The sequence below is a fragment of the Thunnus maccoyii genome, chromosome 11 (assembly GCF_910596095.1).
Source record: "Thunnus maccoyii chromosome 11, fThuMac1.1, whole genome shotgun sequence".
Classification (NCBI taxonomy): Eukaryota; Metazoa; Chordata; class Actinopteri; order Scombriformes; family Scombridae; genus Thunnus; species Thunnus maccoyii.
The window spans coordinates 29,119,728-29,191,816 of NC_056543.1; the positions used below are offsets into that span (position 1 = coordinate 29,119,728).

The window sequence follows — 72,089 nt, forward strand, 5'->3', positions numbered from 1 at the left end:
TCCCTCTTTGGCTCAAACCAAAGAAAACAATCAAGGTTACAGCTTTCAAGACAATATTTAAAAAAGCCTTGATGTGATGAAAACCCAACTGTTTGGTACTTTGAAGAGCTTTAAACAAGCCCAGAAAATCTCATAACACTTGAGCCAGGTTTGGTAGGGGCAGTGGTCAGCTAACCCACGGTTTCCACCTCCAACACAATGTTGTTTAGATGTCTTCCCTCCTTCTCCTCCACCTGAGTCACTCCCTCTCACCGCAGGCTTTGTCTCAGTCTGGTTCACCCCGGCAGCCTCCGTCTGTCTCCTCCACATGTCTCCACGGCCTGATGTGCCTCTGCCTCTCTGTGCGCCACAATGTTTAGACAAACTGAAAGAGACAGAGACACACTGACTGTGACGAAGAGTGATGCTAAAATTTCCGCCTTCTCATTCTGTATACCAAGCCCCGATGTTTGTGTCAGAGGCTTTAAAGAGTGGATCCATAAATCCCCAAGGGGGTAAACAACAGATGATGGACCCAAAATGAGAAGACAAGAATAGTGGAAATGAAAACATGTCTTCACTCTCAGATTTATTGACATGAATGCATCAGTATACTCTTAACAGTGAAATAACTTTGTGCAATGATTTTTAAACTAATAAAGGCTTCTGTGGTTTCTTAACCACACAAACGGATCATAAAAGGTCAATCAAACTAATGTTAGAATTTTAATATGGTTCTTCAGGACTGTCCCCATCACAAATATGACAACATTAATCTTTTGCTCACTTAAAACAAATGATATTTAGATATTCCTGACATGCAGCGTCTTGTGGCCGTACGAATAATAACTGTTGTCTCTGAGAGGCAGAGAGGCGTGACGTTGTTGCAGCACAGCAAAGCTCTTGGGTGTAGAAGGCATCTGTCTTTACCACAGTTTGCATCTCGAAAAGCAATGTTGGTTCCTTTTAATAATGATCAAAATTTTTCCTAACCGCTACCCAGTAGTTTTATATGCCTAAACTTAACCAATCCTTAACCACTGAGGTGGCAGAAAACAGTCATGTGGATCATTTTTGGAAATTTTCTAATGCTTTTGGAAGGCCAGCAATGTGTTGACTGTTTTCAGTAATATGTGTAAGGCTTTCCTATTTGAAATGCAGTAATTACATTACAATTACTTATCTCAGTAATGTTCTGTCTGGGAAATTTGATGGAGGCTTGATATCAGTCTGGTCTGTGTGCATACAGTGGACAGACTGCAGGGTGAACGTGCTAGCCTGGTGCAGGGGTTGCAGGTGTGGAGAGGCGTTTCCCCCCCCACACCTTTTTCCACACAAAGATAAGATCTAACAAACATCCCAGAATTAGAACACAGAAAAACATTTTATTTCCTGAATAGATGTAATTTTTTCCTGAATTTGTACATACCTCAAACATTTGTCGCCCAGAAACCTCGGGATTATGCTGTTCAGATTTATAGGAGAAAAAAAGGAAACAGTGGCTCTTTATTTTTGGCAGGCGACGTGGACGTCTGACTTCTTAAAGTAGCTGTGGCAGCGGTGATGGAGGTGGAGGCCTCCAAACTGGGTTTGGCGGATGCTGTTTTGGATCACGGCATCTCCCTCTCTGCTTGAAACATCTCATCCGTCACACATCCGTCCATCTCTCTCTCGATGCATCCATCCATCATCCAGCTATCCACTAGAACCTCTAAAACTGCTCATCACACCCTTGCGGCCTCTCCTCAACCTCCCCGTACATGAGCGTGTTTGTTTTCAAAGGAGGGAGGGCAGAGTGCTCTTTAAATAGATACTCAGCTATGTATAGGCTGTGTGTGTGTGTGTGTGCATGGAAGTGTATGTATGTGTGTGTGTTTGCAGTGCAAAGTGCAACCCTAACACCTCAACCATACACAGGCAAGAATACAGCCTTCATGTAGAATGTAGAGCTCCTGTCAGAGCTCTGGACACACTCCAGCTCATTCTGTCTCCCTGGAATTGGCTGTTTGCCGTCCAAGTTGATACTCTCCTCGGCTTCAGGTTTTCAAAAGCCAGACTCCCAGGGCATGACGGAGACATTCCCTTTCAGACACACTTAAAAGGAAATGTCAGATGATATTCACGAGGGCACATATTGATTGTCTGACTTTTATTTAAGGGTGAATCACCAGTGCAGATTAGACGTGTCATCTCTCCCTGACCTGGAGTCAGTTGCTTGGTTCAGGTTTGAGGAGAATCTGTTAGAATCTGTCAGTATTTGGCTGCAGTCAGACAGAGAGGTGTGGTTTTAACTTATCAAGGAGAGATGTGTTGTTTTGCTATGGATACTGAGAGAAAACCCATATACAGTTTTTACTGTCGCAACCCGGCGTCTTTCAGTGACAGAGTGGAACATTTAGGAGCTAGAAACCAAACAGTGCAGTGCAGTGGCAGTCATGGTCAAGCGGTGGCGTTTCCAACCACAGCTCTGACACACCCTTAATTTAGTCTCGCTTTTTGCTTTGGATCCCTCCAGATAGGCTACTCCTGACAAACAGCAGGAAAGAAAAACAGTCATTTCACCCTAAAATCCAGGGAACGTGAAGTGCAATTTCAGTTCAAGAGCAAATGTGACTTGGCCACGCTGGACCCTCGATTAAAAGGATGATTTAGTTGCAGAGTGAAGGAATGTAGTTTTCTGTGAAACAACATTTGAAGCCGTTCTGCAGACTGAAGCCCCATCAGTATTCGCTGGCTGCTGGCACATGCAGCTTGTGATATGATCAAAGGGGATGACCGAGCACTGTCAATGTTCTTATCATCATATGCATGCCACTTTTCAGGGGACTGATAAGATGGAACAATTGTTGCATACCTTTGTGTTTGTGCAGAGGAGACAATGATCTGCAATAGGCTGTGGAAAATGATCCACTTAAGTGGATACTTTTAAAAATTTGGAGCATTTTTGCAGTATTAGACAATCAGACACACAAACGCAGCCTCATCTCTCTGTCTGTTAACAAGACATCGTGAAATCTCATGAATAGATTTAAAGAACTGTTGATTTTCGTAGTTGTTCACTTCCAGGTTAACATTTAAGTCTGAATTGTGAAACCAGTGGACATAGAGATTTAATCCCAAATCCTAAAACTCAGTTCGCGGGATCAACAGATCTTTATTAGCTTCAATTTTGATGGAGTTTGCGCCCTCCGATCGCCAGACATTTGAAAGTAAACACTCCCACCCAGTTTCCCTACAGTGAGGTATACTGTAACTAAAAGGCAAATGTGTCATGCGTCATGGCTATGTACAAAAAAAATACTGTGGACATTCCTCCTCATCAGTCATGTTATTCTTGGCCCTGAATATGCATTCTTACACCTGGCCTGGACCCTCTGCAAACCGCTTTCCTCTAGTATGAGAACAGTCAGCTTCTATATGGCTCTGAGTGCCAGACAAGGAAAACATATGATGGGCCCTTCACATAAAAACACGCACAAGTAGGTAAACCGACAAGCTCAAGAGTCAAACCAAAGCATGCTTTTAGATACAGGAGGTGTGTCAAGACGTGCAGATCAAGTCAAGACCAGAAGTTGGTTCTGGCTTCAAAATAATAGGGGCAAATTTGACACTTTATACAATGGATAAAAAGACGATCATGGTGTCATGTAACAGCTTTGGTCAGGTTCACAATCAACAGTAATGGCTGTAAAGTATTATGAGGTGCAGATTATTATTCATTTCCACAGACAACAAACAGTCTGAAACTCTTCAACAGGTGGTGACTGAGCAGGATATATATAGTAGATATATAGATATATAGTATATAGTATATAGATATATAGTATAGTATATAGTATATAGTATATATAGTATAGTATATAGTATAAGTAGAATCTTACATTGCTTTTAGCTCTTGCAGTCATTTTATTATTACCGTGCAACAACTCAATCCATCAGAATTCACTCAGCACAAAGCAGCACTAACAAACATCACACCATATATAAATGTGCCAACATCTTGCAAACATTATAAAAATCACAAGCAGAAATGATAGACTTTCTTGTTGTTGCTAGTTAGTTTTTATTTTTTGCAGGTTTTTTTATTGCTATGCCTTTGGAGCACAATTATAAAGGCGCACATAATTTTGAGGCTCTATATTCCAGTCTCTGCTCGGGGATGAGTGTTTCTCTTTTTATAGTCTTACAAGTTATTACTTCTAAAAGCATAATGAAGAGATTTGATAGTAAATCTGCCATTTGTTATATCCTGCTCCTCTTTTTTTTAAATGGCATGAATACATTGTTCAGGCAAACCTCAAATTGAACTCATGTGTTCACAACATTGAGAGGTGTAATCACTTTTATATGAGTCCAAAAACACTACTAACATTGATCAATAATCTTCCCCGTTTATCTTCACTTTGTATTCTTCATGTTAACTTTGCATGACACCTACAAACGTCAATGTCCGTTTCATAAACACTAGTTTGTTTTGAAAAGTCAGAGCGGATGTTGCGTGTTTCATCACCGCTGACTTTACAACATTAGTGTGTGTAGAGGCGGACCGGAGTCGCGGCGCTCAGAACAAACAGCGCTCGGACAGAGACAGTCACAGTGAGGAGCACAGTACGCACGCTTCACCTCCTCTTCCTCTGGATCAACTCCTCTCCATCATGGACTCTCCTCGGGCTCGTGCCCTGCTCTCCGCCGGATAAACTTTGGATACTCGTATGATGGGAATATACAGTCGGTGCGCTCCGGCCCGTGGATCTATACAGCCTTGATGGAAACCATGTCACCGCAGCAGGGGACGATGGGACAGAACAGGTCCGACTCTCTGACTGGAGAGAGCAAGGCGCTTCCCGACAATAAAAAGGTACCAGTGACGTTTCTCTGTCGGACTGTTGCTGCTGCTGGAGTATTGACTCTGGACACAGTTTGCGCCCTGACGCGCGCGTTTCATCGCAGTGAGCAGCCCGGTGCGCTCATTAAGGATAAATTAGTTTATTCCAATTACACTCCCATAAGGTGTGAACCTGGTATTTTACGGTGGCAGTGTCATAGTCCAATAATTTCCTACAAGGACTTGTGGTAGTCTGGTGTTTATATTTTCAGGAGTGAAGACTGAATAGAAAAGACATTTTCCTTTATAAAATCTCCATATTATTTGCTTTAATGACATGTTTTCCTATCATTTGTTACTGTGTTAATTTGTTATTTTTTCGTCAATGTTCTTGCAGACCTGCAGTTGTTTGGCATCCAAGTCAGTGAGTTTTTTGACTGGATAATGATGAAGTTGTTGGTGAGAGCTCCAGTGTTGCTCTGACTGGGTTGTGTTTTAACGAACAGACATTTATCTGACTGAAAACTATTTTTTTAAGTAGACAGTCTGTTGCATGTTGATTAGGTTGTTAGGTTACTTTATTCTGACTTCATTAAACAGATTTTTAACTAAGAAAAAAAACCCCGTTAAAATCAGCGCATTCCAGTTTAGATCTGACTGATCTCCGGTTGGTTTGTGGGTTTTTTGAATAAAGGAGAGTTTAGCAGAGCTGAGCAGTCGAAAAGTTCACCACATAACAGAAGAGGATCATTTGCTGATAGCGATTATTTGTTAATCAGACTAACTGGAGTCACCACGCAAACACAGGAAAGATTCCTGCGCTCATTCTTCACTCGTAACACAAAACAAAGCAACAAGGATAATGATAATAATATTATTAATAATAATAAAAAAAATGGAAAAATATGTTTTTAGATAAATCTGATGAGATCCTTCACTTCCGACTTTCATGTAAATGCAGATTACAAGACTGTAATTTAATTCTTGTATTCTTTTGACTCCAGATTAGGTCATTGACACTGTTACAGTAGATAGAGGAGGTGATTCCTCAGCAGCTCATCAGAGATCTTGTAGTAAACAGCGCCCCCCTCCAGCGCTTCTTTAAAAAGGTTGGAACCGCATCTTCCAGACAGGCCAAAAATGCAACAAGGAAAAATTAACAAACAAGGTAAACCATGAAATCTGTTGGATGATCATGACTCAGACGACCGCTAACACACACAAAACCAGGGATATCCAGGGATGAGCCTTTTCTGATGATTATGCTTTTTATGCTGAATAATGCAAGAAAGAAAATGAAGTGAAAACAGTGTGAGGTTGAGCAGCTCCTTGACAAGAAGCTTGTAATGGAGTTGTAATGACTTATTCACCTAACCAACCTTGATCTATTCACTGTGTAAACTTGGCTACAGAGTAACTTTAAAATCAATGCATGATGGTTTGGAGTCATACAGCAATTCGCTATAGATAATATTCCGTGTCATGTAATTTATGTGGATACTGATATGCTGCAATCCTCCAATATTCGCAAATATTTTCAATCACAACAAATCCCAATAGAGTTGCATGTTTTTTGGAATTTATGACATGTAATATTGTATGTAATTCCTTTCTGTGATGTTAAAATGTTGTTTCACACATTTACAGATGTTGCTGCTGCGGTTGTTTTTTCTGAGCAGCTGCTGCTCTTTGGCCTGTTTTGGAAAGTTTTGCTCTCTCCTCAGCTTTGAAGAGAAGTTTTTTGAAACTGGAGCTGTGCTTTATCATCACTTACTGAGAAAGTCCGTGAATGTAGAATTTCCACATACCTCCCTTTATTCAGGAGTTTGTCTCAGGAGATTGTTTGTGTCAAAAGATTGATGGTCAATTTGAGATGCACTCAGCATGCATGGCAGATGAATGCATAACACGCATGCATGCATTCTGTACTATGCAATCTGTCTTCATACAGCACAGTAACCTAACATTGATTTTTTCTTTTTAAGTTAGTGCCAACAGCCTCGCCTTTCTTTTTGGTTTCTGCGCACAGTCAGCATAATATGAGACATAAGGGCTAGTTTTTCTTTTTCACAAGAAGCCTCATTGTTATTTCATCATGCCAAGCGGAGTGTTTTTATATCAACGCTGCATGCGTCCTGTCAATCACCTCACACCTGCAGGAAGAACAAACATGTCACTTTACGAATGTTACTGTAGCCTTTGAGCCTAATTCCTCAGAAATTTGCCAACCACTTCGTCAGCCTGAAGAGCGGTTCAGTTTAGGTCAGGTTTGTCACAGTGGCATCTAAATTTCAAATACAGCGTAAAGCATCTGGTGATTTGAACGTGAGTCAAATTCCTCTTTCGATACACAGTTTAAATTCTTGAGGTGAGGAAGGTTACCATAAGTCATCATAAAATTAATTTAGGAAGCAAAGTCTAATTTAATTTCTGTCGGTGCTATTGAATTAAAAAAAAGTTTCCCTGACTGAATGACTGTTGTGTATGTTGGGAGTGTATGTGTGTGGGGGGCGTTGGTGGGGGAGCAGATCACATGATTTTGGTATGTTTTAAATAGATTAGGGTTAAATGAAATAGCTGCAGTGGCCACAGAGATTCCTCTCATATTTTAGTGAGGGAGCTTACAGTTTATCATGTTACAGTGAGAATATATGAAGGATCATAAATATTGTGCAACAGCCAGAAAACATATTTCACTTCTTTTTCACCACTTCAGTCTCCCTCTGTTACTTATTCTACTGGCAGCGTCCATCTTTAACCATTTAGCTCACTTCCTCTTTTCCCTGTTTACTGCTGGCACTTCTCTTTTTCTTTTTATCCCCCCCTCCTCCTCCTCCCCCTTCCTGACATACAAATACAGTCACACACATTACTGGAGTTTTGTTTCTCTCTCAGCCTGTATTTCCTGTACTGACCACAGCCAACAGCCAGCCTCCATGAGTGCCGACTGTGTTATTTGCAATTTGTCTCCTTCTCCATAACAATTATGTTATTTGTCATGGAATGTCAAATGGTGCAAACCTTCAGTCAGCACTTGCGTTGACCCATCTCTTCTCTCTTTCTCTGACTGTGTAGAAGATGAAGACCTTGGCCCAGAGACGACAGTCGGCTCCCTCACTGGTCATCAGCAAAGCACTTACCAGATCGAAAAGCACATCCAGGTATGAGCAAACACACACACACACACACACACACACACACACACACACACACCCAGTCTGCTTCCAAATGAAAGTGCTGCTTTGGTACTGAAATCATTGTTGGCCTGTAGTTCCTCAATGGAGCGAAGATTTGGCTTTACAGATGTAGCTGCTGCAGAGTGCATCACTGGAAGAGAGTTTAACCTCGTTATGCAAGTTTTACTGCATGCTTTCAGGGGAATTTGTAGTTTGTTGTTTACCAGTTTCTTCCTTGTTCTGTGTTAACTTCTGTAGCCTGTCGCTAATGAGGCATACTTAATAAAGTGTTTATGTGTTTTAACTTTAGTGACTTTAGTGTGTTGCAAGGTTGTGAAATCCCTTTCGGTGGTTTATATCCTCCGCCAGCATGACACTTGTGTCTTTTCACTTAACACTTCTTCATTGCTGCAGAACATCTGGACCAATATTCATTTACCAACATTTTTTTTTTGAAGCTTGTTCAAAGACGCCCTTATTAATAACTTTCCAACATTTGTGATGATCTCAGATGACAAATGAAAAGTGAGGAACCCATTAGCGTTCTCTCAGTGATTCAGCCCAGAAACACTGACCCGGGGAATTATAGCAGTGATAGCACAGAGATTAGAGAGGAAACAGGCTGCAGGTTAAAATCACCAGACTGGCTGGAAAATCTGATGTAGAAAGAGAGCAGAAGTGGGAGGTTGTGCTTCCTCTCTATGCAGCCCCGAGGGTTACACTGTCTCTGGACAAATACAGATTACAAAATGAAAAAAAAAAATGTTTTAAACTGACTTGAGTGGATGTTTTCACAAGTCTCAGACATTTCTCCCGCATTGCTGTAAATGCTTTTCAAACATCAAAACTAAGACTCATTCATGGCTTAGAGGGGGCTTAAATGCTTACTGTACCTCTCCTAGAGCTATCAGACGTTTCATCACCCTTGTATCGTACAAATCCCTTCCTCTTCCTTTAACAGGGTCGGAAATAAGTCATTACAAACCACTTGGGGAGAGTATTTGTTTACTAGAGTCTTTACTTGCCCAGTCTTGTATACTGTGTTCAAGTTGTTGCCAGTGCTAAGTGATTGAGGGCAATGCATGAACCTTTAACACTTATTACAGAAAACCAAACTTGAAGTTGAATCAACAATGTGACACGGAAGTGTTATTAGGATTCCTTTAGGAATGCCATGGAGGTCTTTCTGGATGCAAATGCCTGGTGATGAGATTTGACGTGGCATGTTTATGATGTGTGTGCATGCTGATGGCAGTTACTGGTGTCTGTAGCTGTTTGCAGAGGGAGATCAGGCTGGGCTGCAGCACGAACTGTGAAATTGGACCATTTAGACCAGTTTGAGCAAAGCACTCAACACTGTTAAATAGGTCATTGCTCTCGGGGCAGTGTGTGTGTGTGTGTGTGTGTTTGTGTGCAAGAGAAAGTTAAAAAGACAACTCACATATTCTGTTTTCAGGCACAGACAAAGGCAGAGACAGGCAGACTATTGAGCGAAAGACAAATAGAGGCTGACTGACAGAGTCGCTTAGTCTGACCAGTGTGTGTGCGTGTCTGACAAGTCTTGTGAGCGACGGAGCCAGGGCTTGACACTCTCAGCTGTCACCCTTAACCTTTGACCTCTCATCAGGAAGTGTGGGGGCCAGTAGATGTCACCTGAGGTCATCACCTCCCATGTCAGTGAGTGTGTGAGGTGTTCATTGATGTCCGGATGTGGATATGTGTATACAGGGGGTATTACCAGGGGAGAGATGGGAAATAATAGCGGTCAGGTGGCTCAGAAATGTGAAAGGTCACAGCTGATGGTGATTGTTGTGAATTTCCTACAATGCATACTTTCATTTCTTCTCATCGTTTTTTGGAAAACGGGCAGTTACTTTTCTTTCTTGTATGCATTTATGTATGGTTAAAGCTTTTTAGACCATCTCTAAGCTTTGGTAGCTGTAGTCTAATAGGCATAACACCCAAAAGTCCCATTAATACAGTTATAATGGACACATGAGTTCCTGCCAACAATACTTGGCTGTGGCTTACTCATCATTGCAACACTCCTGTGCTCTTTATCCATGTAAATCGCACTGGCTCAGGTATTATTACAAGGGGAGGAAAGTAACTAACATACTGTGTGTACTGTTGTTACTGTAGCTGTGCAACTTTTTCCGAAGAAATATTATACTGTAAAATCACATAGTAGTCATTCCCTCAATCTGTGGGGTGACTCCTTCTTTTGCTCCCTCTGTCCTGTCTTTCCCATCAGGACACGAGGCGCTGAAAGGCTCTCTGGCCTTTATCTCAGCCACTTACATCACTTCCACACACACACATACACACTGTTATAAATCATCCAGAAGTATAACCTCATCTTTTAGCCCTCAGGCTCACAGTGCAGAGTTTCATGGGTTTAAACCATGCAATGAAATCTATACTGCAGGGAGGAAGGTGGCTGCACCATAAAGCATAAAAACATACGATTGGCTGACACTCCTGACCTCGCACTCTCACTCACTACCAGCCGCAGTGTCATCACAAAGTGACACACACACCTAATCCAAAAACAACCTGACTGTAAATACACACACCTGCATGCAGATATGTACAGTCAAGCACTCACACATACAGTATGTTAACCACCTAATGCACTTGCATACATGTACACACTTTGTCTCTTCATTCACTTTTTTTTGGCACACGTATAGTACTGTACACAAACGTTGTCACTTTGTCCATCCTTCTTCTTCTGCACACACACACAAGCTTGTATTAATATACTTGTTAAGATATGACTGTATTTACATAACTGTAAATTTAATCTCAACCTGAAGTCAGAGTCCTAATCTGCAAGATGCTATTGGAAAAAGAGAAAAAATGTCCTTATTTTGGGTAATTTTGTTAATTTTCTTCCTCTCTGTTTGAGGACATTTGGTCCATGAAATCAGACATCATGCAAAAGACATTTCCTGGTTTTGATAATGAGTTCTGCTAAGGATATCATGGCTGACAGCCTCTGGTCACTTCTCTTTTACAGACTGAAAAAAAAGGGAAGAGTTTCACTAGTCTGACCTCATCCTCTGTGTGTGTGTGTGTGTGTTACCTTTGCCTGTATAGAGAGCATTGTTTGAGTCTGCACCCAGCGATGACATTATAGTTTGCCTATGGAAATCAGGTGCAACCAGAGTCAGTTCAGGGTGAGGTGAGTCACACGGAAACAGGGAGGAGACAGAAGGAGAAAAAAAGTTGTGAGGCCATCCATTAGATTTTAAAGATCTGGTAGCCTGCTTGATGGTCTTTGCTTTAGTGTCTCAGCACATCCAGCGGTCACCTGTCAGTCAAACAGTGAGAAGAACTATGACATCATTGTTGGACCAAAGAAGTTGGAGTTTCTGTAGTGTGTGCTTTTTTTTGTCTGTTATACAATTTTTTAAAAATTGTAACAATGGATCAAATTACTTGACAGCTGCCCTCAGCTGTTAGGAACATTTTAGCCTCTTTCAGCTCATTGTTTTGGTTTTACACCCTGCAAACTCTACTCTCATTAAGCCCATTTCCAGCAGCAGCAGGCAGCTTTTCAACAAGCATGAATGAGCTGGAACGTTTGCAGGTTTGAGCTCAAGTAATTGATGTTCTGTAAACAGCACCAGATACATTTTAAACCAGCTTCAAAGAATAGAAACATCCTGGCTCATGGCAAATCATCAGATTAAAATCACTCAGTTACCCGCCTGTGAAGCGGGGAACACCATTCTTCCACAAAGACGTACATAAACACAAATATAAAAGTGTCACTAATGGTGTAGAGGATTTCCAGTAAACAGGAAAGCTGTCATGTGGTGATACAGCACTTCTAAGAGGATAAGTCAGGTAATTTGTCAGTATACTTATTTAGTAGTATATACTTCTGTATATAGAAGTCATTTTTAATTAGTTACCAATAATTGGAGTGTAATTCACAAATGTAGCCCATGTGGAATCTCTCTGTTTTTATGTATACTGCACTTTTATTGCAGCACTGAACAAAAGCTGCCAGTATGGATTCAGGAGATGGCACAGACTGGTGTGTGTTTGTACAAAATGACGTCTTCTTTAATCTGCATGTTGGCAGACACTTACTCTCTCTTTATTTTTCTGTCTGTCTCCTTCTCCCATGCGCGCGCACACACACACACACACGCACACACACACACACACACACACACACACACACATTGACTAGTCAGTTGCTGCTTGTGTGGATGGCCATTATCTAAGAGAAAGAGGTCAAGCAACTGGTGATGTCATTCTTTTTAAACAGATTACACACACACACTCCCACACAGATGCACACACCTTCACTGAACTTCAGTGAAGTCAGAGTTGAGATGTTGTGGAAGAAACACAAGAGCAAGCTGAAGGCTTTTGTTCATTCAGTTTGTCTAGACTGTTACCATAAAATCGGAAGCATGTCGGTGGCTTTTAGAGAAGTCAAATTTGTTTCTAGAGGCCAATCAGATCAGCCACAGACAAACTTGTGATACAGAAAACAGAAACGAGTCTGCTGATGGGGATCAGAAACACATATAAACACACACACACACAGTCCCTCTCAGGTTATTAATAAAGCTGAGCAGAGGGACAGAGTTACATAAGTGTGTGTCATTGCTTCCCTGAGGGAGCCAGTCTGCTCGATCAGTGTCGAACATCTGACAGCTGAGGTGATGTTACGCTGTTGTACTGCGGTCACAGGAAGGGTGTGGATGGGGGATGTAAAATAATGAGGCCATTAGTTAAGCTACTGAGTGCAATGAGGTTATTTCAAAGACTAGATGAAACTGAAACTGAAATGGAGAAAAAATAGTTGGATGAGTAATGTCAGGAGAGATACCAGAAGAACAAAGTGAAAGAATGTCAGCAAAGAAATGAAAGAAAAGATAAACAGGGAGAGGGAGAGGAGAAAGAGAAAGTTACAGCTGTTTGTCCAGCTGTTGTCCTCAGGGTGTGCACTTAAAGGTGTGTGTGTGTGTGTGTGTGTGTGTGTGTGTGTGTGTGTGTGTGTGTGTGTGCATGTCGATTATGGTTGTGTCCATGATTTAACTTATCTTTCCCGTCCCAGCCTGCATGACATAAGGACTCAGTTAATGATATGTGCGTGTATGTGTGTGTAATTGCTGCACAAACCAGAAGTAATGCAACAGGATGCGTCAGATGTGCCACATGAATGATGCAGCTCACTGCTGATGCTGCTGTGCTTTAGTTTCGCTCCATCTCTTTCTGTTACTGGAGTTTCATTTTTGGCAAGTAACAACAAGTGAACAGTGTCTCACTCAGTGATGACACTTTTCTCTGTTATCCACTTACAATTAAAGGATAATTACAGTTTATTACAACTTGTTTCTTATTTTGTAGCTTTTACCAACCTTTCTATTAGTCATGATAAAATCCCTCTACCAAAGTAATTGCTGAGATCTGTGAACTGGCTGACATTGCTATTGACGTCATTGAAGTCAGACCGTCAGACAGGTTGTAGACAAGCCAACAGTTTGACCACGTTATCTGAACTCACAATTTGGAAGTAAAATCAAAAGTGAGTGCCCCTGAAATGTTGGCAGCACCTGTCAGTATTGTCTCTGACTGTTGTTTTCACTGATTAAAATGACGTCACTGGCAGCAAATCATATCAGCTATCGCTAATTTAAGTAAATTCTGTGAGTAACTTGATGACAGGCCAAAATTTAACTTCTGTTGTCTGGTTAAGTGCACTTTGCAACCGGTGTCTGCTTTCAGCCAAAAAAAATTGTTAGAATCAACTGTAACACCAGCGTACAATTGCAAGTGTCTTTGAAGCTCCAACAATTCCATCAGAGAGGTATGTCTTCTCTCTAGCTGATCATTCACATCATATCAATAATTTAAGCACATAAATTTAATATAAGTATTAGATTGGACTTTGTATCACTAGATATCCATTAATAACGGACTTGGATTGGGATTGAGGGCCAAAAAAACTTGATTGGGAAACTAGTTGGAAAGTTCAATGCTATTATCCCGCTTTGAAAATTATGCCTTATTTCTTTTATATAATTGAGCATATTTGTCAAAAATCCTACATTTGTTAGAGTACCCTTATTATAGAAAGCTTGATAATCATTTTCTGTCATTAGTGAGGTTGACATGAATGCATACCAAGTAAATAGCATTCACATTGTAGCTGAAGAACGACTGACTACATTGTATTCCCCATTTCTGTAACAAAACCTACAGTCTGCCCTTGACAATATATAAGATCCTTGTTGTAATTCAACTTCTAATCAAGGGTGTAAAGTTAAATTGGGTTTAATGCTGCACAGATTAGAAAGCCTTCTGGGACAAATTTGAGATTTTAGCTGTACTTTGTGATTTAGGCTGATAAAATATGTTGACCTTTATATACAAATCTCACCCAGTGCTGCCTAAATATTTGTGCTGGGACATGGGACATTAGTATGCTGTGTTTTGTGGTTCATTGTACACCGGTCCCTTATTGTGTTCCCAAAAGTCAACAGTTCTCCCCACGGTGCCAAGCCCGAACAAAGGTGGCCATGTATGCGCAGGCGGGCTGAGCTCTCAATTTATCAACATCACATGATGTACAATGGAGCCATTAGCTGCACATCCATCAGATTCAAAAGACAGGCGGCTCAGCTGTCAATCTTACATTCAGGAGGGAGGGATGTGTGGTGAATACCGAAAATGTTGTCTTTTTTGTGGTGGCGGGATGTGAAAGGGGCTTTACATGAAGGTTCGTCCATGCGTGTGTGTGTGTGTCGGGGGGGGGGGGGGGGGTGGGAGGGGTTAGGGGGGGCTCTTCTGACAGGAACATTCCCGGATCTGTGTGGATAATAGGAACAGAGGAGGATGTGTGCAGTTGACAATGGGAACTTATGACACTTATTCTCTGTAATGGTGTTAATCCCAGTTGAACTTAATCAAGGAACCTGCAAATCCTCCCAACGTCCCTCTGCAGTGTTCTTTAACCTGTGTGCTGTCCTCCTGCAGTATCATCTGACATGACATTAAGAGAGCAGGTTGAGAAATCCAGTAGCTGGGTCCGTCACGTGCCAAGGACAGAGAAGACTTATTCTGAACTTTATTAACTTCTTTGGAGTAGAAGAAAATATGCAGGCTTTCCACAGACTGACACCGTGGTGGAGGAGCTGACACCCGATTTGAAGATTCACATTCCTTCTCCCTAACAAAGGAAGAAAGAAAGAAAGAAACGCCTAATTTATAGCAGCGGGAGAGTGCATGAGTTATGTAAATGTTTTCAAAGGGGGATAAAAAAATCATTTCACAGTATACGGCATGGAAAGTTTTTTCTTTTTTCCAGGAACAATAACTGATTCTGTGTTTGTTATAGCAACATAGTGTCATGTCCTTTATAAGTATTGTTGAACAAAAAAATGGGATGCCCGTTCTCCCATTGTTCACACTTTCAGTGAGTCTTCAGTTCCCAGTCTCCCTCAGGGCATCGTGTCCCATCAGGCATCAGCGCTTAATTAGCTACATTCATTGCTTTTAATCGAATTCACTCACTCTGCTTTGGACTTAGTTTTGGATGACATACAAAGACAGACAAAGAGCGAAGCACTCCAGTGTAGTCGTCTGTTCATCGTTAATTAATTACGTAACCAATCACTTACGCAATGTAGCTGGAAGGATTTTAGTGTATGATAGAAAGAGGAGAGCTCCAGTCCAAGTTTCTCTGTCTTCTCAGCAAGACATCAACAACTACTAGGTGCTTTGTTGAAGGGGTTTGTGTAAGTTTTTGTGTGTGTGTGCTTGTAGGTATCAACAATGTATAAGACAAAGAATGAAAAGAAGAATCTACTGAATAGTAGATGTTAAGACGTGGGTGTGTACATGCGTGAGAGAGCAGAAAATGTGGTTGCATGTTTGTGTACATGAAAGAGACACAGAAAGGCAGAGACAGAGATAGTAGATGTGTGTAAGTGGAGATTTAGGTCTTTTATCTAGTAGTGAAAGGTAAACAGGAAAGGATGGAGCCCGCAAACAATTTCCTCTTCCTCTCAAATTTCCCCTGTTTTCATCTGTCCATCAGTCAGTGGCACATATTGACAGTATGGAAACATACTAGATAGACAATTTTAACCTAAAAAAGATGAAATTTTTGTCACTAGCAAGCCAATGGGATTTTTCCCTAATGGGCCTTCTCAAAATGTTGATGACAAAGTACTTAAAGGAGGGAGAAAAGAAAAAAAGAAAAAAAAAGAAAGATACGACAAAATACAATATAAAACAACACAAACCAGGTTTTCATTCAGTGTACCTCATACTAGTAGAGGTGCCATTGATGTTAGCAGCAGCTGCTATAATTCCATGTCAGTCGTTTCTAACTGTTTAAGTTAACAGAGCCATCTTTGTGCAACTCCAAAACATGCAAATAATATCTAACACATTCACCCAACAAGCTTATGCAACATCGTAGGTGTTTTGTAGCCAAACATTTGTACTGCAGGTCCAAAAGTCTAATATTTATTCTACTGACAATGCTTGATTATGTGTGCGCTTGTAGCTGTGAGGACTCAGTGAAAGAAATGCAGGAAATAATAAGGCCGATTTTGTGGCCAGCATGAAGCTAAATATTATGATAAAATAATCAAGATTATTCCATTATGCTATTTTTTCCCAGCCTCGATCTTGGTCATTTTTTTTCTCACTCTTTATCCAATGAATGTTTTCTAAAACTGGGCATTCTCTTTAGCTGATAACTCCAACTCATTAGATTCAGCTTCTAAGTGTTGGCATGCAACCACTAAATGAATAGATTCTTCAGTGTTTACAGTCATTGGGCCAGTTTCCTCATATGTTGGCAGGCACATTTTATGCCTCAACACCTTCCCAGTGGTAATCCAAATTAAAGGGGTTGTCTTTCAATTACATCCTGTGGAGCTAATGTGCTTTCACACCTAGTCATGGTAAGATAGTCTAAGAGACTGTTTTTGATTCTTGGGGTTTCATTGAATATCTATCAGTTAAATGGGATTGATGGAAGGTAGTTTAGAGGTTACAGAAGCTGGGCTCTGACTAAAGGGTTGCCAGTTTATATCCCTCAATATCTTTGAAAGTGAAAGAGAAAGGTCCAGTGTCTTATGTGTCTTGAGCAGGTGTCCTGGAACACTATACTGCAATTATTCAATAGCCTATATGTGCTTAATTGTGTAAATGTGCAGAGGGTTTTACCGTAAAGTAAAGTATATAGTTTAACAGCATTTATGACTATTACACATGCTTCTGAGATAGCCTGTTCTGCACATTCACTTTCAGGAGCTGCACACTTTTCCTCTGTTGGTCACTAAGCAGCTACGTTGAACAAATCAGTGTCTCAGTACCTCACTCTATGGCAATCTTGCAGTAGTTGTTGAGGAAGGTGCAGAGAATTTGAGCATTTTTTTTTCTCCTTTTCTCCAATAGAGTATTTCATTCTGTGTGTCTGTGTTTGTCTTGGCTTTGTCCCCTAGGGAAAGCTGCCTGTCGCCAGTCAGCCCAGAGTCATGTCCCCTCGTCCAGGCCTTCCTGGCTGAGTGTCCAGGCCGTATGTTCCTGGGTCACGCCCAAACGCAGCTAAAGACGGGCCTTCAGACCCAGGAGAGACACCTCTTCCTCTTTACTGACACACTGCTCGTCACCAAGGCCAAGTAAGTTTCCTTCTGTGTGTTTTGAGAAATGACAGAAAATAAAGGAATGCCTGTTCATGTGGTTGAGTATGTGACGGAGAAGTAAAATGGAAACAGGGAGGCATAAACAGGAAAAATACTGAGTGAAACTAATTTGAGAAATGAAGAAGAAACATTTCATCTGTTCCTAGTTGTTTCTCTAACACTGATAGCAAACAGAAATCTGTAGAGCATGGAGCTGTATCCTTCTGCTATCTTTCCCTCCCTTTCTCCTTCCCTTCACGTCTCCCTCCCTCATTTCTCCCAGCATATAATTATTTCCCAGCCAATTAAATCCATATGAAGCCTGGCTCAGATCAAAGCCACACTGGCCTGCCTTGGTCCTACAGTATGGGGCTCCCCACCCAGTGCACAAACTGCAACACACATGTACAAAAATAGAAACCTAAAGAGCACATTTATATTTTTGAAGTCCACACAAACACATATATGCACTTATGCACACATACAAACACGCAGACATGCAGAGACGGAAACAGACTTTTGCTCTGTGTACTTGTGCTCTGTGTCTTATGTACTTACTGTATACGAGCACATACACACACACACACACACACACACACCCCTCAGTGCAGACACAGCGGGACCTCTGTGGTCCATCCTGGGAGTCATGTGCCAGTGGGTGGAGCTGACCCTTCCAGCACAGCGAGTATATGCTATAATTGGCTTTATTACATTGTGGCTGAACACAGGGTGAGTTAGAGGAATGTGTGTTTGCATGTGTGTATTTGACAGAGGGGAACTGCAGAGGGAGAAAAAAAAGTTCATTTTTGTGTATGTGTGTTTGTCTGCCTTCATATCTTTGAAATAGCAGGGAGTGTGTGTGTGTGTGTGTGTGTGTCCCACATGTGTGCATTTGGAGTTTCTCCATCTATAATCACAGATGAAGTGGTGGATAAATACACTTCTGCTGAGCATGCCTGTTTTTAAACTCCAAAAATAGCCCAATCTTTTAATATTTTGCTTCTATGTTAAGTGTTTCTTAATTAAGGTTTGCCATATGTTAGAGGTTTATAGAAATATGTTCTTTGAAGATGGCAACTTCAGGGGCTCCCAGTAGGTTCCTTGTGGAACTCCTTGAGAAGGGACCTTCAATTTTTTATGTGAGCTTTTAAACAGAATGTTCTGGAGTTTCAAAGATTTCTCCTAAATGTTCCTTGAAGCCATTTTTAAAGAATCAGTTGATTGTAGAATTAATCGATTAGTTGCCAACTATTAAATTAATTGACAACTTTTTTGATAATCACATAATCATTTTGAGTCATTTTTGAGACAAAAGTCCAAGTCTCTGATTCCAGCTTCTCAAATGTAAATATTTCTGGTTTCTTTAGTCCTCTATGACAATAAACAGACATTTGAGGACGTCACCTTGGGCTTTTGGAAACACTGATCAAGACCAAGAAAATAATTTTTAGTTACATCCTTAAACAACATTGATTAATTGATTAGCAGATTGACAGTAAATTAACAAACAAAATAAAACAACAATTTTGATAATTAAGTAATTTATTAAAATAAATATTTGGTGCTTAATTGTGAGGATTGGCTGTTTTCTGTTTTACATGTTAAATGTAAATAAGTGTTAAGTGTAAATTGAGTATCTGAACTGTTGGCCAGACAAACAAACAATTTAAAGATGTCACATTGGGCCATGGGAAATTGTGACATCCAATATTTTCAGACAATTTACAAACTAAATGATTTATCAATAAAATACCTGATTAGATTAATTGATTTAACATAATGAAAATCATGAGTTGGAGCCTTAGTCTAGTATAATAAAGCACACTGTGTTTTCTGCAGGTCTCCCACTCATTTCAAGGTGAAGGCCCAAGTCCGAGTGTGTGAGATGTGGATGGCCAGCTGCATGGAGGAGGTGTGCGAAGGAAGCACTAACCCAGAGAGGAGCTTCGTCATGGGCTGGCCCACGAGCAACTGTGTGGCCACCTTCAGGTACACACACACACACACACACACACAAAAACACACACAGCATAAGTTGTTCACATTCAATCAGAGGAATGCCTGGGAGGAGAACTGTTTTATTTTCAAGATTATCTTACTTTGATCAAATAGGAGCAAATCAATATACCTTAATTTCCTCTTAAATAATTTCACTCAGTACATCGGCATTGCATGAGAATTATTCAAGCCAAGCATACTAAACATATTTCTAAAATCCCACCCCAATATACTTCTGAGAGAGTACACTATGTTCTGAGATGCAGACATACATTATAGCAGGGGACTAAAAACTGAACACGCAAACCACAAAATCCATAAACCTTTAAGTGTGAAGGCAGTTCCCAGTCGTAAAGCTGCTCAACCCAACCCCACCCAGTAAGACTACAGTAAATAACCACTCACACACATCAGGCACAAATATGCAACACACATCCAAATACATCCATACATGCTGCACTGTATATTTGCACCTGCCTCACTGGCATACACACATCCATTATATATCACCAGGAATGCAATCGACAAAGTCTGCGGTTTGGGCCAGTGAGGGTTATATAACAGAGGAAAACAGGCAGTTGCTTTTAACATGATTTCCTCTGATTATGTTTTATCACTCTTGTCTCTCCTTTTCAGCTCCGAGGAGCACAAGGAAAAATGGTTGGCACTCATCAAAAGGTAAATATTTGGTTATACCCCCTGCTACCTTTTGTGTAATGGCTTGTTTTTGTTGTTTTGCTTAAAGTTTATCTTGCAAATCCAATTTCCCTTACGGGGGATTTGATTTGGATGGAACAGAAGTGATTAAATAGAAGCTCGCTCAACATGAATGAGAACAATCACAGTGTAAATAAATAGCTAATATTTTTATAACTTATGCATACATTTCATTCACAGATAAGCTAAATTACTTTATATTTTACATACTGAATGTCAGTCTCCCTTATCACAGTGCTGCATTGGCCAAATAAACTTAACATATATTAAAATGATATTTTTATTACTAACACTGAACTCCTTCCTTTGTTTTTCCCATACACTCAGTCGGATAAATGAGGGAAAAGAGAATGATGACCCCAAGACCATTCCAGTAAAGATATTTGCAAAGGATATTGGAAATTGTGCATATGTAAGATTCTCTTCTTTCCTTCCTGATTTTTATTGCCTCCATCAGCACAAAAAATAATGTTGGATCACTTAATCTATCTCTAAGTGTTAAATTAATGACATCCCTACCAATACTACCATTTATATAACACACAACAAGATATTTCAATAATCTTTCCAATTTTTTTCCCACTAGGCCAAGACCCTTGCGGTCAGCAACAATGACAGCACCACTGATGTCATCCGCATGGCTCTGCTGCAGTTTGGCATATCAGTGAGTATACAGAGACCACTGTTAATACTCACTACTAATGACTATTGTAATGTGTTTCAGAGTTTCAGTCAAAATACTTGTCTAATGTAGCTATCAAGTCTGTTAGCTTTTAGGCTGGTGTAACAGTTATATATTTTTTTAATTTACAGAACCATTTGATGAACATCTAGCCAAGAGTATCAATATTAGACAGTCCAAAGTGTTAATAGTAATATCTGTGGTGATATAACACCAAAATGAGGTCAAAACTTCTAATTATCCAATGCTTAAAAAGTTAATGATCAAATGCTAGCAAAACTAACACACTCCCTTTAGCCTCAGGTGTACTTTATGTTTAGTGCTAATTAGCAAATGTTAGCATGCTAACACTCTAAACTAAAATGGTGAACACAGTAGGCTAAACATAACTGCTAAACATTAGCATGTTAGCGTCGACATTATTGGCATGTTAGCATGCTGATGTTAGCATTTAGCTCAAAGCAGTGCTATGCCTGTACTGCCACAAGGGTGGCTGTGACATATTTGAATATTTTTGGGGCTATCAAGAGTAAAGATAATGGGTTAAGCTTTTTTTAAAAATTGAAATTAGCATTCACAGCAGTAATATTGACAAAACTGGCCAACAAATTTGGTTAGCTAAAGTGTGACTGGTTGTGAGACTCAAATCAATCTCCACTGTAACAGCACAGACCTACAGTCAGCATTTGACTGGTATGGTGGGTAAGGTATGCAGAAGAATCAGAAGAGGTTTTAAATTTATAATGAATGTGTTGAACCTGTTCTTTTTCTATCTCTAGGGTTGTGTTAAAGACTACAGGTTGTGGGTGAGCTCCAGTAAGGACGACCCTCCATATCCTCTCATAGGTAAGCCCACCTGTCATTTTACTTGTAAAACCTTCTTGTTCAAACACAGTATACCCACTGTGGGGGATCACTACTGTACAAGCATTAGTGGTACACCAAAAACTCAACATCTGGAAACATTTCAGAGCAGTTAGTGTTTTGTTTTCAATCACAGTGGTTTTTCTGTGAAGTTCTGTTACCATAATCTTTTGTTTTGTAGTTCATATTGAATTCCTAACATCCCAACTCTGGATTGGTGATTCATAGTTGAACAGTGCTAGTTCTGCCCTAATATGTATCAGATTTTTCCTTGGCTCCATGACACATTCACAGACTGCACATACCAGACCCATGACCTCTAACCTCTGGACCCTGACCTCTCCTCCAGGCCACGAATTTCCCTTCAGCATTAAGATGAGTCACATTCGGGATAGTGGGAGCAGTGGTGGAGGACTGGGAGGAGGAGCAGGCAGAGATCCAACGAGTCCAACAGATTGTCCCGGGGTGTTGCTGCTGGACCAGTGTCTCCCTCCAGACACCCAGTGCCAGTTCATTCTCAAACCCAGCAAGGTTGCCCCGGGGCAGGCTTCACTTCTAGGTAAGACTGTCAAGACCTTAAACAGCATTAGCTTTCACCCCAGAAGGTCAGAACCTTTTCCTTTCAAATGATTTTGACACTTTGGCGGTCATGATTACACAAGAAATACATTTCAGAATCAAAGCTGCACAATCAACTTTGCATGTTGTTGACTTAAAGAGGCAGTAAGAAGTAACTGTCTGAAAGCTCTTTGACCTTCAGAGGCCCAACATTTTTACAAATCTGGAAGATCTATGGTGCTACCAGAGGAAGCTGAAGGAACCAAAGGGAGAAAGAGCCAAAACAACACTAGTGAATATAGATTTACCACGTTCTGTGATGCTTTTTGTGACTGATGCTTTTAGCTCAAAGTCTGGTCTTGTGCAGCCATAATGTTCTTTTTTATTTGCACTAGTTTGGATAAAACTGGGAAAGTTGCAGCTTCAAGGTCTCTTCCAAAAATGAATTTGCAAAATAACTTCCAAACTGAAAATCAAATCCGCATTTGGTATTAAAAGTCTAGCATTTTGTGTTGACACATATGACAAGACAACAGACTAATAACCACTGTCAACAGTGTCCATATGCTCACATACCTTTATGCACTCAGGACCATTCACAAACTAAGAGCAGGGAAAAGTTTTTTCATCACCACAAGACTTGACGTTTCCAAGTGTATGGTTGGCCAGTTATAAGAATTCATCCACCCATAAATCTAATCCTCCAAAGTTCTATAAAACCACAAGAAGAAATATGAGTATACAGAAGTATCAATGCAGAACAGAAAGTACTTTGTCGGAATTTGTTTCACTTTGTGCTCATTCTTGTTACTCATAGGCATGTAGTCTTACTGTTAGTTCTGAATCAATAGGTTAACGAGAAGAAAAGGATACATCAATGAGAACGGTGGGAAAGGAGATTTTAGCAGAGACGGGGTTACAGCAGGGGTTAGGACAGACACAGTGTCAAAATAAGAAAAACGTCAGACAGACAAAGGGGAAGAAACCCCAGAAGGGATGGATGAGTGTGAGAATAGGAAGATGGAAAGTCAAAAGAGATGACACAGCTATTGAGTATGTCTGAAGGTCAGCGGAGGTGAAGGAAAAAGAAACAACAGACAGTAACAGATAGAGTAAGAGGAATTTCCAGAGGGAGAAACTGAAAAGGGGACCTCAAAAATGAGAGGGACAGAAAAATGAGCAGGAGAAGACAAACAAGATGACTTATGGACAGGAGAGAGGACAAGCTGCGGATACAGAAACCGGGATGGAAACAGGACAGTGGAGGAGGAGATGGGGATTACAGGAAACAAGTTGAAGAGAGAAAGTGTGTGTTTTCCAGTCAAGGAGGCTCCAGTTTGCCAACCACAAGCTTCGCCTCAGATTCCTTTGCCTCAAGCATAACAGCATCTTACATAACTGCTCCATACCAGCCCTGCCGATATAGAGGCCTAATGGCTCACACCCAACCCGAAAGCTAACGAACGTGTATATGTTTATTGAATGGTAGCTCTGTAGGAAGCCATAACTAGCTTAACCGCACCTGGCGGTTCATTGAAAGTCTGCTGGCTGTAGTTTTCATGTCCTGCAGAGCCAGATCACCACAATGAGCCACATCATCTAGAAAAATCCACCAATAAACAGCAGTAAGGTTAGGAAAAGAAACCAACGTTGACCATATTGTATGAAGTCTCAATAGGTTGACTCGTGGTCCAGCAAAACTAGTCTAGCCTAGCGTTTTGCTTTATTGCCCTTGAAGAGAAATACTGTACCTAGCACCTGTTTTGTAACACGCTAGCAGATGATTATAGGAGGATGACAGACATTGCCCACCCAGTCTGTTGCTATTCCCTCATTCCCCCTGTCTAAAAATGTTCCCTGACTAGAAAGCTGTAATGATGAAATGCCTGATTTACAGTGAGGTCTTGTTTTTTCAAAGATGGCGAGGCCTGCTGAGAAGTGCCAGAGCAGGGCAGTAATTTTGTTACTCTTGAACTTTGTTCCAGATCATATTTGGGCACAACGCCACAGCAGATTGTTAAATAATGACTTCTATGTGAGGTATGCTACATATTTTGCGGGGCCTTTCGGACTGCTGGGTCCTCCACCCACTAAAAGAATCTTTCGTTTATTAGGAGAGTTCCACCCTAGGTTACAAATCACAATCTCTTAATGAAATAAGTGTTATTATTTCAAGATTGTTGGAAAGTTTAAATTGTTACACAGTTCCTACACACTACAATGGCCTTTTAAAAGGTTTGCTGAAGTCATATATTTGCAAATATTAAGATGTCACCAGTAGTCCACAGGTATTTATAGCAGTTGCAATCAAGAACAGTGCTGCAGTTAATCAGTATTAGCATCATCAATTTAATGTTCTAAATATTTTTTATATTACTGTAGTTTAACGTGTGTTTAATGTTATTTTTTTATTGATCAATCATTTGTGTCTATCACAAGTTCCAGAGTCTTAAAATTGCTGGTTTTGTCTGACCAACTGTTTTAAACTTGAATATAAAAAAACAACAAATCATCACAATGAAGAAACTAAAAATATTAATGTTTAGCATTTTTACTTGATAAATGACCTAAATAAATATGTGATTACCACAATTGTTGTAGATTAATTACCTGTTGATTGACTAGTCGATTAATGTGTTTTTGGCATTAGTCCAGAGCAGGTATTTGTGTTAGAAAGTCACCCTGCTGTAGTGTTTTTAAAGTCATTCCTTATTTTTTATGTCCCATGAAGGCAACACAAGCTTGAATCATGCATCCCTTTTTTGGGGGTCATTTTCATAAGATTAGATTTAACAGTAAATGTTTGATTTAGATTCTCATCACTGTGTACATCAATGCACACACACTATGCAGTTTCCTAACAGCAGAGACACACTGAGCTGTTATGTCACAGAGAACATGCAGATACCATGATGATAGACCTGCAGACACACTTAAACACAAACCTCACAGGTAGACATTGTGACTTAGTCCCACTGAGCAAACACTCAACAAGGAACACACTGTCACTAGCCTTAAAGGTCACACAGAGGCTCTTACATGCATCTATGCTTTCACACACAAGCATGGATAAACACCTACATACAGGCACAAACCTCAAATTAAACGGTGCTCTTAAGCATGAGCGCATGTCTGCATACATTTCTCTCAAACACTGAATCAATGGCTTTTTGGTGTCTTTCTTTCTTTTAAACTCTCCTGTTATGTCTCCTCTCAAACTTCAAGGGTGACTATTAACAGTTTACTTCCTATTTTGGAAAATCCAACCCAGACTAAAAAAAAACAAAAAACATTACATAAAGAGCTACATAGGCTGAAATTTTGCAATAGGGTGAATCGTTGAGCAGTCACTTCCACTCTACTGAATGCCTTCTAGTGACTTCAACATGCATTACTCAAGCAACAGCAACTTGATTACATCTGAAACCACAGTTCACCTCTTCTTCTTCTGTGTCCCTGCAGAGCCGGGTCAGCAGAAGTCTTTTAAGAGAAAGAGGTCTCTGATCAACTGGCCTTTCTGGAAAGGCTCCAACACCCAGCTGGATGGCCTGCCCCTGTCCCCGACTGCACTCTCTCCTGCTCAGGGACGGCTGTTCGGACGACCCCTGAGCTCTGTCTGCTCTCCAGACCACGGCCTGCCCAAGCCTGTCATGGTGAGCTGAGTGGAGGTCACATAGGCCAGCAGGAGGGGTCAGGACCCACTCTGGAAGGGTCACAGGATGATTTAGGGCTTGATAGTGAACTGTATAGGAGATGTAGGGGTATGGGGAAATAGATTCATTTTAGATACCAAATTCTTTTCCTGTTACTGTTTGAGGAAGCAATCGCCATCTGCTCATATAAGAGTGTATGATACTGTATGTGTCAGATAAATGGATTAAACTGTAATAAACATTTATTCCATTTTTTCAATTAGCAGTCCAGATTCAACACTATATTTATACGCCCAGCTTGGCACTATAAAGAGCCAAGCTGGATGCATGTGGAAGCATGTTGAGCATATTGTACTTTAAAGATTACATAAAATACTCTAAATAAGGGTATCATTTCTGATTTGCAAGTACAAATTTGTCAGTTTTGTTTTATATGGTAACGGGAGTCACTATTAATGGATGTTATGTATACAGTATATTCTTACAATCTAATGAACTGTAGTTCTTGAAAAACCATTTCAGTTTGGTCTCCATTGAGTTCTTCTTTTCTTATAGTAAAACCCAATTTAAAGGCTGCAAAGCATCTCAATTTCCCCTAACTTCCAAACAGCAGGGTTTAAATAAGCTAAACTTTCCAATGTCAGCAATTTAAAAAAAAATACGGATAAAAAGATACTTTGAAGAGATTTCATGTCCTTAACCCTCCATCCCTCTGTTCCCTCCAGGACATGTTGGTGTTCCTGTACCTGGAGGGGCCCTACACCAGAGGCGTCTTCAGGCGGTCAGCAGGAGCTAAAACCTGCCGGGAGCTGCGGGACAGACTAGATGGAGGGACAGAGGATCCGGAGATCACACACCAGTCTGTGTTCGTCATCGCTGCTGTTCTGAAGGTAACACACACACACACACACACACACACAACCATGCTCAGATATGCCCCGTTTAAACTTGTTTGAAACCAGACAACAGAGAGCAGGGACGACTGATGTTTTTCCAAAGTCACATAAGTCCAGACAGGATAATCTGTCTCTGCACAGCCAGGCAGGCTGCCAGTCAGACACACAAGGTGCAGCATTGTTCAGCATCCAGGCCAAACAGCCACTGCAGTGTCGGGCATCCAGGGAGCAGCTGAGGTGATTCCAGTTTCTTAGCGAGCAGATTCATCTCCTGTCTTTGTCGTGTTCTACCTGTTTTCTGCACAGCTGACAGGAGAGAGCCTCGCCTACTACAAAAACAACGTTGCTGTCGGTTGATTAGTCCACTGACAGAAAATGAACAATTCTCAGTTGTAGTAGTAACCAAGTCACTGCTCAAGTAAAAATACAGCACCATGGATGAGGATAAAACAATATATATTAAATGGTAAAATAGTGTCTTTATGTTGTCTTTTTAACTTCTTTGACTTTGTTGATAGTGTGAAGCTGTAATATTGATTAATATCTTTGCTCTTATTAACCTTTTATTTCTAATATTTTGACAAATATATTAGAAATTTTATGATATATATCTTATTGGGGTTGTAGAAAATTGGAATAAAAAGTACAGAAAAGTATGAAATAAACAAGCAGTGAGCAACAGTGTGGCAAGTTTTGCTCTTTTTGTTTAAGTAAAAATACAAAAAATAGCTGCTAACAGCTTTTCAACTGTAGAATGTGCTGTTTTTTTCTGTTTTATATCATTAATCAAAGGCCTTTGGATTTTTTGCTGCTGTTAAGAAGTGAACAATTACAAAGCCTTCACTTTAGGTTCTGTATTTTTGGCATTATGCCTTAGTTCTGATTGTTTATCAGCTAAATGATAAAATACAAAGGAAACACTATTTATCAAAAAATCCAGACATGCCCCGGTAGCCTACTGGTTAAGATGCATGTCATATAACTGCAACGTCCGTGGTTTAAATCTCGCTACGGACCTTTGCTTCATATTACCCCTCCTGTCACTCTCTCCCTTCAATTCCTGACATTTCTCCACTGTTCTTATAATAAAAGCATAAATTGCCCACCCCAAAAAATATAAAAAAGGAATATTCTGATATAATGGACAATGAAAACAGTGCTTCTCTGTGACTCTCATTATGGTGCATATTTGTGCTTTTCTCTGTCTCCTACTTACTTTTTATTATCATTTCATCTGTTTTTGAATACAGGACTTCCTGCGAAACATTCCGGGCAGCCTGCTGTGTGTGGATCTGTACGACCAGTGGATGGATGTGATGGAGGGGGAGGGAGGGGAGGAGAGGACACAAGCTGTCAATAGGTAGGAACGTTCTCTTCAAATCCTGGAACATGTTCATGCTAAAATCCTAATCCTACTGCTCAAATGAAAGTCATAACAGTGTACAAAGTGTAACTCTTTGTCTGTCTATCATAAGCACAGACACAACAAGTCATACAGACATTCATTATACAGACGGGTGAGAGACGAAAGGAAAAATCAGTGTAAATGAAAGGCTTGTGGTTGCTCAACACCTTACTAAAGACACTTTGTTGTTTTTTCTTTAATTATATCCTTTTTATGTCTAGAGAGGAGAAAGTCAGAGAGAGCAACAGTCCAGATCCAGAAGCAACAAACTAAATTCCTTCTGCTCAGGAAAATAAAATATAAGTAACATGAAAGCAACAATGAAAATGTTTGTGGAGCGATTCCTGAGATCAGTAAAAAAATATAACAACATATGTATAATAAATATGACAACACACACACGCTATGAGAACCAGAGACCAAAGACCAAGACTGTGTGTATTTTAAGACTGTCCGTCTCCTACCATCCGTCCTTCATCCTGTTCTCACTTCCATCTTCTTCTCCATCACTCTCAGGCTGCTCCGCCTCCTGCCCAACGACAACCTGCTTCTGCTGCGACATGTGATCGCCGTGCTGCACTGTATCCAAGGCAACGCCCACGACAACCAGATGAATGCATTCAACCTGTCCGTCTGCATCGCTCCGAGCATGCTTTGGGCCCCGGCGCCCAGCACCCCTGAGATGGAGGGGGAGGGCACCAAAAAGGTGAGAAGGAACTCTCACACACACAATAGTTTTTTTTGAAAAATTGAGCAAATTGTTAAATCTTGGATCTGGTAGATGATCTATACATCTGAGGAACTGCTACAGGTGTGTGTGTGTGTGTGTGTGTGTGTGTGTTAGGGCGGCTTGTTGAGACAGTGTGCGCCATACTCTGAGGAATTTAACATTTCAGTGGAATTATAGAAGCAAAGTGTTTCTGCATGTGTGTGTATGTGTTACTGCGATGTATGAAGCACATGTGATCAGACAGATAGACAGAGGAGGGTTTGACAGACAGCTAAGAAACTGGGATTTTACGCACACAACTACCCTCATACACACACATGGACATGCTGACACATACACATACAGCCTGGAAGCCATTTGTCAGCAGACTGAAGGTTCCCCTGTGGATGCGAGTGCCGACCTCAGAGCAGGAACTGACCCACTAACACACAGCTGTAACACACAGACTAACCCAGTCTCTCTCTCTCACACACACACACATACACACACACACACACGCTCAGTCACGTTCACATGTTATCACTGACAATCACTCATGAGCTAAAATCACAACATTCTTACACTCGGCTGAGCTTGAAATCCCCAAGCTTAGAGCAAGACTTGACAGGAAAGAAGAAGGCTTTACAGCCACATGCTGACTTAGACACAAGCACACAGGAAAATATATAATATTACAGTATGTACGAAGTTCACCATCCATCACCCTTAAAGCGTAGGATCATCCAAATTACAACAACAGAAAATCTATCTTACCTCTGGTGTCATATAGCAGCACAAATAGTGAAGTTGGGACACTGACGTTTATTGCAATGATAATTTATTTTGGCAGTGTATTTCATCCTCCACAAATCTGCTTGAGTCAGACAAATCTAAATTTGGTAGAAAGTAGTCCCTATGAAAACCTTTCTGACATGTTTTTTCTTAATTTGGGTGAACCATTCCTTTAATACGCATTGTGTACTGATTCACCTGAACTAAGGTATCCTGATGGAACGACTGTAACAGACACCTGGATCCTCGGACCTTGAGGTGGCTACTAGCATTAGTAGTGATTGATTTTTGACTCGTTAAAGCCCTTACATCCCTTAATTGTTGTTTGTTTTTTTTTAAATCCAAAGTCAACTCAGCAGTGAGGCAACTCTGCTCCATCTTTCCTTCCTATCTTGGCCAGCCAAACTAACCTGAAATGACTTAATTCCCCAGCTGTAGCTGCAGCCAGAGCCCAGGAATCTCCCCTCATCCATCAGATCCCATCATGAAATCACATAGACATAAAGCATACAAATATTTTTGATTTGTGGTCAGTTTGGAAAGTTACAGTTGTTGAGTTACACACATTCTCTGTGGGTGGCTTGTTTACTTATCTTTCTAGTGTATGTGTGTGTATCCTTGAGGTGGTTGAGGTTCATTGAGAAAACATGCAAAGAATTTCCTACAAAATCCTTAGGCCAAGTGTGTGTTTTAGTGGAAAGTTGTGTAGCTGAAACACCCCCTTCTTTCTCTCTTCACACACTTACACATGCATAACTTAATGCTCGCTGAGATACACACAGACCCACACAAGCACCCACAAATCCATGCACACACACACTTGTCAGCACAAATAACCTCAACACCCACAAATACCTAAATATCTCTTTCACAAATACTCCCCTGATAACACTTTCCCTCTCGCACACTGCTTGTTTGTGTGTGCGGCCTGAGCACAGGCGGCCTTTTTCTGGGAAAAAACTTTTCTGGGAAAAAAATAACAAAGTGAGATTTCGACATTTCCCTCCTTGCGGTCGGAGCCAGGGGCCAATTTAAACTAGCTTGGGCCCCTGGCCGAGTCATGGCTGGTTTCCAGCCTTGTCTGGAGACACGTGAACGCTCAGCTTTAGCCAATTCAGTTCAGTTGCTGTGTCCCTCCCTCCTTCATACAGCATATAATTTAAATGTTTTTGGCTAAATGCAGCTGTTAAGGAGCTTCTGAGGTAAATATAGCTTTTAGATAGTTTGTGTGTTATTTAAGATGGAGACAGAGAGAGAAATCATTTGAGCTTGGCTCTTGGAATGTGTAGCTTTTTATTTTGCTTTGCGACAGTGACTTTATCAGATTGGTGGAACAATGTCAGGAAAACAACAGAAAAGTGACTCACAAGCAGCTTGAAAACTTTTTTTTTGCAGACTCTGGGATGTATGTGTTGACAGATGACCTCAGAAATACTCACAAATTACCCACTACCACACAGCTGTGACAGCTCTGAACGCACACACACACACCCACGCACATATGCAGATAGTGTATGTACTCCATGTGTCCTGCAGTGGTAAAGTATTGTATACTGTGGCAAAAAAATACTCTCAACCTGCATTCATTCTACATTTATATTGCAGGTAGATATTTTGTGACTGATATACAGCACTTGACTGATTTCTGTCCTGTTTTTTGATGGTTGAGAGAGAGTTGAACATAACATCCTATTGAGTTAAAGAAGAAGGTGTAGGCCTGAAATGGGTGTTGATGGATGGATGGGTGAAAGACTCCTGAAATGCTCACAGGCTCATCCTAACAGTGCTCAGTGTCACGTAGCAGCCCTCTCTGAGAGACAGCGAGGAATGCTGAATGAGTGATTGACGAGAGGCAGGAGGACTAAATGGATGAGACAGGTTGGAAAGTAAGAAGACATTGAATCAACACAAGGAAGTAGAAAGGAAAACATAAGAGAGAGGAGGAGGGGAACAAACGAAAGTGGTGAAAAGGAGACACAGAAAGGAAGAGGTAAAAATGCATCCATCAAGAGAAAGAGCTGTTACACACCCATTTCACTGAGATGTGCAATCGTTCCTTAATTATTTGGACCAGACAACTCAATAAATTGTTGATCCATATATGGATTTGAGAAAAAAGAATATGTTTTCCAACTTTCTTCGTGTTTGTTGCATTAGCTGCTGTTTTCCGTCTAAACTGGAATTAAAAATAGACTACCAGGTAGAAACCAGGAAGGAATTAACATTTTTGGTCATTAGAGCACTCTGACTTGCTTAGCTAAAAGTCCTGTTTTCACAGGAAGTCATTTAGTCCTGTCATATATGGCTAAAGACTGATTTTCTCAGTAATTATAGATTTGGAGTCGCATTTGTTCAAAGACTTAAAACAACCGTTACGTTTTCCTCATAAACGACCTCTTGCAGTTATATGAATTTTTGAGTGAGAATAACGTCTGTGAGACACAAAGGTGGAAGTAGCTTATTATTATTAAAGCGCAACAAAACCTCTCAGGAAGGGGATTGGCTTGTTGGATATACAAAGCCTCTGACTTTGACACCGGAGGCCACTGTTCATATCTCAACACTATCTTTCCCTAACCTTAGCCAACTCATTTTAGTTTCCTATAAACCAATCCAAACCTAAACCACAGCAGTGCAGATAAGAACCTGTCAATGTGATTATTTTTCGTAACAGTCATTATAATGTTTTTTAAGAACCAGTGAAACTATGTTTTCCTGCCAGATACTTGCTTTGGATGACAAAAACACTGATATGGCTCATTTTTAAAGCAATGACAAACAAACTATTTGTCATTTAGGTTAGAGAAATGTTTGTTGGGTTAAAGTTGCCATATTAGAACCCCAGTAAACATGGTTTTGGGGGTCAAAAGACATAAAGGCATACGTTTCAGGTATTTTAATGACTATACTTCAAAATGTTGTTTGGACTTCACATAATACTCAAGTGTTGAAAATACCATTATAAGTCACCTAGACATAGAAGCATTGCTACTTACTGTTATTTGCACCATTGACTAATTAATTTGGTGATTGTTGTTCAGGAATGAGACAGTGGTCTCATTGTGCATTGATTGCAGACAGATATGACATTTAGTAGCAAAAATGTACAGTATAAAGGTAAAGTTATTTTAGCTGTAATCAGAAACAGGTTTCTTCTCTAGAAGATAATTGGATAGTTTCAACATACTGAAATACTTGGTATATGAACACGGATAGTTAAACGTTAAATGTGAGATGTACGCAGTTGCAGTGTAAGGAATTTACCTGCAGACTTTAGTGGTGTCAGCCATGTTGGAGGCAATGAGAGAGGGTCATTTAAGTTTGTTTTAAATATCTTTTCACAAACAGATGTGACATTGGTGCTTTCATATTTGGTTGTTGTGTAAGTCAGTGCCGGTCATAGAAAGCCATGCAGAGAATTACCCATAATCCAAGTAAAGTGTGTCCTCAGGGCTTTCATACAGCAGTCATTAGCACGTGTGCTGTCTGAAGAGAAGTAGTGTACATGTAGAGGAGATAAAACTAAGAGGAAAATGTTGCATTTGCTCTCTGGTAACAACTTTTAGGGATTAACTGCACCGGATTGCTAGAATGAAACTATTGTGGAAGTCATTAAGTTATATAACTGTGAAAATTCCTCTATCATCTTCCATCATCTGCCAGGTGAAAACAGAGCAAATGGACCATCTGTGATGGTTTTAGTAAACTGCAAAATGTTCTGTATTTTAATCCAAATTTTTGTGCATTATTAGGCCTTTTTTTTTGCTTAGAACAAGCGTAAAAAAACTACAGTGCACTGAGGTCATTTCAACCTGCGTCTGATACAAGTAAATAGTCAACTTGTTTTTTGTAGAAAGGACTGTCAGTAAGAGGACAGAATAAGACAATGATGATAGATGATCTCATCTCCTTGTCAGATTCTTTGATTCGTTTTAAGAAAATAAGGCCTAATAACAGGCAATAATGACTTAACAAGCTAAACAACCAGGCTGCTGTGGTTGTGCACTGTTTAACCAGACAGACTCTTCTTCTGTGCAAAGAGTCATATAATGCCTAGCATATGGCCACCATACAAACATATGAACAGACAACATCTGGCCTAACAAACAAACAAGGAGGTCCCAAAGTCTGTTTGTGCCGCTGTGTTTCCATAGTGTCACAGAGGTAGAGCAACAGCAGAAAAAACAATAGGCAGATTTCCACAGTTGAGGAGTTTCTGAGTGGCCTTGTTGTTAGCAGACTATTTGTGTCATAGGACGTCATATGTATTTAGTAAATTTGGTCTGTTTAGTTTCAGGCCAACAGGCGTTGGTTTTAGCCAAGTAATGTGATTTGAGGGCTGATAATTCCCATAAAGCCCAAATACAGTCACCATGTTTCAAAATGTGAACTGGTCACAGTGTCGACCCTGACAGTAGACAGTTCCTATTGGAAGCCATTTGTAGCTGTGATTTGTGGTATTTGTTCTTTATGATGATGAATATTGTAACATAGAAAACATAAAAGGTTTGCTTTCAGAAAAGTCACTGTCAAAAACTTCTGCACACTAGATTGGTCTGTCATTGTGGAAGCATTTGAGCATAATAATCAAAGCCAATACATGATGTCACATATTATTATCAGGACATTATGCAGGACTGGGGAGAAGGAGTTTGATGTTTTCTTGGTCGGTTTGGAATGCAAATACTCATGTAGGAGTTGGAAGGTCGACATCAGTGCAAACAAACGAACACAAACTTTTCTCAGAGTGATAATATGTGGCGCACACAAAAAAACAACAACTTTGGACAGCTTTTGAACTGATATCACAAAGTTATTTAGGTCATGATTTCACAAAAATGAAGCAGGCAGTAGCTGCAGTATGAGCAATATACAGTAGTTTTATTTTCAGTGTTTTAGCATGGCATCATATATACATCTAATAATAAATGTTTGTGTTCAGGAGGCAGTTTATTCCCAGTGTTTGTATGTTCCACAAGTTTACTTTACGTGTTGTGCAGATGTAGAAACTTGGAAACTGCTTTTTTGCTGAATTTCTGCTGAACTTTGGCTGCTTCCTTGAGGAATTGCCTCAACAAATGCAGCTCTGCATAAACAGTTACAGAACTACACCTTCATCCAACTGTATAACAATGAAAATTAATTGTCAGCAGCAGGAGCAAAGTAAAGATATGTGAAAAGTGAATGTGTACATGCTGTAACCAGCTGATGTTTCTCCCCGCAGGTGTGTGAGCTGGTCCGCTTCCTCATAGAGAACTGCAGCAGTGTCCTGGGAGAAGACGTCACCTCCCTGTTCAGAGCCTTCAGCCAGAAGAGCAGCAGCAGTGACCACGGATCTGGTAAGAACTGCCAGTCAGCAGAGGAGAAGAAATTAAAGAGGAGAGCAGAGGAGAGGAGAAGAGAAGAGAGGAGAGGAGAGGAGAGGAGAGGAGAGACAAAATCAGTCTGAGTAGGAATCATACTGTATAAATAGCAAATAAATGGAAGATGGATGGAGTTTGATGGAATCGATTTTAGGATGGAGGCCAAGTCTGCTGGCAGGCCTCCTACCCAGAGTTTCCAGTTCTGTTCTCTGAAATGACATACTGGCAAACAATGGACACACTGGCACGGTGTCCATTGTTTTTTCTAATACCTTGTGTCCAAAATCCTCTGCTTTCCACAAAAAGCAACAACATAGAAACATATCAACCAGTATTTCCATCATGATAAATACTGTAACTTGATATTTTAATGAAATTATTTTGATTTTGGCAGTTTGGTCTTTCAAAATCTTTAAATGTCATGAGATTGAATTGTCAGAGCCGCAACTGAAAGAGCAATGTTTTTCAATGCACTTCATTATAATAACCCTTAATAACCCCTACCCAGGGTAAATATAATAACCCTTAATCAAGGGTTTGTAGGAATACTAAATGCAGCTATAGTGCAACGCTTGACATGCTGACATCTGTTATGCAAACATGAGCACACAGAATATCTTTCTGTGACCCTCAAATTCAAATTTTTTTCCATTTTAGTCAGTTAAAAAAATAATCTTACTTGTCATTGAACCATGTTGAAAATGTTGAAGCCTAATAAGTAAAGGAGGAGGAGAAATGAATCAAAACTGGGACAAATATGGATGATTTGACAGAGTTTAATGAAAGTAAGGTCGAGGGGAAAATCTTAACTAAAGTGCGTGTGTGTGCGGCTCAACAAGAGCTCCTTGACTTGTTTTCTGAAAGTGTTTGTTAACTGACAATGCTTTAATGTGTTACACCTCCAAAAAAATTGCAACAAGGCTGGTTGAGACAGACTGGCTCAGTGTGCGTGCAATTGAATGACCGAGACTCTTTCAGGCCCGTTGATTGGGGTCAGCAGGTTGACCTGCAGTAATTTCAGTGATTTCCAGGGTCACAGGTGCTGATTAACAGAGCATTGAATCTCCTCATTCATAAATGCTGCTAACTTTCCTCCTCACGCTATAAATAACTAGCAGAGGCCAAGGAGCACACAGCAGGACGACGCTTTGTCGTCTGTTCTCCTCGTCTCCAGCAGTGAACTGTGGCGTTCTTCATTCAGCTCAGGGGTCAAGATTTTTTAGCTCTCACTTTTTTTTAGTTTTGTGGATGAAGTTTCTACCAGGAGGAGGAGAGCAACAGAATGTGGGAGACGTAGTTATAGCTTTTATTGCATTTTGGTGTAGGTTGTTGTGTAAATAAAAAAAGTTTGGTTGTCTTCAACTTGGACTGCAAATTTTGGTGGCTAGTAGGTGGAAAGACACAAAATTGCAGGATAATTGCATGAAAGCGGATGTCTGCTAAAACTGTATAATTTTAGGGCGACTTTATCATTACAGGAAAGTCTTTGTGTATTTTGTTTGCTAAATTATTGTGTTTTTCTGTGTATTTTTGGATTAAATTCTCTTGATCTTGATTTGAAGATTCCACAATGTTTAGTCAGAGTCTCATAATAATATTCTTCCTCTCCTCTCTTTTTATTGCTTCGTCTCCCTCCTCATCTATCACCCGCTCTTTCTTTCCCTTTCTCTTTCTTTTTCCTGCCAGATGTGTCATCTTTCCAGATGAATGACTCGTCCTATGACAGTCTGGAGAATGAGCTGAATGATGACCCTGAGTCACCCTACCAGGAGCAGCTGCCTCTACGTGACAAGCCGGACAGCTGTAGCCGCGACTCTGTCATCACCCTCAGTGACTGCGATCCCGATCCTGAGCCAGAGACTGATCTCCTGCTGCAGCTCCCTCCGCTGGCGAGACCCCGGAGGTTCAGCCCTGCGGTACGACAGCCACGCACCCGCCAGGCCAACGGCCTGTCGCAGGGTCCCAGGAGGCTGAGGAGGAGTTCGGAGCCTGCTTTGGCACTGGCAAGCACGCCGCCCTCGGGCACAGTGACAGTTCATGCTGATAAGCACTGCCTACCAATAAGGAAGGCAAGCTACGATGCCGCCATTGAAGGTGAGGGGGAGGAGGATGAGGACGAGGTGTTTCTGCAGCAGAGACTGAGTGGGCTGCAGCTAAAGGAGGAGGGGGATGGATGTGAGAAGGCAGTAGCCAAAGTCCAGAATGGTGGACGGAGGAAAATGAAGCATGCCCCTCCGCCTCCACTGCGACTGGATGCCAGCTGTTCCAGTCTGTCGTCCCCAGCAACCTCTCCCACAGGCTCCTCCCTCAGTTCTCTAGACTCCGCCTTCTCGCAGTACTCTACTGATTACGCCACCAATGGGATGAATGCATTGGGTGAGCCAGCTCCTCTCTCCCCTCTCTTTCCTGGACGGCCTCAACTGTCTCCAAGGGGCTCTCCTCCTCAGAGGGAAACCCCACCTCATTGGCCACAGCCCAGCCAGCCTCCCCGGACCAGCCAAGCCCCCTCCAACCACCCTAACACGTGGCTCAAGAAGGACCGACGCCTGTCACTAAGGCAATCTAATAACGGACACACGGAAGAGGATTTGGCAGTGGTAAATGGGAAAACCCACTCAACCAGTAATGGCTCCTCTGTTGGCACCCAGGAGGCCCTGGTGACAAACCGAAACTGCCAGCGGAGATCCAGCAGCCCTCCGTCCTACCAGCAGGCTCTGCTGCAGCTGCAGCGCAGCCGCTCCCCTTTCTACAGGGGGACAGAGAAACCTCTGACGGTCAGAGAGCTCAGGCTGCTCCATGACCAGACCTGCACCCACAGACCCCCTAACAACTCCAAGCCACACACAGGCGAGGTCACACAGAGGCTGGCTGAAAGTGAGTGTGTGCAGCCCCCGCAGGGTGTTTTTTATGGACAAAGCGCCACCACTCTGGTCCTCCAAAGGCAGAAGTCCCACTCTTTAACTCCAGCCATGGAGGGACACAAAGGGAGGAGGACCCTTCCCCGGCGAGCATCTGAACCTGCCAAGGTTGAACTTGCCGCTGCCTCTAACCTCTCCACCAGCCTCACCCTGGACAGACCTCGCGCTTCTAAGGGCCAGGCCCAAGATGGAGGTCTGAGAGTGTCAGACGTGGAGCCCAAACTCTCTCCCTCTTCCGCCGAGCAACGCTTCTGCCTGTCTCCCTCCGCCACCCGGGCTGTAAGGGACTACTTCTCCTCACAGGGTCAGGCGGATGCAGATGCCTGCCTGCGGAGGAGTCAAGAGGTGGCACTAGCTATCGTACAGGGGAAGAGGGAGTGGCAGAGCCGGCGGTGCAGCGACCCGCGAGTGGACGACTTTGACCAGCTGTTTTTTGCAGAAGAGTCATACGTGTAAATGAGATCTGTGTACAGACAAACTAAGTGTGAGAGACTGGTTTTTATTTGATATGTTCGCTTGTATGCAGCTGTCTTATTATTGATGTTGTAATATTCATCCGTATACACATTCTTCCTCTTGGCAGCAGTAGTCAGTAGTCAAAAAGGTGTTGCAGTTTACTGTTAACGGTACATCCAAGGTGTTAGATTTTCAAAGGTACAGATGCACATCCTGCTTCAGTGTTTCACCTCCTTGTGGCTGTAATCTTTTAAATGTATGTTTTGATTTCTTTTCTACCATGAAATTATGACATCTGGCAAAAAGTAGATTAAAAAGTTTGAAGTTATGGGTCATGATTCAAAGCAATTTACAAAATATGTTTTAAAGCACTTTCTAGTATTTGAAGGTTGCTTTTGTAGCACTGCAGCTGGAATCCTCAAAACATTATTTATTGAGCTGTGATGCCCGATTCAATGAATTCATGAAAGAGAAGATGTGAAGAAACAGTTTGTTTAATTGGACATCTGGATCCCTCAACAATCATTAAAGCTGCTGTCAAAATGGGTCACAGCTCTTGTGCCAAAATCTGCTTGCTCTGAAAAATAGTTTTCTCTGGCAGTTTGTCCTTGTTTTGCCTTTGGGAATGGGTTGTTGCTTTTTTAGCACATGAAGAAATAATGAAGGAAAAGGAGTTCTTCAGAAATGAAAAAGAGAGGACAAAGAAGCCCTTTTACTATTCTCTTTTTGAATTTTTTTTTTGAAAATATGCTTTTACCATTTTCAAGGTGATGACACATTTTTGTTCTCAGTTTTTAACAGCAAAACATATAACATTTTACTAAAATTCTAACTATACTGTATATCATCGTACTCATCGCTTATGAGTTTTCAGACAGGGACACATCAAGGACACCAGCGGGTTAAAACATTTTTTAGAACAAACAAATGTTGGCACAGCAAATGTTTGTTGAGGCTGCTTTCTGTAGAAGTAATGACAACAATATGGTCAAGATGACTGCTATGACTTCATGCAAATACTCTGGACACAAGCTTGCAGCTCTATTCACAACACCTGTGATATTTGCTGATTTGCCAGAGGAGGAAAGTTTTAGGACAGATGCTCTCACTGTTCATACTTGTATCTTAAGAAAACATTCTAGACTATTTTAAGGGCATTTGTACCTTTTATGACCAGTTGCACCCTTATTGTGAACTCCCCCCCCCCCCCCCCCCGTGAGTGAAATGTGTGTCTGAATTAGTGGTGAATCAGTGGGGCAGGTATTTATTCATTTCTGTTGTTTCCAGACACACAGCATATAGTGTTGTCCACTGCAGCTCTGGTTTATATCTCTGTGACCTGGGAGGGGAGGAGCGAGGAGGAGGGAGAAAAACTGTCAATGTGTGTTTGTGTGAAAGAAAGTGGTGGTGAATATAATGTGATCATTGACAGCATGTCCAGAGCAGGAATGTGAGAGAATGTGTGCCATTGAGGGAGAAATCTCCTTTATTCTTGCTTTTATAGTACTTCATTATTCTCACCAAGAATTCCTCTCAGTCTCACAAGAATGAGAGTAGTGTGTGTGTGTGCGCGCGCGTCTGTAAGTTTAAGTTAAATGCACCATTGAAAAACTGTTTCTCTAGCTGTTGTACGTTTGTCCATAATAATATTATTTGTTGATTTCAGTGCTGCCGTCATTGCAGTACTGATTTCTGCGGTGACACTACGGTGACCTTATTTCACTGTCGATTAATGTTTGGAAAAGTATATAAAAGCAGAAGTATTAACACAGTGTTATTATGAACTTAACAACTTTTCCAGCAGATCACACACTGGAATAAGGCCATTGTCATTTTAAGTGTTGCCATTTTAAATGGTCTCAAAAAGTACTTTATCCTGTATTATTAATATTATAATTGTTATTTCCATTACAGTGAATAGTGTTCAATGTGTAAAGTTCTGCGTATTTATGATACAGAAATATATAAATATATATAAATATATGATCTTGTTACTTTGGTATGTCGTGTTGTGTGAGAAAATCAGAAGTGTATTTTTGTACATGCCAATTCTGCTGCTGCTGTCTCTATAGAAAGTATATTTGCTACAAAATGCACCATTTGTATATTGTGTACATCTGATGTCCAATGCTCACGAGAACAAACTTTCATTGATTTTAATAAATGTTGCTCTTGTGAAACTACTTTGCAGATCAAATGTGATTTTTTAGTTTAACAACTCGGAGCTTGAGAAGTTTGGCAGATTTTTCTTTTGGTCTGGATGTAGGAAGAAAGATTAAGAATATAGCCAGAGACACTGACATGAAGGAGCATTTAGAACAAATACAGTTATGCTCAGTTTTTCAAAGAGGAACTGGCATGAAGCAGATTTAGAGATGAAATGTGAAACAATTCACAAGAGGTAGAACATATAAGAGAAAAAAAATTCAAATACATCAACACCCTACTTACATTTCTGAACAGCTACATTGAGTTCAGTTCATACTTGACTTTCATATTTTTGTTTATTCATCTGCCTTCAGCAATTTAGGGACAACAGCAGGTTAATATTTCAGGGCGAGGCAAGTTTATTTGTATATCACATTTCAACAGCAAGGCAATTCAAAGTGCTTTACATAGAGCATAAAAAGCATCAAGACAGAATATAAAAGGGACAACAAGGGAATGTAAAAAAGACATTTAAATACAATTAAAAAGTGTTAAATTGGAAATAAAAAGAAGCTAAAATAGAATAAGGCAGATAAAACAGAGGAATAAAAGTTATAGTGTAGTGTAACCCTCAGATTTCGTTTAATAAAAGGCAGCGGTAAACAGAAAAGTCTTCAGCTATGATTTAAAAGAACTGAGAGTTGTAGTGGACCTGCAGGTTTCTGGGAGTTTGTTCCAGATATGTGGAGCATCAAAACTGAACGCTGCCTCTCCATGTTTAGTTTTGACTCTGGGGACAGAAAGCAGACCTGTCCCAGATGACCTGAGATGTCTGGATGGCTCATAACGTAGCAGCAGATCAGAAATGTATTTTGGCCCTAAACCATTCAGTTATTTATAAACCAACAGCAGTATTTTAAAATCAGTTCTTTTAGAGACATGAAGCAAGTGTAAAGACCTCAGAAATGGAGTGATATGATCCACTTTCTTAGTCTTAGTGAGGACTCGAGCAGCAGCGTTCTGAAGCAGCTGCAGCTGTCTGATCGATTTTTTAAGGTGACCTGTAAAGACACTGTTACAGTAGATGAGTCTACTGAAGATAAATGCATGGACAAGTTTTTCCAAATCCTGCTGAGACATAAGTCCTTTAATTCTTGATATATTCTTTAAGCGATAGTAGGCTGACTTTGTAACTGTCTTAATGTGGCTATTGAAATTCAGGTCTGAGTTCATGACTACCCCAAGATTTCTGGGTTGGTTTGTGATTTTTAACATTCTTAATTGAAGCTCGATGCTGACTTTTAATCATTCTTCCTGGGCTCCAAAAACAATTATTTCAGTTTTATCTTTGTTTAATTGAAGAAAATTCTGGCACATCCAATTGTTGATTTGTTCAATGCACTTACTCAGTGCTTGTATTGGACCATAGTCCATAATCCATAATCCATAGTCCTGGTGTTATGGTTATGTAAATGTGTGTGTCGTCTGCATAATTATGGTAACATATTTTGTTATTTTCCATAATCTGAGTCAGTGGAAGCATGTAGATGTTGAACAGAAGAGGCTCCAGACTTGAGCCTTGGGGAACTCCGCATGTCATTTTTGTCTGCTCAGATGTTTAATTACCTATAGACTCAAAGTAGTCCCTGTCCTCTAAGTAGGATTCAAATCAGTTTAGTACTGTGCCAGAAAGTCCCACTCAGTTCTCCAGTTGGTTTAGTAACATGTTGTGGTTGACTGTGTCAAATGCAGCACTGAGATCTAGTAATACTAATACTGGAATTCTGCCACCGTCTGTGTTTAAGTTTATGTCAATGAAGACCTTAACAAGAGCAGTCTCAGTGCTGTGGTGTGGTTGAAATCCTGACTGGAAGACACCAAAACAATTGTTTAGTGGCAAGAAGTTGTTCACTTGTTGAAAAACAGCTTTGTCAATGATTTTACTTAAAAATGGGAGGTTTGATCCGGGCCTACAGTTGCTCATTAGTGAAGTGTCTAGATTGTTCTTGATGACAGCAGTTTTCAGGGCCGCTGGGAAGACACCTGAGAGAAGAGATGTGTTTACAATTTGCAGAAGATCTGAGGCCATACAATTTGAAACAATTTTGAAAAAGCCTGTTGGCAGAATATCAAGGCAGCAGGAGGAGGATTTCAGATATTGTATAATGTCCTCCAGGTTTTTTGTGGTTGATCAGATAAGATTGCGTCATACTACTTGAATTGATTTTAAGTGGACACAGGGACAACACATACCCTCTACCTGATCACTGACTGTTTGTCTAATTTTCTGAATTTTTCAGTAAAGAAGGAGACAAATTCATTACAGGCCCTGGTGGATAGAGATACAGGGGCTACTGACACAGGAGGGTTTGTTAGCCTGTTGACAGCAGCAAACAAGGCACATGCATTATTATTGTTTTTGGCAATGATGTCAGAGAAGAAGGACGACCTCGCCTTTCTCAGTTCCAAATTATACATGCAATGTCTGTCTTTACAGATGTCATAATTGTTTTTCGCCACCTGCGTTCAGCTTTTCGACACTCTTTATTCTATTCTGACTAGTGTGACATTTCTCCATGGAGATCTTTTCTTACCAGAGACAACCTTCACCTTAGTGGGTGCAATGGCATCAATCAATCAATTGTCAAATCAACAATCAATTTGTAATTTTAGAATTGAAATCTACAAGCTCATTGACTGAGACCCAAGAGTGGGTGGGTGTGGAAGAGAAAGCCTGAATAAATATTTCACGGGTGTTTTCAGTGATAAACCGTTTTGTGATTACCTCTATTTGAACATTCGTGTACACACAGATAGTACACTCAAAGAAAACACAGGAATGATCAGAGAGAGCAACATCAGTTACCACAACCTTAGAGATGTTGCGGTGAGGACCATTGGAGATGATTAAGTCCAGAGTGTGCCCCTCATTGTCAAGATGAAATGTTATTTATCTCGAAATAAAAATACTAAATATATACTATATTACTACTGTAAGGATTATACTACTATAATCCTTTACATAAAATAAAAATCAAAATCAATTGGGTCATGGAAGGTGCTGGATACTTTCAGAAAGTGAAATTAGTAAACCTGAGGAACCCCATCACACTAATAAATATCTCACATAATAAACATATTCCTCTGCTTGTTCCAATGTTTTGCTCTTAAGGTTTTGTGCAACTCTTAAAGTAATCTGTAATCTTTGGAACTTTTGGGGTGTTGACTCATGTAAGGTTTGAACAGTGCTTGGCTGCACAACATGAGTATGTGAGGCTGAAGAAATTATAGGACTGCACAATTATTATCAAGGTTCGTGAAGTAATTTATGGAGGAATTCTTGAAAGACCCCTGTGTGCTTCCCCTCTGCCTGCAGTCTGATGCACCCCTCAAAGGTTTGTTTAAGCCGTTTGACTTATGATTGTAAACCTGATACAGATATTTACTGCAAGGAAACTTTGAGAGCAAAATTTACTAACACAAGAATCAACTGTGGCTTTGTAACTATTTCTCTAAACCTTAATTTATAATGTTTTCTGAAAGCCATTAACACACGGTTCAACACAAAACAGAACAGCAGTCAAAGTTGACTCATATATTTAGAGAACACATTCTGAAATGTCAAAACCAGCAGAAATATAGATGGAATCATCAAAAGCCTTCACATTTCTACACTGGTGTATCTCATATTTTCCACCAGTACGTCATATTAGAATATACTGATGTACTGATGTAGCTCCACTGGCCTGATGTTCCCCAGGGAGACAAGTTGCACAGGAGATAAGATGGTGTAATCCAAACACAACTGTTGCATCCAAATCTCAAAGTTCACAAGTTTTTAAAAAGAAAAATTTTTTCATTATTTTTTTTTTTTTTTTTAACAAGACTGTGTTTTGGTGGGGTTTATTTTTTTGGGAGAATGACAGTGTTTGGAGTTTTCTTTTCCTTTAACTTTTCTCATATATGCTTTTAAAGGGCTGCACACCTCATGTTCTCTTGAGTTACACAGACTTGTGACGGATGCAAACAATATCACACCACAGAAAAGAATGAGGCAGCAAATTAAAGCAGAAAATTAGTGATGATGTAATGTATCACCTTTCTGCATACATAAAATCATTTAATTTTTTGGTGTCATTTCCTGTTTTCACTTGAGAACGGGACACTTCAGCATCTGAAATGTTTAGAGATGTCAGATTCTTTCTCCTTCCATCAACCTGCATCACAGAAAGTAGAAATGAACACAAAAGAGGGAGGTAAGGGTTTGGAAAGGGAATCTTGAAATCTCTGAGTCTTGAAATCTCAGCAACTGGTCAAGGAATCAGTAATACTATGCATGTCGGTCACTTTGTGGAACAAAATGTTACAATGTGTACAGCTCAAGAAGATACGTTTTCATTATTTCATTTTATCTTTAATGTCACAGAGGGAGAACTTAACTTAAATACTAATATAATAAAGAATAAAATGAACAATTTATCAATAAGATAAAACACAAAATACACATATTATACCACTGTCCTCATTACCGTCACCGAGATCATCAGGCAACACCCCACATTCATAACAAGTGAGGATAAAGATGGGATAAAGAACCTCATAAACCCTTAACTGCAACCTCTAGGATGAGGTAGACACAACTGGAGCTCACTATATGTAAAGAATGCAAGCAATCCAGCAAGATAGTCTCTGTGTAGTCTTATTTTGGAGTGAGGTTATTAAATATTTTGGATCACCTCTCATTTTATGTAATAAAGCTCTTCTGATTAATGGATGTGACTGTGGACTGTGAGAATTTATAGATCCTAAATGCAACCCAACACACAGCAGTCAGCTAGGCTTCAGAAAGGGGGCTCCAGTAGAATTACCATATGAACCTTACACGCACATGTTGGCCTTATTAGCTGTTGTTATCTGAGGTCTCATTGTGAAAAGACCAAACAACCACAAAAGATCTTTTTGTTTGTTTTAAAATGCTTGGATCTCTTTTCGTGTACTACCTGCCTCAGGTCTATTCTTAACGATCTGCGTGTGGCTGGAGTCAAAGCAGGGCCAGCAGCCGACATGTTAGAGATAATGACATGTAACAACCAGGTGTAAAACAGGATTGATGTATAACCACTGTCATACGACAACAGGAATCCTCTGAAAGGAACAAACTGTGCCTCTGTCAAAATGTCTCCTACTGACATGTTAGAGCTGAATCTTTCTGTCCTCTGCGACCTGGAAGGTGATGTAAGAAAGTAGGGGAACTGTCTTTTTTCAATTCACAGTGGCTGCTGGTATTTATAACTCAACATACCTGGCAGAAGTTGTACCTGCTACATATAGGTTTACAATATTCACAGCTTAAAAGGGAAAGTTCAAGAACATTGTTGAGTGTCTGGTGTTGATTTGCTCTCTTGGTTACATATCCACTATGGATGGGATCGTGATGTGATGAGTAATAATCATTTATAGACCCAACCATCTTTTTATCATTAGAACATAACAGACATGCCTGGCTGGCTACACTGTAAGCTTCTTATTTCAGAAAGGAGGGTGGGGTAATGGTTTCAATCAGTGAAGTTGAGCTACGAAAGGTTACAAATGATGGAAAACATTTTGAGAGCCATTATGTCTGGCTTAAAAACATTAATATCCTTCAAAATGTAAAAAGCCAACAAATGATCCCCAGATTTAGTTTTTAAAAAAAAGGCTAAAGGTGTTGCTATTGTTGCTGTGAGTGATGACACTGTATAATGCACATTCTCATTAATCAACTTGATTCATAGAGCCCAAAACTACCAAACTAAAAACAAGCATTATGGTCAAAAATGTATATAAAAGAAGTAAACACTGAAAGGCACTCTCAAAAAAAAAGTCTGTGATAAAATACACTCATAAGTGAGGATGTTTAAAGTAAATGGCAGGTATGCGCAGTCTGTCCAGATCCAGTATGTAGAGCTGATCACCATCTGAATCTTTCAACTCATGCTGATCCACAGAGAAAGTTCACATCTGCAGCAGCTGTGGGATCACACACAGACGTTTCAGCCTGTTCCTGCTCTGGTTCCCATTCTGTGCTGGTCCAGCAGAAAGCAGGACAAATCACACCATGAGGGCTGAGTTTGTAGCAACTCAACTGTCAACCTCATGATGATCCATGATGCACCTCTACCAGCAGCATCTGTATTACTATATTTCAAGCACAGGACTGCAGGACAGCAGCTGTAGTTACTGTAGATTCACAACAAAACTCCAAAGCTGACACAAAATATAGGCAAAAAACGTCCATAGGTACCTCTCAAACCACCAGTGCAGCATAGTCTACTTCTCAGTTCTGCTGCTGTCTGTTGCTAGCATGGTTAGCTACTGCAAACAGCTATCTGTGCTAGCAAAAACAAAAGCTGTGTATTTAGGTGTATTTAGGTGAAAATATGACAGCAGAGAAGCAGATTATGCTAAATGAGTGGTTTGAGAATTTTTGATGTGTTCTCACTGTAAAACTGGATCACTGTCAGATTTCATTGTAGTCACTGCAGCCTCAAAACAATAAGGTCATAGGTTCAAGCCCACCAGCCGGCTGGGGCCTTTCTGTTTGGAGCATGTTCTCTACATGTTTCCATGTTTTTTCTCCAGGTGCAGATGTTTCCCTCTACAGTCCAAAGGCATGCAGGTTAGGTCATTTGTGGTATTTGCTGTTAGAAATTGTTATTTAAATTGCCCATGGGTGTAATTTTGATAGCCTGATGCACCAGATGGTTTGTTACACAGAACCATCTGAGAAGTCGCCCATGGAAACTGTTTGGAAAAGGGCAGGCACTTCCAAAAAATACTTGGCAGATGATTGGATGAACCATCTGTCTATCACCATCTATCACCGTCTTACCTTGCAAAACAGCTGGATGCGCCACGCTGATTGGTCCGAACCTCTAGTGGTTTGGACACAAGCATGTAACTTAAAGCCTGACAAGATGGATTCTCATGTGATCTTGTGACGTCATGATCTTGTGAATCCAGCTGCCTCACAAGGTAATAATTTTGAGTGTGAATGGCTGATTGTGGTTTCTGTCTGTAAGCCCTGTGTTACCCTGTACCCTTCTCTCTCTTGCACAAGATAAGTGGTTGTGGATCCTGGATAAATGAATACAGTAGATGTCCAAGCTGACAAGAGCAACTGTCCTCTATAATGAAGCAAGTTACAAACTTTTCAGACTAAGGTGGACTATTTCTCAAAGTTTGTTTTCTTGTTTTCTTATTTCTCATACCATGTTGCTGGCTATACAGGTGCAGTTCACATTCTCAGACACTAGCTGCCCTTCTGGCAACAGAAAACATTGCTTTTGTTTTCACAAGGAGGATAGGGGAGTTTTAGGGCAGCTTGGCTTCTCAGCGAGAATCCTCAGCCAGCTTGTAGCTCTGTACAATGAGTCACGCCTGATACAATCTATCCCACTCGTGAATTTCAGTCAAAACAGCACTTAGGTGTGTTTTCCTCCCTGCGCTTTACTGTTGACCCTCTCTGAAAAGCATGTTAACTCCCTGGACAGGAACCCTTGTGATATTCCCACATATTGTTTTTCTGACACACATTGTGCAGCTTTTGCCAAAACTGTTATTTTGCAGTGAAAAGCAAAAGCAGGCATGAGTAAGCTGCCCCTTTGAGCCTTGCGGGACCCTGCATCTGATGTTGATTAAGTTCCTACGTGCAAAATATTGCAAAAATAATGGCCCTGACAGGGGAATATCTCAGTGCTGACTTGCATCCAGTTTTACAGTCCTGTACTTTGTGATGGAAGTAGCTGCTGTAAAAGAAACAAGCATATTGTAGCATTGTTTCTTCCAAGCTGAAACCCACAAATTATGATTGTGGTGGTTTATGGGACTCTGCAGAGGTACAGAGCCATTTGAAGAAAAACATGTCAGTTTTTTGTTTGACGTTGTTACATCTAAATACAGCTAATTGCAGGCACAGCTCAAAAGAATTTAAGACCTCCAACAAAGTTCAGTTACATAACAGGAGAAAAGATTTATGTGTCAGGAGACGGAGGACAGAACGCAATGTGAAGCAGAGAGATGTACACACCTGTTAGAGAGACAGTGAAGAAGACGGTCTGTGTGTCTGTGAATCATGTATGTGAGCATATCAGTGTCTATACAGTATGTATTTGTGTGCATGTGTATAAACATATACATGCATTTTATGCTTAGTGTATTGTTTTTTCTTTTTGTGTACATGAAAATGTATTCCTGTGCATATGTGTCCATGTATCAGTCTGTATATGTGAATGTGAGAATGTGAATGTGGACACACATAGCATACATAGTGTATGAACTTAATAGTGCCTTCACATGAAAAAAAATCAAGAAAAGCATGTCTAAAATGAGAAAGATGATGTGCAATCCCTCTTTTTTTGCTCTCTCTCTCTGATGCTGTGGGTGGTGGTATCGTGTGAAAAAGTGACATCAATGCATAACCACCATTGGTAACTTGTTTGAAGACTTGACTTGTTTGATTATCAGAGTCAACTGTTGCTAAATAGCTGATAGTTTGCACAATTAAATAAAACCCTCTTCTTGCCCTCTTTCTTCACTGAAATTAGTTAGCTGGTGAGGTCAGTTGCATCAAATTCGATTTGGAAAATTCTGATTAAGGCATTAAGGAACTAAACAAAGATTAGTTTTCCTCGTAGCTGGCTTGTGCATATACTGCACATACCCATGACGCATGTTGGATAACCCCTTCCGACATTAGATGAATTGTGAGGCTAAAAATGGCCCTGCAGGATTTTCCTCTCATCTACAAAGACTAGATTCCCTGTTGGATTCCTGCCTATGGCTCCCTTTTGAACAGTTACTCCCCATCCTCTCTGTATTGCTTAAACACAAACACAAAGCATGCACATTTAGTAGGTCTCTGCCTTATCAAATAATGATATTAACTGGCAAATATTCAGGTATGAATGCAAAGGGACACACCCACATTCACACTTAGCCTCTGGGGAAACCTCAGGATAGCTTCCCTGCTGATTTTCCACATGCTGTTGTGTGTACTTTTATATTTGTACCCCTTTCATGTGTAAACCAGTGAAAGTGCGTGGCAGGGCACATGAGTCTGACCTTCGCTGGCATCAGAAGTGAAGGATTAGGTCAAACTTTTATCACCACCAACGCTCTCACCTATGTTCTCATGAAAAAAAAAAGCCAAATACTTTAAAGATACTTTATTTTTACATTTACTACTTACTTTTATCAGGGGAACCCCCTAAGTATTTTATTAGGGAATCCCTTCCCTCTCTTGCAGATCAAGCTGTCAAGTACAATGCATTTTTTTTTTTTTTTTTTTTTTTTTTTATGGCTGGAAAGTGGATAAAGTCAGTTAAGTCAGGGATTTTTCATCTGCAAAAATAATGCAAAAATAATGCAAAAATATGTAAAAATATGTATCCTACATATCCTCCAAGAATCATCACCTTATTATGGTCGAGCGGTTTGCATGTCCCTGTGACCCTGGGAGCTGTGTTATCGGGGGCAACAGCCCCTGGTAGGGTCTCCCGAAGCCATTTGGTCGCAGGTGAGGGTCCAGACTAAGAGCATGGATCTCAATGAAGCAGCATCTATGGGGTGCAGGAACCTCATGGGGAAGAGGGAGACTGGGGCAGCCTCCTTGAGCCAGGCTAGGAGTGGGAGCTGACTGCAAGTGTCTGTTTCTGTTTCTAGTCTGCTGTTTCTAGTGAAGCAATACCAACTAGATATAGTTGGGCTCTCCTCTATGCATAGAACTCACTCTGGAACCAAACTCCTGGACAGGGGTTGGTCTCTCTTCTTTTCTGGAGTTGCCCGGGTTGAGAGGCAGGTGTGAGGACACTCACAGTGTGGGAGTTCACCTTGTGAGGTGGCTGCTCAGAGTTGTGGCCAGAAGGTCATCGTGCCTGTCGTGGCCGTAACCTGAGAACCCAGTGCTGGGTGTGGATGAGATACGCCCTAAGATGCTACATTGTACATTGGACATTGTTTGGCTGTCTTGGCTGACTCACTTCTTCAGTGTTGCATGGAGGTCTGGGACAGTGCCTGTGGACCGGCAGACTAAGGTGGTGGTTCCCATTTTTAAAAAAAGGGGGGTTATGTACATAGTGTGTGAACTTAATAGTGCATTCACATGAAAAAAATCCTGATTCTGTTTGTGATGTTCATGGATCTCAAGGCACAGCTGGGGGAGGAGAATGTCTGGTTTGGGGACCTCAGGATCACTTCTCTGCTTTTTGCAGAAGATGTGGTTGTCAGACCTGAACTCCAGCAGGCGCTTGGACAGTTTGCAACCGAGTGTGAAACAGTTGGGATGAGAGACCTCCAAGTCTGAGGCCATGGTTCACTGCCAGTTGACTGCTCCCTCTGGGGTGGGCGTGCGTTGCTGCCTCAAGTGAAGGAGTTCAAGTATCTTGTTCAAGAGTGAGGGTAAGTGTCAGTTTGACAGATGGATCGGTGCAACATCAGCAGTAATGCAGGTGTTGTACTGGACTGTTGTGGTGAAGAGGGAGTTGAGCTGAAAGGGAAAACTCAATTTACCAGTTGGTCTACATTACAACCCTCACCTAGGGTCATGAGCTTTTGGTAGTGACTGAAAGAATGAGATTGCTTATACAAGTGCCCAAAATGGGTTTCTTCCGTAGGGTGTATGTCTTCTCTGCCATGGGAATGACTCAGGATCCCCTAGGTGGAGCTGTAGAATGTTGCTGGGGAGAAGGATATCTTGGACCAAAAACAGTCCTGTGTTAAAACGATCCAGGGGGCTGCATTGGTGGGAGCATACTATTTCATGTGCTGATTAGATGATGAAATACAATCCAGGAAGTCCAGATTGAGTAATAGATTCATAAGTTAAAAGACTTAACAGACACCAAAACATTGCACAGTGGTTTATAATACTATGAGCCAGGATTTCACAACTGATAATGACTTTATCCTACATCTAAAGATTGTGATAAACAGTAGAAATACAGCATTCATAGTGCCTATTCGTAGCCATATTTTAATGGCCAATGACATTGCATTGCTGTCCCTCAAAAATTAAGCCAGATTACATTTTTTTGTTGGACATCCCTGCATTTTTTTTCCTGGTGGAGCCATCTATGTTTGCACCCTCACATACAGGGCTAATATCGGTCTCAAAGTGATCTTACTGCTGTGAGCACACTAACATTTGAAGGCAATCTTGATAGGAGTATCTGAATTTTTATCAACTCAGAGCTTGTCTCATCTCAATTATGATGGCTGGACAGCAAGAGGATATTGCAAGATTTTAGCAAACTGTAACTATAAAACTGTAAAAAAAAATACTTGAATTTTGAAAAGTTAAGAAAATATGTCCCCAGTCCCCAATGGAATTATGCTTTGGCCAGGTTTAGTTTGGCACAGCAGCAGTGCACCTGGATAGAGTTTGGGATTAGAAGGGACTAGTCCATTATCATTTTAAAGCTGTTCTCTATCCACCATTATGTACTCACTCAGACAGTTTGGGGTTATGGTGTTGAGTGTCTTTTCCGAAGAGCAAACAAATATTCTTTTCCAGCAGATCTAGAGACATAAATTGTAAATATGCAGCAGCCCAAATATGTCACCACAAATATGCTGCAAAGGGCAGGGGATGTCTCTTTTTATAAAGTCACTCTTTTTTTTAATTCACTCTTGACAAAGTAAGCCTTGTTTTTAGTGCGGTTTTATTTTGAATTTCTAAATTATCCTCCAAGTGAAACCCCATAGAGAAGAAGTGCAGAAGTGTCTTTGAGCAAGATACCAGATCTCTACCAGCTCCTGGGGTGCTGGCCTGTACCTGACCACAGACCCTCTACTTCTCCCCTGACTTTGTTAGGCAAGAGGGTAAAAGAGTTTCCTTGTATGGATCAATAATGAACCAGGTTTAGGGTGCACACTATTGCAGTTTGCAAAAGAAGATGAAATGTGGAAGGAAGCATGAGAGGAGGAGGAAATGGCAGCCGATGTGGGGGTTCTGCAATGACCTATGAGTAAAACTGAAGACATAAAGAACCACTGATACCCCCCGCCCAACATCAAGGCTTCAAAAGCACATAGTACCCCTCCCCTAAACACCTACACTCCATGTCCCTCTCTGATGATTGACACGTATATGAGTCATGTTGGTGGCAGGTCAGTGTTATTCATGTTGAAGGAATAAAATGTTCTCCATTGTTCTTATTTATAGATCATTGCCTGTGCTGACCACATTTTGATCCTGTGGTCATTTTGGTCACCACACAACAAACTGCAGTCTTTTTTTTCTTTTAAAAGGTGCCACATGGCATTTTACCATCCATAGATCCCACTGTTGACAACAAATGGCCTCTGCACTGTGTTTTACAGTGTAAACTACTGAGATGGATTTGGAGGGAAATCTCCTGTTTATATACACATCATTGTTACACTGTCAGTGTGTGTGTGTGTGTGTGTGTGTGTGTGTGTGTGTGTGTGTGAATATTTCAGTGCTTACAAATGTCTGCAAGCATGTTTATGTGTTCGTATGTGTTTGCCTGTCAGCAAAATCTTCTGAGGTTACACAGGACAAATCAGAATTTAGAATTTACAACAGTGCCCCAGGTGCATTTTGGTTGTAATGGCTAATGTAAATCTTTCTTTTTGGAAATTCCAAAAACAACAGAGACAGAAAACATAGAGAGAAACAGTTGGTCAGTGCCCTGTTCAGTCAGTGTGTAATTTACATTACAAAAACCATGCGTCTCACTTATTACCAGCTAAGCTATGTGACACAGACATGTGTTTGCACAAGCACACACACATGCGCATTTGATGTTATATAATGCAGCACCATAACCCTAACAACCCAAACCTAAGCCTCTTTTACAGTGAAATTGCTGAACACATGACATCAACATTTGAAAATGATAGTGTGTGTCATACAGTTTTTTACAGTTGGTACCTGCATGGTTCAATGCTGAGTATGTGTCTTCAAAACTCTTCACACAGTCAACACAACAGCAACAACATGGACCAAACTGTGACGACATTTGCATTGTTTTCACAAAAAAAGCCTCCAATGACTACAGCCTTCATATTTCCTGGATACTTTTCTCACTCAAACACAACAAAACTCTGTGGACCTGTAGTCCATTTTGCAAATGCTTACACACTCACTTCAAAACTGAACATGTATTCATATGGGCAGAATTTTGCCAAATCATAACCACACTGAAATTCATCTATATTCGACCTAAAACAAGAAAATTTGTCAAAAATAAAGCCCACTGAAAACTTTCCTGCTGCATTTATATCACTAGTTCTTGTAAGATGAACTGTAGTATGTTCGATACACATTTCTTACACTATTACACTAACAATTAAAAAATAACATATACACAATAAAAAAACAACCAGAGGTCACAAAGTGAAGTACTACTTCAAAGACTGCCATAAAAAGATGCATCATGTTACCTGTTGTTATGTTTCTTTTTCTGATTGACACATGAGTTCTTGTGTTTGAAGACTGTCATTAGGCTTAGAAAGGAAAAAGGAGGTTATGGATGTTTATGTGTGTGTGTGTGTGTGTGTGTGAGTGTGTGTATGTATGTTTTCCTTCTTATTACCTGGTCACGAGTGGCTATTATATTTCTGACCTCTGACCCCCTTACGTAAGCTTCCGTATTTACTACACTCAGACCTTTTCACAGTCCCTCAGTGTGTAGCCAGAATTTCTGATATTGCCAAAATATGAATGTGTTTTGGGCTGCTTGCCAAGATGTGACTCAGAGCTGGCTTTTAGGTGATATAACACACACCCTGGAAGCCATATTAGACATCTTCAGCTCTTGTGCAACAATGGCTGTGTATGGCTCATTGAGCTTTTTGAAATGTTTTTAATGGTTTAGGCTTGGCCTCTTAGTTCCAAGTAAGGTACTTTTACAGTTCAGCATGCTGAAATATAGAATTACATTTTATACAATAGTATGCTTCCATCATTGTGGCAGCAGTTTGGGGAGGGCCCTCTCCTGTTTCAACTGCCTTAGCAGAAGAGTGGAGGCAGCTATAACAGCAGAGTAATGTCCATGGCTTTTGAATAAGATGTTCAACAATCGTATATGGGTGTAATGTTTGGGTGTTTACTGTACACACTTTGTTTGGGTGTCCTCACTATATTGGCAGTGTAGACTATCTTTTAACTAATGGAAATAATGGAAAAATCATGAATTTATTTTCAGATCTGAAAACTTTGAACAGATCAGTTTTCTGCCTCTGCCTCTAATTTTATTCTAAAATACCAATGATGGAAGGTGATCTTTGACCTTTTGTACACAGAGGCAGGAAAGATGTGGATGCTGAGAGGGACAAGTTCACTAAAGACATATTTCTTCTATTTTTTCAAAGACATGTCAATACATTTTGGAAGGGAATGGAGAAGTAAATGCAGTGTTAAATCAATCAGAGTCAAGAAGGTGAAAAATGCTGGACTATACTGTATTGATGATTAGTGATTGGATTTTGTTTTGGTGTAGTCTGAGATGCCTACAGTAAATGGCGTTCTTTGTCTGTTCAGCCATGGTGGATGTCACTGTTAGACCTACAGTGTTCATCTTTTGATTAGAAAGCAGCCCATTTTGTGTCCTCAGCCACTGATTTAGAAACCAACACAACTCCTAGACGTTCCCTACATATTTTCTCCCATTCTCTGACTCCCTCACTATGCATGCAGACAAAGGTGAATATTCCATCATTTTCCCACTCAGTTTAACTGCTGCCTTTGATACCATCAATCATGCCATTTTACTTGATAGGTTACATAACTGGGTTGACATTTCTCATACAGCTTTAAACATGTTTCCTTTGTATTTGACTAATAGATATTTTAAAGTTTGTATCAACAATCATGTGTCCTCCTCAGCTCCCCTGCTGTGTGGAGTCCCTCAGGGGATGTTCTTTGGACCAATCCTCTTCTCTTTATACAGGCTTCCTCTGGGTCATTTCAACTGCTTTCAAGATGATTCATATCACTGTTATGCTGATGATACACATATCTGTTTCTCTGCCAAACCCAATAATAACCCGAACTCAACTGTCCTCCCTCCATGATTGCTTAGCCACCATGTCTCTTAATTTCTTCAACCTAAACCCTAAACCCTAAACCCCAAAACAGAAGTTCTTTTTATTGGACCTGCTAACTTTGCCACTGCAGTGGATCGGTTTATTGATCTATTTCACTCAAATATCTATTCTATCACTAAGAATCTTGGCATCATCTTTGACCACTGTATGACTTTTGACCATCATTTTACTAAGCTCATCCAGTCCTGTTTTCTTCAGTTAAGAAAAATTGCAAAAAATAGATGTATCTTGTTTTCTACAGATCTCTAGGTATTAATTCATACTTTCATTTTCTCCCATCTAGATTATTGTAATTCCCTCTACATGTGCCTCAGTCAAGCTGCTCTAAATCGTTTACAGTTGGTTCAAAATGCAGCTGCCAGGCTATTAACTAGAACTAGCCATCTGTCCCACATTACCCCTGTTCTTGCATCCCTCCATTGGCTTGAACTACAAGATCCTTTTGATAACATATAAGGCCTTGCATGACCTTGTCCCCAGTTACATCTCTGATCTCCTCGTTCCTCATTCCACTTCTTGACCACTCCGATCCTCAGATCTCAGCCTTTCATCCAACTCCCACTCCAACTGCAAACAAAAAGTGACCGTGCCTTTGCAGTTTTAGCCCCAACGCTCTGGAATCATCAGATTTACTGAATCCTTGGACTGTGTTAAGAGCAGCTTCTAAAAACCCATCTTTTTAGGCAAGCCTTTTTATAGATCTCCATTCCTGTATTATGTTTTTCTTCACTTCAAGTTGGTCTGTTTATCATTGTGCTGTGTTATACTGTAATTTATTTGACTTTTTTATGTATTCATTTATTTATTAATTTATAGTTTTTATCTGTGTGTGTGTGTGTGTGTGTGTGTGTGTGTGTGTGTGTGTGTGTGTGTGAAGCACTTTGTAACTGTGTTTTAAAAATTACTATATAGCTTTACTTACTCCCCACCTCCCTTCAATTTTCACCCCGCATGTAAGAATATTCTAGCTGAACTTTCCTCCACATAGAGAATCGGGCTCTGGAAAGTTACTTTCAAATTTCTTGTCTGTTCTTGATTGTCTGAATTTGTCACCCTGATCTGCTGCCAGGATTGTACTGACGATGGGGCCGACCAGGCATGCTGTCATTGCATCAAGGGAGCTTTGGACCTAATGTGTCCACCAAATGCCATATGTGACATAACAAGTGATGTAACCCACTGGACTGCTCCAATTCAGTAGAACATTATTTTCATAAATGAAGAGGAAAGCACAGTGTACACCTGCAACCTCGAGGCTCCCCAGCTGGCTGTTACAGCAACAGCAACATTGTGGATGACATCATGGTTACATAACATGAGTCAGTGTTTGGTTTGATGGTAACACAGGGGAAACGATGATTAGGTCACCAACATCTCTAGGTTTGTTGGGAGTGTTGATGTGCATAGTATATTTCATGTCAAGTAACAATGAAAAAAGAATGCAAACATGACATTTCTTTCATTCCAAAGGAAGCTGCTCTACCAATGCAAACACTGAAAATGTTTCTGAGACAGGCCCCATGCACACAAATGACACAAAAGAATCTTGACAAAACTCTTGGTGGCTAGTAAGGTATGTGATAGTCAGGGAATTTTTGCATAGTTTCATAGGGTATGGATGCATATGGAAAAAGTCAGATGGAACACAAAGCGAATTTTCACCTCATGTCATTCACGCATATTTGACCACTTTGTGTTTATTTGCCCCAAACACCCGAAATACCTACTGTACAGGTATAGGTAGCTGTAAGCTAGCCAGCAACAGACAGACCGACTGTGTCTGTGCAGGTGTTTCTCTGTGTTTGTGTTCAGTTCAGCTTCTGAATGAACTCAGGACTCACCACAATCTCATGTTCTTTCTGTTATTTCCCTCCAGTCTCTCCACTTTTTTCTCTCCTCTCTGTATGTTTATGATTCATTCATAAAGCTTCGGGATACAAATTTTATGCTCAAGTTGAAACATTTTCAGCTTGTGCAGATGTGTATGCGCTTCTATTCAGGTCTTTGCATTGACTTTGTATGTAATTGTGGTGCGTCTAAAACTCACTTTGCGTTCTGTCTGAACACAGTTAGGGCACCAGGGTATCATGTGACCTGCAGTTCATACAGTGGCTACTGTGCTGAAATCACCACACAATGAAGCGCTGTCCTTGGAGCTTTGTCAATGGACACTTGGTTACTATTATATTATTATTCATTTCTAATTTCAACAGGCAAATGTTGCAAATTCAGATGTTACAAATGTAACAGTTTACACTTTTCCAACAGCATAACAAGAGTAAATGTGACAGGAAATACAACACTTTCCCCTCCACTTTTTCCTTTACCTTCTTTTCCTTCTTTCTGTCTGTAAGTGTAGTTACATTTTTAATATAATTAATAAAACATATTTTAATGAGCTCTTTAGAATGATTGTTTATAGCTGAATAAATTGAGAAAGGGATACAACCCCATCAAACTGACTCTGACTATTGTACAATGTAATAATTGGCAAAATGTTACCTATTTTAATGTATTTCTAAATTGATCAGTGGTTGAATAAAACTGGAATCTGTACAGTAATTTCTTTTCTGTTAATATTATATAGTATGTGTGGGAAAAAAATGAATACATGTTATCTCCCAAACACAACAGAGCTGTTTGGATGTAAAAAGAAAAGTGAAAAAGAGATATTTTCAAGATAATTGTTTGAAGAAAAATGTTGGTTTCACTTTTGACCCATTTATAGGAAGACTTTATGTTATTTCTATAATAGCTACCACATTATTAGATGACATCTTTAGCAGCTACCACAGTAAGAGGAACAATTTCCAGTTTTCATCAGCTCAATAAATCCCTCAGAGGGATTTGATTTATAAATACCCTCAAATCTGATTAATGTAATCATTGTAAGTGGCCTTAAGAGGCTTTGTCCTAATTGTGTTCATATCTGACTAGCTGAACAATAACAGAGGGAAAACTGATATTCAGGCAAACCTCCATTACTGATGTGAATCTATCTACCATGCTGACCCACTTTCTGCTCCTCTATGGGCTCACAGCCCAGCAGTGTCAAGGGAGACAGAGTTCACCACCTTATTTGCTGGGATGCAGTTCAGCTTATCTGCATGCTTATCCCTTGTGTATGTGTGTGTGTGTGTGTGTGTGTGTGTGTGTGTGTGTGTGTGTGTGTGTGTGTGTGCTTGTTAACAAAAGTAAATGTTTCATGTAGATATCACCATCATCATGGTTTACCACCGATTTCCGCAAAAGTTGAAAGCAAAGGATACTCCAAGGCCTTGAAAGAAATCTAAGATACACATTTTAATGTAACACAGAGGCACAGAACAACTGCTTTATATTAGAATGAATCAATAAAATGAATGTCACGCTGTTTACATTTCAAATCAAATAAAAATTCAAGAACTATACATTTGTTCTTTTCACAAATAGGTAACTAACTCATTAAAGAGAAAACAAGAATCCATGTACAGTATGCACAGTACATAAATAAGTAGAGTGAATAATTCTGGCCCAGTTGACAAATTAACTGAATATGTAGGTTAAATAAAGATACATTACCAACATGCGGTAGATTAAGTCTTGAATTAATATTTCACGGTCAATGTAAAGCCTGCCTTTCACTGTTTTATATGCAACTCCAAAAAAGCCACTTTTACTCTGTATATAATATTTAGCTATGATAATAACAGCATGATAAACCATCACTAATATGTACAGTAGCAGCTGCTAGTCTGCTTCATCAGGGCTGTGTGGTTGTTGTTTCATCAGATTTGATAGACAGTGGCCTGGCAACAACATAAACAACACCCCCACTCTGTCATCAGAGTTTGATTTAAATGTTGCTAAATCCTGATTGGTGCATGGGAACGTATGACATCAACTGTTTCCAACTGAGACTCGCCCACTTCAAACTAATGAGAAGGGCTCAAAAAAAAAAAAAAAAAAAATCTGAAATCTCTCATGAAAAAAACAAAACTGTAACTTTGACAAAGAATGTTGAGTTCATGTAGGAGTCCATTACTCAATGTGAGAAGCTGATTCACAAAATAGGTTTTTAGGGACTTTAAAGCACACTGACTAACCATATATTCATACTGTATGTTAATTTGCATTATTTACTTCCATCACTCAGATGTGCACAGAAGCAGACAGAAACAGTGCAAACTGCAGTGCCATGTATATGTGTATTTTTTTGCATTTTTTAAATGAACTTTTGAGTTGACAAGTATACAGTATGTGTTACGTTGCTTTTATTTGAAGATATCACTTTGAAATAAGCAATTCAGTTTTTACTAAATTAAAGGATATCACTGGCGGTTTTCTATATTTTTCTTATTGTCAACAAATCTCATGTTCAGAGCCAAACCAACAATGAATTGATCCTACTTACAAGTATTGTGTCTGTATCCAAAGCCTGATAAATCTTATTCCTCTGTGCCGCAGACCTCCGTTGTTATCCAAAAACTATTAAAAACACGTCAGTGACCAACACTGTTGCATGTTACTTTGCCCCGAAGAGTTCTGGGCATGATAGTTAATAACAGCTCCAAAGACTAATAATAGCGATCACGTTGTCAGTCTCTGGAGAGTAGTTGCTTTTTCAACCCAACATGAACTGAATAATGATCTGTGTCACCTTGATTCAATGAGCAGATACTGTATATAGATATATAGATACTGTAATGTAAAACTATAAAATGCCTAATTAATTACAATTTTTTTTTAATTTTTTGAGCAATTCATATTCTTGAGTCTTACTGCAGCAAAAATGTAGATTCATCAAAAGCTTTATTTCATGTGAACCATTTCTCTGTACCTCAAATGGCTCATCTGTAACCTTTAAAGTCTATTTATTTAGTATCAGTCAGTTTGATAAATCATCTGATATCAGCTCATTGCAGATGTCTAAGTGTCTGTGTCAGCTGTTAAGTAACAAGAAACTGTAAGTACAGAAATGAAAGCCAAATAACTGTAAAATCAACTATAAAATAACCAGCTCAGTCCACATCTTCAAAAATCCTAAAAAAGAAAAAACAAATTCAATGGATGCTTATCAAAAATGTTTATGTTCTGTATCTCTCTCAAATATCAGTTTTGGCCCCACAAATCCAGTCTCAGTCAGGCTCATGTTATTTCTGGCTGTTTGTGTATGCCTACCTGGAATAATATTGTTTTGAAATCAGATTTTTCATTCTTCTCATTCAGACATTTAGATAAATAAACATAAACTTACACCTTTATAAAGATCAAGCTCTACTGTAAAATACAATGAACCCAACTTAAAACTCCTGCTTGATGATGTATTCATCTTATGGTGCATTAGTTCACAATAAATGAAACTGAATGAAATGTAACTATGAATTTATTATTTTCAATACAAACATTAACAATATGAACACAGAAATAATCAAACTGAGGAATGTTTTCAGTCTGTGTCCTCAGGCAGGAGGCAGCAGAATGTTTTTCTAACCCAGTTTAAGAAACATCTGATTCCACCCTTCTTCTTCCTTAGGCCTCATGGCTGATGAGTTGGGGTCAGAGGAGGTGGTGGAGATGAGGCAGATGCAGAGTCTGGTTCTGGGTGAGGTGCTGGCTGCTCTGCTGAATCATCCTGGCTGATGGTGAAACACTCCTGGACGGCAGTGATGGCAGTTGAAGAACGTGTTTAATGGAGGCAGCCTGAGGCTAACACCTCAAATGTGCTGAACAGTTTGGAGCTGGGGGGCCTCCTGCTGCTGCTTTGTCAGGCTGCTGGCATATTTGTGAGCCTGGCTGATGATCTCGAGATGTCTGTAGGTTACAGTCATTCAAAGTTTGTTTTAAAAACCCCTCAGGACATCACAGAGGCACCACAACCATTGTACTGTAACTGTTAATAAATGTTTGTCAAATATGACTCACTGAAACTGAGGAGGGATGTTCTCTGGAGGACTCACGTCTCTCATCTTCATGCTGGTGTTCACATCAAACGCCTGAAACAAGGAAGGAGATATGATGAGCTGATTTGACATTTGAGAGAATAAATTGAGTGTAATTTAACAAACTACTGTGAGGCCTTTTCAGGAATCTGGTGTTGCAAATGTGAAGAGACTTTAAAATCAGCATTAAAAATCCTCCAGTTCAAACTCCCAGAGCCTTCAAACAGAAGACAATACAAGCTTTATCTTATTGTTCCTCTTTTCCTTATTAGAGACAGATTGGTGTGACATGAGCAGAGTTCAGGTCAGGTAAAGTGCTGGACTGTCTGTGTGTGTGTCAGTAACTCACTTCACTCTCACTGTGCTCTTGCTCTCCTCCACCAGCAGGTCACTCATGTCTTCAGCAGTCACAGCAGATGGGAGCTGTTCTCATTCATCCACCATTCATCAATAGTTCATCCACCAGTGCAATCTAAGGAACATACAAGAGATCACATGTCTTTATGCTGAAGTATAAGAACAATATATTAGATTTTACCTGGTATTTTATATTGATGTGGAGGTGACACTATAGTTGGTCTTACCTGAGACTTATAAGAGCCCATGTGCCAGATGACCTGCTGAGCCTGCTCAAACAACACCTGTGAAGGAAATATTTAATAAACATTTCTCTTTAGTTTTGTATTCAGAGTTTTAAGTACATCTGGAAATGTTGACTCTCAGGCTGAAGAGTGTGTGAAGCAGAAACAGGCCGACTCGACCAAAAAAGTTTCAGGAACTCTGGAATAACAGGATTTAAACCCAGTAACTAAACTAAAAGTCCCTTTTTTAAAAACAACACTGAGTCATCATGTTGTTCTTTGTATTTACTGTTGAATGACCCTGATGTTTGAGTTTGGTGTAAATGAACGAATAAAAACATGCACAGTTGGAAAAGGAGACTTCTCTCCACAGCAGACTCAGAATCTGCTGAGTGTTTGACGGTTATTTATTTCTGCTTAGAACATAACTGCAATGAAACTACAGTATCAGCAAATACATGTTTATTTCCTCTCTCATTACCTCTCTCTCTCTCTATCTCTGTCTGCTCCCAGTTCACTTGCACACACTCTCTTTTCATACCTCATTCTTTTTTTTTTCTAGTCTGGAAGGCAATAACAAAGCCTAACTTTGTTTTTAATGTTTAAACATTAATCCCTCGTCCTAATAGTAATAGTACTGGAGTCACCCAGTCCAGAAGTTCCTTGTTTCTTGAATGAAGCTCTACATAAGGTTGTAGTTGTCATGGTGTCTGTCTTTGATCCATCAGCGATGTTAAGCCCTGCAAACTCTGCCCCAATATGCCCTGAACCATTAAAGAGTACGACCACTGGAGCAGGGACTTTTCTCACACCTGCAACTATCATACAGGAACTAGATTTAGCTCCCAGTTCTTCCAGGTGAAACGTTAAGTTCCTGAGTTCCTCAAAAAATTCTTGGTCTCCTCGGCTTGGGTATATATGGAATATCTACTGATATTTTATTAACAATCTGGTATGTTTTTCTATAGTTGTGTCTTACAAGTCTGTGTTGCATGGCTTGTGTGTTAGGGGTATATTACCATTTTACTAACCTGTAACTGTATCTTTCAACATTTTATCATGATTAACATAATGATTATTGTATTTTATTTATGTCTACTGTTAATTGTTGTGGTCAGTATTGCTTGGCTGTGCTTCATGTTGCTTGCATAGCTTTATATGCCAAAATGGTGTTTGTTGTTGCTGTATTGATGTTTTGCTGTTTCCTTGTTGCTCTGCATGGCTTCTGTTCTGTCTTGAGAATTTTTGTTTTGTTGTGTTTGCTGTTTTTATGGCGTCTTGTTGACTTCATTCTGTAAATTTTATCAATAAGAACAATGAGTTTATAAATTACAACATACTGGTAAAGATTAAACCAGTGGTTCGCAAACTTTTTGGCTTGTGGCCCCTTACAGAAGAAATCAGTGTGTATTTGTGTCTTTTTGTCATGTTTCAGATGTCTTTGAGTTGTTTGCACCAAAGAGACTTTTCTCCTCACATTGTTTCAAATAAATAACTGTTTTAACTGTTTTAACTGGTCCAAAGACGTTAAACTCTCCAATATTTCACAAAAATGCAAAGATTAAAGAAAACTTCTGAAAAATTCATCCAAATTCAATTTTATGTGGCAGAACTTTTTCTTCTTTCCTACCCAGTCTATCGTCTCAACACCCCTCAGATTTATCTCATGACCCTCTCAAAGCAGTTCAAACTGGCTCCACCTCCAGCAGCTGCAGCAATAAAATGCTGCTTAGGCACTGACTCAGTCCAATTTTCCGCAAAACAAGCACTTTTACTTTCATACTTTAAGTAAATGTATCAGGTAATACTTTTATACTTTTACTTAAGTAAAAAACAAAACAAAGTGAATCATCTGCAGTATGCTGCCACTCCTACAACAACAACCCTGGGAGCTCAGTGTTGCAAAGAAACTATGTGTGACAGACTTGGGAAGACTTTAAATGTGTTGCTTTTGGTTCATAGACTTTGCACTGCTTGGGAAGCAAGAATCAAGTAGGAGAGAAATGCATGTAGAAAGGTCATCCAGAAACCAAGCCACCCACTTTCCTGACCAGAGCGCTCCCTGTTTGGTCTGACAAACCCAACATTCCTCCCACAACTTCCTCCAATCATCTGACAAAATGAGACAAATCCACTCTGAATGTGGTGACGGTCAACAAAGCATCCGTTTTGGCAGCAGGAAGAGATGGATAGTAGAATGAGGGGAGCATTTAAATTCCACCAACCATTTCTCTCCAATCTACTTAATGTGTCCAAATCTGTGTAGCAAAAACTGTTGGTTATTACAAGCTTTGGTGTTGACTGATTTGATTATCAGTCAACACCAAAACATTATCAAATAATTTCCAATATCCATCATTACATATGTTTAAAAATTGACCATTGTCTGTTTAATTAAATTTATTTCCTTCAGAAAGACAACCTTTTACATCACAAGAAGTCATTTGATTCAGTGTGAATAAAGATATTTAGCTAAATGCCACAATGCAGGTTTTACACTGTCCACACACCAAACAGCAGCAGTAGGACGAGTCCCACCAGTAGACAACCAGGTAAACATTGTAATCAGGAGCCACGAGGAGCACAGGAATGTAAATGTGTTCATATTTCCAGATCCTGAGGCTTCGGAAAGCTTAGAAAGTCTGTGTAGTGTGACTGATTGCGGCTATTTCCTCTGAAAACCTCAGATGATAGAGCCAAGAGCATTTAGCCGAGAAATCCCCTGGCAGGTTGTGCCTGGACACGCATGCAGCCAGTCAGTATCAGAGGTCAGTTGCGAACACAAGTTGATGTTCCAGTGATGCAAATCACCTTGGCCTGAGGCAGGAATGTAACTCCCCATGGTTCGTTTTTTTTTTGCCCAGCTCGCGTGCTGCTGTGAGAGACCAGATGAGGCTCCTCTGATGGCATCACTCCCTGTTAAACATCTGCCATCTTGGATCTCACACAAACACATGCTGTATGTATCACCTGCTGCTCCCTTGTGACATAAAATTGGATGCTGTGCTATTGAACAGAGACATCAGACGATGATGGCTGAAGGGAAAATGACAAATTCAGCTTTCCATGAAATAAGGGAGGGGACACAAATAATTAGAATTAATAGTGGCATCTGTTTTCTTTGGGGATAAAGCAGAGGAGAGGAGGATTTTTTGATACAAATTGAGGATAATTTGAAACAAGCAAAAAAAAAAAAACAGAGAGGAGGAGGAGAGACCTAAAGGATAAAGAGAGTGAAAGAATAAGAAGAATGACTTGGAAAAGCGGATGGAAAGGAAGACATTGAGTGAAAGAGCTGTCAAGTTCAAAAAGGACGCTTGGTTTTGTTAAAAGCATCAAAGCGTTGAGTTCTGGCAGGGCTGAGAGGACGGGTTGAGAGAGGTTGAATGCTGAACTCTGGTAGAACTCTCGTTTGAGAGAAAGTAGAATCAATTCAGGACTTTTTTTCCCTCGACATTGACTAGAAAGCACATTTTTGTCGTATGATGACAAAATAAAATTGCTACTAACTGGATACTCTTCATTTTAGACTTCAAAATGAAGATTGATTTAGAAAAATTCATTTTGAAAATGGACTCCTCACTTCTGAAGCTTTTAGTGATGAAGCAATGAGGAGCAATTAATAATTAACAAATCTTGTTGTGCACCTGTTTGCCTCAGTGAGGTAGTGAGATCAGAGCCAGACAGGAAATCAGTGAAGCTGAGTAAAATGAGTAAATTTAACAGCTGAACAAATGTAGTTCTTGGAAGGAAAGAGGCGTTTCCAAGTGTCCCACACTAATTGTTTTCATTTGATTTTCATTTGAATACATATAAGCAGGTATACACACGAGCCAGAGAGCATGGATTGATATGTGTGTGTGTGGGAAGACCTGGAGACACATACACACTTAGCAGCAAGCCCTGATTTCTAGGTTTGTCTACCTGAACAAGAAATGCAAACACACAATAGATCCTGCAAACATAAAGGTCTGCAGGGTCTATACGGTTGCTGAGTCAAATATAGACCTGACATTCAAATACCAAACCCTCTTATCAAAAGCCTGAGCAATGAAGCAATAGCGGGGTCGCCTGGAGAGCAATGAAAGGTCACCAATGAAAAAAAGCATTAGCCTTCGCACACTGCATGGGTTCTGTTTATTCCTGACAATTTTGGAAAAGCTCATACTTGACCTTTTTGCTCATTTCTGCCAGAGCAGCCTGAGGACTTTACTTCAGCCAGGAAACCAAGAGAACACCGGTGACATTTGACTGTGGATGCTATTAGTCAAATGTTTTTCAGGTAACCAACAGTTTTACTGTCCCCTGGAAAATTCTTGTTGTTCTGTAAAACTTGCAGTGTGTTATTTTTGTATTTGGAGTGCTGTGGAGCATCTGATGTCTAGCAGGTGTCTTGTGTGTGTCTATTTGCTGCAGTGTGATGAGCTCTCTCATACAACACATTTTACCTGTTCACATGAAATATTTATAATCAGTCTCAGAGGAGATGAAATTCATGGCTTTTTTAGACAAAGTGTACTGCAGTTTCAGCCTTTCAGTAGAAGGGTGCAACTTTTCGCCTCATGCCATGTTGTGTTATTGTGACACTGACAAAAGTTTTTTAATGGTTAAAATCTAATTTTAGAATGAAAATCAAGTTTCAAGGGTGTCTGAGTGTGTGACTGAAGGGATTGTGAGAAAATGTAAACCAGACATGATAAACAGTGTGACCAGACTTTGACAATCTCAGCTTCCTTCACAAATGTTTACAACCATGATACCATTTTTAAACAACTCTAAACAAAAATACTTTTTTTTCATGTCTGCAGTCACGTTTCTACTAGAGTTTACTGGCAGTCTGAACTCATGTCCACAGTATCTTTTATGTTTACTGGAATACTATCGTCTAAGCTGTGTACATCCAGACTGTTTACATCTTCATACTGTGAGCGTGAGTATTCCTTTGCACAGTAACTACCAGAATAGTTCCTAACAACAACAGTTTGAAATTGGATCATCTACAACTTCTTAATCACAATTGACATTTAAGTGCGGTAAATTCCCTTTTCCACTCTGAGTGTTGCGGTAAACAGTCTCTAAACATTTTTAAATTGTTGTGCTATTACCTTCCACAATCAGCTGTTGCTAAAAGAATTACACACAAAAAGTTAAATGTCAGCTGAAATTAGATGAAAATGTTCACATCATGACTTATTGTCATGACAAATTCACATTTAAAGAGCTGCACTGTTTCAAACGGATGTTTGGTCATAGATTGTACTTTAGATGCGTTAGTGACCTGCATCAGAGCGGTATGATATTCTATCTAGATTCTATTTCTGTGTCTTTCTAATGTGCATGAACACACACTCACGCACACTCACAGGATGAGTTCAAACAAAGTGCTGACTTTGACTTTGGACACAAGGTCCCCTCTCTTCCTCTGTCTGTGCCTGAAGATTCCAAGGAAAGAAGATGTTATCATCCTAATACCAAAATAGGCCAGAGCAGCAGGACAGTGAGGGAGAGCACAGGATGAGGACATGACAAGCAGATGACCTTGGTAACATCAACAGTGAACATGTTTTTGAAGGCCAATAATATTTTAAAACTGAACAGCGCTTAATATTCAGCTTTAAAACTGACATTTCACGCCTGCAAATTGAAACTATTCAGTGTTTGTGAAAGAGTCATGATGCACTGAAATTAACAAAACTTCTTAAGTAATGATAACATCATACCCACAACAGCGACATTGCTACAAAAAAGTCCCAGTGAGCAAGAACATAACCAGACGTTTCAAACCAACCCTCAGCTTACTCAGAGTTATTTGGAAGAGAAAACAGACAAGTAGAATGATTGCTAAACTGTCTGTTGTAATCATCCACCATAGCTTACAGACCGACTTCCTGGTTTGACCTGCTGTCCTTACCAGAGTTGTCTGTGCACAGCTTTAGATAACCTGTTCACAACCTGACTATCTGCTGGTGGTTTTTTTGCCTCTTTGAACTTCTTTTTAGTGACCTAGCAGTGTTCCCAGATCTTGTTACTTTTGTGTTATCACAACTGACAGAGATGATGTCTAAATCTACAAACGTAAGTTGTGATACACTAGAATTATCTTAAGACGATGTGGTCTGTCAATCCTTTCATATAACAGAGAAGGTATAGGATATGTCTGGGATACATAACTCAAAAAGTTTAATGAGTCTCTCTTCTTTCCCTCCCGGAATCACTTTTCTTCTGCCGTTCTCTCTCTCGCTCACTCTCCTGCTCCATGTTTTTCTCCCCCTCGTCTGCTTCTTGTCACTTTGAATTTCCATGTCATTCTCATTTCACATCTTGTCTTCATTCCCTCGGCCCGCCCCCCTCCTCCCTTCAGTCGTCTGTTCCTGGCCTCCTTGATGTTGTGATTCCACCATATAAAGCCATGGAAACACTGAGGGTCCTGGGCTGCTGGCGACACGTGCCACGTGTCGCTGTGACTGATTGGGCCGCATGTGAAAGTGAATCTTCTGAGAAAAACTGTGACAATAATCCTACAATGCCTAATATGGAAAAAAAAAACAATGCACAAACAATCTAATGCAAAGCCCTTTAACAATTAAGTTTGCTGTTTATTTACACCATTTATTTATTTATTTTAGTATTGTTGAGCATATAATTTTCTACCAAATAATTAGACTGATTGGATATTTCTAAATCTGAATTATGTCGAATTACTGATGGCAGGAAAATACTGGAAAGATACATTTACAAAGGCGAGCAGGTGCCATTGCATCAGCTTTTCCAGGAAGTAACACATCAGTGACTGAATGGTCAGTGAAATGACACAATCTCACCTCTATTCGTCAATGTAAAGCAAGACCAAGGAAGTCTGTGTGTGACATGAGTGAAACTGAATAAATGGTAATGGGTTTTTATATCTTACACACAGTTCGGTAAGGTCAAGTAGAAGAATCACATGTTGTCTCTTTTACCAAAAAAAAAAAAAAAAAAAAAAAAGTGGGGGATTCAGAGATGAAACTTGGAAACAAAAAATAGTTTAAAACCCAAGACAGTCAACTGCAAATAGTTTTCACAGGAACTACTTTCTACGGAGGAAACACCCCATTAAAACTGTTGACAGCGAGGTCTGTGGATTGTAACATCATTTCTGGAAAGACACACTGCATTTCTCAATGTTTTGAACAGAATGAACTAAAATACATTCACAGCATTGTTTTGAGCTGAGGGCATGTACGCTATCATGACTTCAACACATGAAACCAAAACTCTGGGGTTTGTAGTATTTTTTTCTTTTTAATTGATTCCACCATCCCACATAATATGTTGACCACTGAGCAGCACGGGGATCTAAACACCTACGTTTTTTCAGGCCACTTCCATTTCTGACCCTGTCTAGACAAATAATGATGAGAATTACAATTACATTATCATCAGAATTAGAACCATAATTAGATTTATCCAGCACTTTTCCAGCCAGCAGCACATTATTCCACCTGAATAACATTTTATTTGGCACTCAGAAGCACTGCTGGCAGATTTCCCTGTTTCTTCTTATGCTGCTGAAAACATCACGTCACCTTGAAGGCAAAGTCGAATTCTGTGTTGACTGTCCATGCGTGTGTTGGTCTGGTTTCCAGTTCTAGACACCCAAACAAAGCTCACGTAACTGACATTTACAAGATGAACCGTGTCCAGATGATATATGGAGCAGTAGATATCAGATGAGAGTTAAACTTGTACCTATAAAATATTTAGTCGAGGAGAATTAAGCAGCATAAAGGTTTACAAGAGCCAGCGACTGAAATATTATAAATGCCAGACCTGGAGTTATGAGGTTGTAAGGTGACGAACACAGGAAATAACTTTGACAAGGTATACTGTCTCTGGCTAATAAGCAAAGCTGTTTTGTACCTTCACTTACACTAAATGGAGCTTTAGTGAAAGTTCAGTCACGAGGACTATCTTTTGTATGCTCAGTTTTATTTCTCTATATCTGTCATTCCCATCCCTCATGCATGCTTATCCATAATTTCCTTGCTGTCATTCCCCTGGGTGTCAATTAAGATGTCAGCTGTTCTCATCAGCTGTCCACATCTGACCAATAGAACGGTGAGACACCTTCATTGTCAGCCTATCATCTTGCAGCTGTCTTTTTAAATGTTTTCTCCCTCTCTGCCTTAGTGCTTTCATTCTGCTGTTACACATGCCCCAAAACCTCCCCATCACTGTCCAGTCTTCACAGATTCATCAACCTCATCACCCTTACCAGTCTGAGCAGAAGTTGTCAGCCACCACCACCACCAGTGTCTGGACTCCATGGGGGGATTTATCCTGCTGCTGCTCAGGACTGATGTCCCTCGATTCATCTCCCTGTAGAGTCTTAGTACCAAAGACATGTGACAACACTTAATCATCAATATGATCTGTATAATAAACAATTCTTTTAGCTTCATTCACTTGTCTCTCCTGACTGAAATGTATTTCAAGTGCATTTCATAAGCACTGATTAGGGTGTGGGGAATTTTATGTTGAGGTCTTTGTTCTGTGCATTTAAATGTCAAGATTGAAATTTTTTTTCTGTAATTAATGTATTTGTGTTGTGCTTTGGTTTTGGGAATGGGGGGTGGGGGTGTGGGGGTGTGAGGGTTAGCTGTAGGAACTGAATTAAGGGAGACATATATTGTTATGTTACTTGTGTTTAAGTTGTTTGATTTATATACATAAACACTAACAACATGTTTTCATAAGTAAGGCAACAATGATCTAACCTATATCCAGTTAAGGGATAAGCCTGGTGTTATTCTACATATTTCCTTTTGTAAAGAAAACCCATGAAAACCCCAAAACCATAATTAAAAAAAAAAAAGCTTAGTAATTTCCTTTAAACAGCTGGGAACTGTCATTTTTAGGAAATGCTACTCAGTCAGAAGAACAACTCTCATCACTTTTCCAACGTTTCTGCTTCTTCCTGCTACACAGTGATATGTTCGACATTTGCAGTTTATTTGGAATAAATAGAAAAAAATGAGCATAAACAATGATAGCTAGAGACAAGAGTGCCATAACCACTCTGATTTTGCAGTAATTATCAGTAACCTGATAACATCTGATACACTTGATGTCAACCTGTTCAACATCTCTTCAACTCCAAATTAAGACATAAAAATATGAAGAAAAGTGAAACCTATTAAATTGTGTTATAAGTTTGAGTTGTATAGTTGCAGCAGGGCAGCAAGAAAACAGCTGATAGCATGTCTGAAAGGTCACATACAGCAAATCAATGAATCAAGTTCTCGGTTGTCAAAGTAATCAACAGACTGACATGTAGATCTAGTAAAGTTGAAGTTACCAAAGACAGAAATGTATATATCTCTATATATGTGCTGACAACAGATGTCAGGCTGACATCTGTTGTCAGCACATATATAGAGATTTGTTGTAAGCATAGTTTGACATAGTTCCATACGATGGATGGACGGGAGTATCTATGGGTGTTCTGAGGTGAGGAGAAGTTAATAAAGCCGTTCTATAAATCATTCACAGTTACTCTGCTGTAACTATATTTGTTGTATAAATGCCAGAGAGTTCAATCGCGGTCAGAGAACATTCAGTCTCGCTACACTGTCAAACCACCTCCATGTGCAAACACGCTGGCTATTGTCAGCTGTACTGTACTGTAAA

At 40.1% G+C, this 72,089-nt stretch overlaps 1 protein-coding gene and 1 long non-coding RNA gene across 2 annotated transcripts; both read left to right on the plus strand.

The window, feature by feature from the left end:
- Window positions 1-4,532: 4,532 nt before the first annotated feature.
- LOC121907404 (rho GTPase-activating protein 20-like) lies at window positions 4,533-40,842 on the plus strand. Its single transcript, XM_042426933.1, has 15 exons — window positions 4,533-4,837; window positions 7,880-7,965; window positions 17,469-17,645; window positions 19,488-19,637; window positions 20,283-20,324; window positions 20,691-20,775; window positions 20,950-21,027; window positions 21,825-21,891; window positions 22,259-22,468; window positions 25,930-26,120; window positions 26,846-27,010; window positions 28,267-28,376; window positions 28,938-29,127; window positions 35,147-35,261; window positions 36,972-40,842. Exons 1-15 carry the CDS (start codon window positions 4,745-4,747, stop codon window positions 38,657-38,659), a joined length of 3,447 nt encoding a protein of 1,148 aa, XP_042282867.1. The 5' UTR covers window positions 4,533-4,744; the 3' UTR covers window positions 38,660-40,842.
- A 25,497-nt stretch (window positions 40,843-66,339) lies between these two features.
- Window positions 66,340-70,784, plus strand: LOC121906486. Its single transcript, XR_006098636.1, has 3 exons — window positions 66,340-66,508; window positions 66,620-66,702; window positions 70,642-70,784. It is a non-coding gene; the product is annotated as an uncharacterized LOC121906486 (long non-coding RNA).
- Window positions 70,785-72,089: the final 1,305 nt, after the last annotated feature.

Bases quoted from the DNA above. Each gene is read 5' to 3' on its own strand.
- LOC121907404 (XM_042426933.1), top strand. From the start codon at position 4,745: ATGGAAACCATGTCACCGCAGCAGGGGACGATGGGACAGAACAGGTCC. The intron at 4,838-7,879 runs GTACCAGTGACG...CTGACTGTGTAG, and splicing joins CGCTTCCCGACAATAAAAAG to AAGATGAAGACCTTGGCCCA. The intron at 21,892-22,258 runs GTAAGCCCACCT...CCTCTCCTCCAG, and splicing joins CCCTCCATATCCTCTCATAG to GCCACGAATTTCCCTTCAGC.